The sequence below is a fragment of the Panicum virgatum genome, chromosome 6K (assembly GCF_016808335.1).
Source record: "Panicum virgatum strain AP13 chromosome 6K, P.virgatum_v5, whole genome shotgun sequence".
NCBI classification, from domain to species: Eukaryota; Viridiplantae; Streptophyta; class Magnoliopsida; order Poales; family Poaceae; genus Panicum; species Panicum virgatum.
In genome coordinates this window covers 33251929-33312624 of record NC_053141.1, presented here as the reverse complement: position 1 = coordinate 33312624, position 60696 = coordinate 33251929, and the positions used below count along the sequence as shown (strand labels likewise).

General features: G+C 48.8%; 4 protein-coding genes across 4 annotated transcripts; 1 reads left to right on the top strand and 3 right to left on the bottom strand.

Annotated features, from left to right (window-relative positions):
- Positions 1 to 9211: 9211 nt before the first annotated feature.
- Positions 9212 to 11219, top strand: LOC120712261 (pre-mRNA cleavage factor Im 25 kDa subunit 1-like). The gene is made up of 7 exons (XM_039998018.1): positions 9212 to 9689; positions 9801 to 9846; positions 10000 to 10093; positions 10224 to 10315; positions 10500 to 10586; positions 10680 to 10790; positions 10866 to 11219. The coding sequence occupies exons 1-7, from the start codon at positions 9511 to 9513 to the stop codon at positions 10935 to 10937; spliced, it is 681 nt and encodes a 226-aa protein (XP_039853952.1). The 5' UTR covers positions 9212 to 9510; the 3' UTR covers positions 10938 to 11219.
- A 644-nt stretch (positions 11220 to 11863) lies between these two features.
- Positions 11864 to 14113, bottom strand: LOC120713409 (translation initiation factor IF-2-like). The gene is made up of 2 exons (XM_039999382.1): positions 12410 to 14113; positions 11864 to 11962 (listed from the first exon to the last, which is right to left on the bottom strand). The coding sequence occupies exons 1-2, from the start codon at positions 14111 to 14113 to the stop codon at positions 11864 to 11866; spliced, it is 1803 nt and encodes a 600-aa protein (XP_039855316.1).
- Positions 14114 to 15302: 1189 nt separating this feature from the next.
- On the bottom strand, positions 15303 to 18067 carry LOC120712259. The gene has a single exon (XM_039998016.1). It carries the CDS (start codon positions 18026 to 18028, stop codon positions 15554 to 15556), a length of 2475 nt encoding a protein of 824 aa, XP_039853950.1. The 5' UTR covers positions 18029 to 18067; the 3' UTR covers positions 15303 to 15553.
- A 1565-nt stretch (positions 18068 to 19632) lies between these two features.
- Positions 19633 to 40910, bottom strand: LOC120712257 (aminopeptidase M1-B). Its single transcript, XM_039998015.1, has 19 exons — positions 40623 to 40910; positions 40363 to 40508; positions 32218 to 32320; positions 31834 to 32020; positions 31645 to 31738; positions 31369 to 31522; positions 31174 to 31278; positions 30960 to 31076; positions 29790 to 29903; positions 24037 to 24219; positions 22172 to 22460; positions 21967 to 22088; positions 21779 to 21876; positions 21416 to 21593; positions 21227 to 21341; positions 21061 to 21128; positions 20594 to 20671; positions 20163 to 20240; positions 19633 to 20065 (listed from the first exon to the last, which is right to left on the bottom strand). The coding sequence occupies exons 1-19, from the start codon at positions 40830 to 40832 to the stop codon at positions 19880 to 19882; spliced, it is 2625 nt and encodes an 874-aa protein (XP_039853949.1). The 5' UTR covers positions 40833 to 40910; the 3' UTR covers positions 19633 to 19879.
- Positions 40911 to 60696: the final 19786 nt, after the last annotated feature.

Genomic DNA, 60696 nt, shown 5'->3' with positions numbered 1-60696 from the left:
GTCTTGCTATCCTGCTTCAGCCCCAGTCTCCATCAGAAGTGTTGATTTCGCAATCTCCTCATCAGAAGGGAGTCAACTGGGTTTTCCACAATCAGGCAATTGGACAGATACGGTGTGTCAGTATACCATACATGGAAAATACTGGTCAACAATCGGCTAGTCCATCGGCGCCACAGCCGACGATGACTCAGCAAACACCCAATCGGGTTGCTCAACATGCACACCAGATGCAATCGGCTGAACAGCCGATGAATCATATATCTCAGTAGCTTGCAATGATGACCAATACAGCAAGCATGGCTTCTCCTCAGTAGATGCCAGTAGTTGATTGGAGTACAAAGATGGCTGAAGTGATGAGGGAGCAGTTTGGCTTGAGGCCGAAGCAACAATCTATTATGTACAAGACTCCCTATCCTCCGGCTTATAATTAGATTCCTCTCCCACACAAGTACAAGATGCCCGATTTCACAAAGTTCTCGGGGCAGGAAGAAGTTTCTAGTACAAGATGCCCGATTTCACAAAGTTCTCGGGGCAGGAAGAAGTTTCTACGATGGAGCATGTTAACAGGTTCCTTCTACAGTTGGGAGAAGCGGGCAACCATGATGCACTCAGAGTCCGTTTATTCTCCTTGTCTTTGTCTGGACCGGCCTTTGCTTTGTTCACCACTTTTCCAGCAAACTCCATATTATATTGGGCCGATCTAGAGAGACAATTTTATCAGTTCTTCTACTCTGGGATTACTAAATTGAAGTTGACCGATTTGACTGGCTTAAGGCAGGGAAATGATGAATCGGTTGCTGCTTTCATTCAAAGGTTCAGAAATGTAAAGAACCGATGCTACAGTCTGGTTTTGTCCGATCAACAGTTGGCAGAAGTAGCATTTAATGGACTCTTTCCACACATTAATGACAAGTATGCATCTCAAGAGTTTGAGAGCATTAGCCAGATTGCAGCCAGGATGTCAGGAGAGACTAGATCCTATGAGTCCAAGAAGCATTTTCAGAAAAAGATAAACTATGTGGAATATTCTGCTAATGATGATTCTAAAGAGGAGCAAGAAACGATCCCATCGGCTGAGTGGATACAAAATAGCAAGAAGCTGGTGACGTGTCCATTTGGGAAGAAAGAACCTGAGTCATATGGGTTTGACATCACTAAAGCTGACAAGATCTTTGACTTGTTATTGTCGGAAGGATTGATCAAGTTGAAGCCATATCACAAGATCCCGTCGGAAGAAGAGCTCAAGCATATGAAGTACTGCAAGTGGCACAATGCTACGTCACATGATACAAATGAATGCAAAGTCTTCTGGTAGCAAATTCAGATGGCTTTCGAGCAAGGAAGGTTGAAATTTGAGACTCCCAAGAAAACAATGAAGATCGATGGGCATCCTTTTGCCACTAACATGGTTGATGTGGCCAGAGACAAATGTTCTTCTCGAGCCAAGGTTTTGACATCATCATCGGCCAAGAAATCTGGGGCTGTTGACCCCATAGCGCAGATAGCGATCGATGAAGTCAAAGGGAAGGGTTTGCAAGAAGATGCTGGACGTTCATCGGCTCCACGTAGACGTGTTACGTCTCAAATGCTGTTGAATAAGTTTTAGCGTGATCGTGAAAGACAGCAGCGCAGAGAGGAGGAAGCACATCTTGAGAAAGATCATTAGAGGTGTTCTTTCTTTGTCTGCTACTGGGAAGAAGGGTTGACATTGCCTTCGACATATGATTATCCCGAGTGCAATGGTCAAGGCAGCCGATCATAGCAAAGGCCACATCATATTGATGAATCTTATCGATGTGAACGCACTCCTGTGCATGATCGGCTAGGAAAAAAGGTATCAGTGCATGATCGACTAGGGGGCAGGACCATGCTACGTGATCCTGCTGGAAGAAGAGTGCCTGCACATGATCGGCTAGAAAAAATGGCCGATGACAGAGTGCAAGACGATCAACCGATGCGAAGAGATCCGGAGCGTGAACTTGATCGCACAAGTCAGCCTTAGTGGTGTCCAGGAGATTTGTCTAGATCTCAAAAGCGACGTGTTCAAAGGCTGCGCCAACTGGAGATCATAGAGGAGAAACAAGAGCAAACTCTAAACAAGAAGGGTGCGATAAGGACTGCTAAGCCAAGAGCTAGCGATGATCAAGATTCTGGCATGCTAAGCCAAGAGCTGATGATGATCAAGATTCTGGATCATCGGCTGCGCCAGTTAATATGGTTTTCATAATGCCAAAGGAGTTTATGGCACTGTGTGATAAGGACTGCGAGCCGGAATTAGAAGAAGCTATGGCTTAGTTGAATTTGGAGCCGTTACCGGCAACATTCGAGAAACCAGAGGATGAAAAGAGGCAACGTCTCAAAGCATTGTTTTTGAAAGGGTTCATTGATGGGAAACCAGTCACGAAGATGCTTGTTGATGGAGGTGCAGCCGTGAACATAATGTCCTATGTTATGCTACGCAAGCTTGGGAAAAGCCAGGACGACTTAACGAAGACCGATATGATGCTGAAGGATTTTGAGGGGGTCGTATCTCCTGCTTTGGGGGCGTTATGCGTCGATCTAACAATTGGCAGTAAGACCCTTCCTACAACTTTCTTTGTTATTAATGGCAAATGTTCATATAGTTTGCTGCTGGGTCGAGATTGGATTCATGCCAATTGTTGCATTCCATCTACTATGCATCAATGTTTAATTCAGTGGGTTGATGATACTGTTGAGATAGTATCGGCCAATTCGTCATTCAGTGTGGCATCGGTTGAAGCTCATATAGTGAGTTATGATCGGATGAATTGTCTTTCTGGTCAAGCATGGGAGAAGGATTTCTTTCGGATGGCTGATTATGAAGTCACGTCAGTAAAGGCGGGAGACTCTTCGGATGAGTCTTGATCAATGAAGGATATGGCCGGTTGTAGTATCGGCCAGATTTTCTTAGGTTATAGCCAATACTAGGAAGTATTGCCTGTAGTGCAAAAATATGTAAAAGCCGATTTGCAAGTTGGATGCATTTGTTGTAACATGACCGACACGATATGAGTTGCCCTTAGAACAATAAATCATAAAGACAAGTTTCTGGATAAGATCAAGTGGTTTGCCAACTCTGGAAATTACAGTGCATGAAATGTTTTTACAGTAATCCTAGAGCTTCCCGGATTACTTTTATCGCGCGCAGGCGGATTTGATCAATGTTTTCAATCACTTGATTGTTATCTGCTGATGAGCCAGGAATCAGCTGCAGGCTCTTATGAAGTTGATATACTTGACGAGCATGTTTCTGCTTATCTTCCTCGAGTCTGGCGATGGCCGGTGGGATCTGGAAAAGATAGTGATCTACAGTATCTATTGCTTGATTTACTTGACTGAGCTCCTACAGAAGACGATCACGTTTAGCCTCCAATGTAGCCTTGTTTCTCAGAATGCTGGCTTGGGTGTCGTTCAGGGATTTGATTTCGCCGATGGCCGATTCTGCTAAGGCTTTGGAACTATCCCTTTGTTTGATGATTTCTTCCTGCCGAAGGCGATCGGCAAGTTGTTTTTGGGCCTTGTGGAATTGTGAACGATGACTCTCGATGAAGGCTGCAGGAGTTAGTGCTTCTTCAATTGATTCTGGAAGCTTGCCCTCCAGCTCTTCCAAAATGGCACGGATCGGCTGTGCATTCTTGATTAATTGGCCGATGTCTTGGTTCAGAAACTGGAGGGATTCTTGGAGTTTGGCCTTGATTTCATCTGACAATGCGACTGAACCGGCCGATGTTGCTTCTTCTCCTTCTTCCTGGGAGATGGATCCAATTTGAAAAGACAACAGACTATTGTCTGGGGATTCTTGTGTCTGAAAAGAAAGTGAAAGTTCAGATGGCTGATGGAGACAAAAAAATATGGTAAAATCGGCCGACAGAGAGAAGATACTTACTTGTTTCAGACGTATCTCGTCAAAGTTGGAGCCGGCACGAGCCAAGGGCTGTGATGAAGAGGTTGTGATTGCAGTGTTTGGCTGGCTAGATAATTCAGATAGTGCATGATCGGCAAGCTGAAGAATGATTGTCAGAAATATGCAGAATGTATTTGTGAGCAAGCTCTGGAATTATACCTGTATCAACGGAGAGTCTGCCCTGGGTTTTCTGGGAGCCGAAGGTGAATGCTGTGCCTGATGAAATCAAAGGGGAATAATGCCAAATTTAGGATTATGGGAGAATTTAAATGCTTGCTGAGTAAACAGGATAATACCTGAATGGTGGATGATGAAGGAGGGGGTGTGCTTGGAGGATCTTTTTCTTCCCCTTCAGATTGATCTTAGGGTATGTATTGATAATAGAGATATATGGCATGGTTAGTATCAAGATGAACGCAGGCATATGAGGAGAGTTTCAGGAAATTACCTTCTGATGAAGAGGAAGGAAGATTGATCAGGTCATCTGTTTGGAGTGCTGCTGCTGCTGAAGACTGGCCTGGAGATTTCTTCTTTTTGTGGCTTGTTACCTTAGTAATAGGTAATGTACGCTTTCTCCCAGTGGCCACGTCTGTAAGGGATGGAGCATTATGGCCAATATTGGGTTTATCGGCTAACAGAGCGTAGTTGATCGGTTGGCCACTTTTGCTGATTATTGGAGGGTCAGTGCCATCACCCTATTCAGGTAATTGTTAGAAATGGATGGAAGACATTATAATGCGGTATAAGAGATGGGTCTGATTTTGTACCTCATTATCGGCTGCCTGATAGTTTTCATTCAAAGCGATGCAGACCGCCATTGAGTGAAGGGAGTGGTGACAAAAGGTATAATTTGCCAATCGGTCAGAAGTGTCATATCTGCATCAGGCTCCAGATCTTTTAGCCGATCATAAGAGAGGGCGCTGTTGAGAGCTCCTCTGAATTGAACCTTGCCGACAAAGAAAGGAAGGGGTGGCACTTGGCCAAATCTCAATTGTCTGGCTGCTAATGATGGGTTATAAAATTCATAACTGGGAGCATCTTTGCCAGCTGTGAAGTTGATTGGTGGAATTCTTGGGGAGGTTATCTCTTTCATGATCTTGGTGGCTTCTTCATCAGTTTTCCAGGAATCAAGCTAGAATTTGAAAGGGTTCTCATAAATAGCCTTCTCATCTTGATATGCAAACCAGATGGTAGAAGTTTCTGGAAAGCCATTATAGAAGCATTTGAAGAAGTTAGTTATGCCAAGGGCTTTGGGGTCATTGGTAATCATAATGGCCGCTTCTCCAAATGATGTGCATCGTCGAGTGACATTTTCTTCTTCTTCAGAAAAATTTTCTGATAGAAATTCTATCTCTGACAATTCAACTACCATGGTTTTGTGCATATACATATGCAGCCACAATTGAATAAACCACCATGGACCTCCCAAGTTGGTGATCGGCTGGTTCTTTCTGAGTCTAGATGAAACTTGATGGAGCAGATGATAAGCTAACCCCAAAAGATGCTTGCCGATGGGGACAGAATTGCCGGTGGCCAGAGTTTCTGCCAGCTTGAGATTGTTGCTTATTGGACCGACTGCTTTGCCACAGAAGATAAATTTCTCAAGCCACATATTGAGAAAGGCAGTGTGCTCTCTGACAGATACAGATCCAGTGTTCATGTTCTTGCCGATGTACCCTTTTCATCCACCGATACTCTTTGTTTCGATCTTAAAAGAAGCTTTTTCTAACAGATGGAAAGGTCTATCAGGAGCATGGATATTCAAGCCAGTAAGCATCATGACATCTATCAGAGTTGGTGTCATTGGCCCATGATTGAACATGAATGCATTGATGGCATCGGACCAAAAGTAGGAAGTCGCTATGAAAATCGGCTCATTCCTAATCATCTCCGATAAAGACAGGTTCAGGCATTGACTGATGTCGTACTTTTTCCAGTTGGTTCTCTGAGCATTGGCTATCCTATGGGACCAATTCCTCCATCCAGGGGTGACGCTTGGCCAAGATCTGAAGGCCTGAGACCAATCTAGATTCATATCGGAAGATTTGATAGGGATTCTGCTGGTCTCCAAATGGATTATACTAGTCGGATCTGGGTTTCCCATGGGGCCTAAACAGATCATGCTAGGTTGGTTCTCTAGCGGAAGAATCATATTACCCCTAAGATTCTGAAAGTAAAGGCGGAAATGAGAAGTGCGACTGAAGAAATTGGAAGGGGAGTAGAAAGCAAAAATGTAGATTGGAAAGGGAAATGTACCTCTGGGATCTCGGAGACGGACACCATTGCTGGAAGAGTGGTTCTTAAGCTTGAATCTTTAAAACCCTAGGAGGTTGTTTTGACTACGATGGCGGCGGTGGAACAGATGTGTTCTTGAGCAAGAGAAGGAGCAGAGATGCTACAGCAAAGGTGCCAGCGGAGAGGAAGGCAGAGATATTTATACCCTTTGCCCAAGGGTAAAATGGGAATTCGATGCGCCGTCTGTTTGGAAGATGAGGATCTAATTGAACGTTGGTGATAATAATTAATATTAATTTCGGAGCAACAGATCTATTCTCCAAAACTGGGGGGGCATGTGTTGACACCGTTTTTCGACACGTGTCAAAGAGGATGATTTTGTGAAGTATAGGTTGCCGATTTGAAAGAAACCAAAAGATGCACAAGGTTGGAATCGGCCGATAAAGTCCGTCTGATGGACTAGAGGAATACGCTGTGAAGATACTGATTTGTCCTCTCTAGTGCTCGGCCGATGGAGAGTTGCCGATGAAGTCAGGGAAGGAGAGGAGGACCTGGACTCTACGAAAATCTTGACGATTCGGTTGTAATATTTAAAGTAGTTTATCTTTAGCAAGTTTTTTGTTTATAGTCAAGTAATGTTTGCCGTAATCGGCTAGGACTCGGTAGCGCTAGGCTATAAATATCAGTTGTAAGGGACCGGAAAAACTTGATACACATCCAATACAACAATAATTTACAATTCTCTTTGCACTTTTTCAGCGACTTCGCCTTTTCTTTTCTCTTTTCGACGAGTTCTTTCAAGTTGATCAAGGACGTCTCACATTCGAGGACTTGGTTTGCTGGTAAGTTTTTTATTTTACCGAGTATATTCGAGCTTTAGCTACCGGGCGCATCGCTATGGCTTCGTTCAGATCTATTCAAAAGTTATCGAGTTTATCTAGGCTTTGACTTCCGGGCATATCGCTGTCGTCTCGTCTAGATTTATTCACAATTTATCGATATCGGCTATATTTGTAGGTTTTTCTATACTTTTTGGTCATTATCACATCTATTCGCTAGAAGCATATTAGATTGGCTTTAGGTTTTTGGATTAACATCTTGTTATCTTAAGAGCCAGTTTAGATCTGTTTCGAGCATTACATTATCTGACTTACACAATCGTAGCTTAGATCTTGTTACATACTCCACACAATCGGCTACTTTAGGCTGATTCTGTCGTTTTTCGCATCGGCCGATTCTGCCGACGCGTCTATTCATTATACATACGCATTTAATATACTTTTGTTATTATCTGTATCGGCATAGCCTACCGATACACCTGTGTGAGAGATATTCGGAATTCCAGCCGATACGCTCTCGAATTTGATTTTGTTTTATCCCTTGTCAATTATAGGTCAAATTGACTGCCACGCTTGGTTGACTTTCCGGAGCTTGGCAAACACTTGCCCTCGGATTCCAGTGCGTTGATTTTTGCGTCAACACTAACTCGATAGAACAATATAGTTGACATTCGATTGCGAACTAACTCGATAGAACAATATAGCGGGAAACCATATTTCAAATCGCTGTATTTTTTGTGGGCCCGAAAAACATTTCCAGGGTCGGATGACACCCTGAGGCGCCCTGAAAATAGATTTTCAGAGGCGGTCTGCCCCACAAACCGCCCCTGGTAATCTATTTCTAGGGGCGGTTTGGGGTGTGGACCGCCCCTGAAAATCGATTTCCAGGGGCGGCTCATGTGGTCGTCCAGCCTTGGAAATCGATTTATAGGGGCGGATAACGCACTCGCTCCTAGAAATAGCTATTTCTAGGAGTAGAGATTGGGGGCGGGTGCGCCGTCCGCCCCTAAAAATAGGATTTAACCCGTCCCTACAAAGCTTTTTTTAGTAGTGATGCAACCAATTTTTACCTATGTTAGGTGTGCTAGCCCCAAACTAAACAGGGCCTCCTGTCATTGGCAGAAGCCCGAACGCTATCCTTTGTAACCACTACGCTCCGGCCGTGTTTGGATGGGGCTGAGAAATTTTTTATGAAAATTTTTCATCACTTTGACCACTAATTAGAGGTATTAAATAAATTCTAATTACAAAAACCTCCATAACTATAGTACTGTAGCTAATGAGGCCTCTGACCGCACGATTAGTGAATAATTAGAGGAAGGTTACTGTAGCATTACTGTTTCAAATTATGGATTAATTATGCTCATTAGATTCGTCGCGCTAAACTACACTCATCTGTAAAAAATTTTTGCAAATAGTTTTCATTTAGTGCCCCATGCATTGAAGATTCCTGGGTTAAAAAATTTCTCACCTACCAACCAAACACGGCGTCCGTGTGGATTTGTGGTGTGGACTGTATTTGGATCGTCTTATAATTGTTACAACGAACTGGACAACCAGCCATTTTTTTTTATCTCACATCAAATTAGGGTCGGTTTTTCTTTTATAGCAAATCAGAACAGAGTGGTTGCCTTTGTACGTGTTTGATGTCTGTCAATCTCCAAAGATGGGCCCAGCGGCAGGGGTCCCCAAAGTCAACCAACCTGCAAGTGCATGGGCGTGCGGCGCGCGGCGCGCAGCACGACACATAGTTGAGCGGTCAAGCTGACTGCCGAGAGGCCCCGAACGAAAGCGAGGCCGAGGCGCACGTGCGGGCCCCGCCACCCAGACTCCCTGGCCCACCCTCCTCGCCACGCCACGTCGCCCCGCCACCCGGACGCCACGTCGCCGCGCCTCCCCTCCCAGGCCCTACTTGGTTTTCTAGGCGTACTAGAAAATTTTAATCATTAATTATGGTATTAAATAAAATCAATTTACAAAATTAATTTTAAAACCAGTGCACTAGAAAAATCTAATAAATTTTTTTATTGTGTGATTAGAAATTATTATAATATTATTGTAGCTAATTATCAATTAATTATCGTTATTAGATTCATCACGAAAAATTATACTCATTCATAAAAAAAATTTATAAATAGATTTTATTTATCACTTCATATATATATATAATTCTTTTCTCGTGTGTTCCCAACTTGTGTGCGCTAGAAACCCCAGTGGCAACCAAACAAGCCCCGGCTCCCGACGCTTCTCCCACCTCCCCTTCCCGGCTTCCCCTCTCTGGCTGGCCTCTTCGCCTGAACCCAACCAACACGGCCGGGCCCGCCGGCCGCCGCAGGAGTGCAGAAGCTTCCCCAATCCTCCTCCCCCTCTCGCGCCTTCTCCTCCTCCACCCCACCTTTCTGCTCTCCAGCCGCTTCGCTTCGCTTCCCTTCCCTTCCTTTCCTTGGCGCGCGGCGCTATATAACCGGCGGCTCCGCGCGCTCCGGCGGAGACCGACCCGACCTTGACTTCATGGGGCTCGAGATGGAGGATGTTCCTGCGGCCGCGGCCGCGGCCGCTCCTGCGGCGGCGAGGGAGCAGGGGGTGGAGATATACCCGCTCAGCCGCTACTACTTCGGCGCCAGGGACGCCGCCGCCGCGCCCCGCGCCGCGGAGACGGCCGCCGACCGCGCGCTCCGCCTCAAGGCCAAGTGAGTGCGCGCCACCTCCTCTGCTCTCGGACTCTCTGCCGATTGATTGGCTAGCTCGTGGTCGGGCGATTTCACACCCCCCCGCCTCTCTTTTGTTGTGCGCGCGTGCAGCTTCGCCGCCCACGGGCTCCGCACCAGCGTCCATGGCGTCCTCCTGGTGAGACCGAGACCCCGACCCCCGCCTCTCCGATTCCGCTTCGTCTCCGAGCAATCGCGATCGTCGCAGCGCGCGCGATGCTGGCACGCCGCCGTTGAGCGGCGAGCGAGCGAGATGAGCAGCAGGCTCTGAATTCTGGTTGCTCCGTTGCAGGTGGAGCTGTTCGATCACCCGCACGTGCTGCTGCTGCAGGTCCGGAACTCCTCCTTCGTGCTCCCGGGAGGCCGCCTCAGGCCCGGCGAGGAAGGTAGGTGCCCTGAATTCTCCTGCTGCAAAGTCAGCTGCAAGTTAGCACAAGTGGTCAGTCGTCGTGTGCGAGGAGGATGGCATGGAGCTTGACAGGTCTGCTCGTATGTGTATCATGGCTGCATTTTCAGATGTCCAGGGGCTCAAGCGCAAGCTCTCCAGCAAGCTGTCCGTCGTCGTCGACGGCCATGCCGATGCCGAGGAGGATGAGGATGACTGGCAGGTAACCTTAGTTCAGGCAGAGGAAAATTTCCTGAATACATTGTTCAATTCAATTTCTTGCAAACCTGCAAGTTAGCTAGCACAATTGTTCAGTGTTATGTCAACTCTGGTACCAACTGCCAAGCCGCCAAGGTAGGAATAGGATGATCCAAGTTTCTGAGACTTTGTCTTTGGTTACTGACTAGGTTGGGGAGTGCATGGGGATATGGTGGAGATCTGAATTTGAGGCCATCCCATTTCCATACATGCCCCCTAACTTCCGCACCCCAAAGGTACAAAATGTCGCCATGTCGAACTGTATTTGAGCTTAGCTTCCTAAGCCATTGTTCTGATCCCGGGTGTGTGAATTCCGTTGCATCGTGAAGGAATGCATCAAGCTGTTCCTGATCAGGCTGCCGATGTCCCGGCAGTTCGTCGTGCCGAGGAACATGAAGCTGCTGGCGGTGCCGCTGTCCCAGATTCACAACAACGCTCAGGTATGTTGGGTTAAGATTTTGAAGTTCATGACCCAGGATCTTCCTCTTGACTTCCTACCAATCACCCATTTGCAGGTTTATGGTCCGGTCATATCAGGGATCCCGAACCTGCTTTCCAAGTTCTCCTTGACCGTTATCAGCGATTGAGATTGCGTGTGCAGACCGGAGTTCTGAACTTCACCCTTCAGGAGCGGTTCACCTGTTAGGCTTAGCCATAGAACAATGAACAATATGCTATTATGCAGAATACGTAGGAGTTTGTTCACTAGCAGCTCATTCTCGGTGTTGTGTAACGTTTTTCTTTGTTGATACGGGGCTAATGTATTGATCTGTATTGCATAACTTTGCTTTTTTTGCCATGTCAAAAAGAACCATCTATGTACAATAACTTTCTTGATTTATTACTATTGATCGTACAATACTAGCTAAGTAAGCACGCCATACTTTGGGAAAGAATAAAAAGGGTCTGTAGTTACAAGAACAAGTGAATGGCAAGGCCCAGCGATAACCACGGTACAAACAGGCATCAATATCCAGCATGTTCTGTATACTTGTCAAAGAAACAGAACAACTCTGTTTTATCATCGGCCTAAACAATCCTTCCGTCCCATGTTCTGGATAAATCTGTGATCATGTTTAGTTTAGGTTGCTTACATACACAGATAAATGTAGGCTAAAATGATATGGAGAAGAGAGAATGGTGGATTCAGAGCCGGCTCTCGTGTGAGCCCTGCAGAACATTGCATGGGAGATGCTTTTCTAAAATATTAAGCTACCTGGAGGCTTTTAATATGGTCACGGCAAGAGGAACAGCAAGAGATTTGCAGCAAACGAGAAACGAGATCAGTGGTTACAGCATAGTCATCACTCATCACAATAACCACAAGGTATGTAGAAGTAGGAGCATAAATGGAAACGAGACGATTCACGTAAGCTACATTAAAAACTAATCACTCATCTACAAAACAGCTTTGTTTACTGGTGTTCTTACCATCTGGACATAGCACACACTCCTTGGGTGTACTCCAAAAGCAGCGGCAACACTACATGATCAGTTACAAGCTATACTACCTCTAAGACTCTAAGAGCAACACTGCAACTACATTCTTGTGCTGAACCGTCAGCAGCTCGTCACTGATGCAATCCCTCTCAAGGCTCTGCTTTAGTGCACTCTGAAACATCGGTTCATGTGAGCAGTAAGGAACTCAGAAACTTCAGCAGCTTTCGCGACTGACCAAGGACTAGGAAGCGTAAGCAGCTGTCGCAACGGGTAACATTGTGCAGAGAGTAACATTACAAGCTTAGTGACAAGGTAGGATGAGCTGGACAGATATATGTTCTCAGGTCTACCAGCAAAACAATGGAGTCAATGACGTTTGATGTGGGTAATCTTCAACACATGATCCCAGTTTAGCTGCGGTGGGCAGTTCTGCTGCGGTGGGCAGTTCTGGTTGTCCAGGAATCCTTTGTAACTTGTACTTAAACACCTTCGAACCTGCCTGACCTTCTCTCCACCAATCCACAACATGATACAGACCATCGTATTTGAAAGCTGAAGCTCCTTTGGCCCTTGAATGACTGCCTTTTTTTCTACTCAAACCTTTGAAGCCGTAAATCACCCTGACTGGAGTCCCCGTTTGGATGCAGTTCTTCAAGGCTAGGTTACCCCTCTTAAGCTGTTGATTCTCATCAGTCTTCTTACCAGCATACTTTCCTCCAGAACCAGTATATACTAATTCACCCGAGCTTGATAGCTCATCAGGATAATATCCAGAAGCAACAATGCTAATTGCAACAAGCACACCATTTGCACCCCTGGTGGTGCCAATGCCTCCCCGGTTCGGTTGGTGGAGACCAACAAGGGCCAGCTCAACCTTGTACAGGAATTCATCACCAACTTCAACTCCAGGAACGTTGCCAATGATAGGATCATGTTGCGTAAATCCTGGCAATGCCTTGATCACTCCAGCAGCGGCAAGGTCAATTCTACTAGTCTTCAGCGAGCGCTGTTCCACAAATTGTACTATAGTCTTGCATATAAACCGGAACCTCTTGCACATCTTCTTGACTTTACGCCTGGCATCCGCATTTTGGGTTCCATACTGCCTTTGGGACCTCACAGAGGGAACATCTGATGAAACATTGAGCTCCAGTTGAAGCTTTCTGTCATAAGCATCTATTGCCTTCAAGAAGCCATCATCTTCCAATAATTGATCCACCACTTGATCCACTCTAATGATGGTTCCCATTGTGCATGCAGAGGCAACCTTCAGCCGGAAATGAGCTGGATCTTTCACAACCACCTTCTTCTTGAGACCAAAGGAGCCCCTAGCCGCGGGATCTTTTACAACCACCTTCTTCTTGAGACCAAAGGAGCACCTAGCCGCGGGATCTTTTACAACCACCTTCTTCTCGAGACCAAAGGAGACCCTAGCCGCGGCAGACTCCTTGCCCTCTGTCTGGGGGTACTTGTCTGCAGACTTGCTGAGAGACTGCGACGCTTTGACCCTCCCGCGCCCGACCGGGAAGCTGCGGATCAGTTTTGGTAGCAACCGAGTGGGTGGCACCAACTGCTTGCCGCTCCCAAATCCACCACCCCTCCCTGCACCACCGCGTGGATCAGTGTCCAACAAACTATCTGCAGCAGCCGCACCACTGCAGCGGGGACGCTGTGGCGATCGCAGCGCCCCCGCATCAGGGCCGTGACGACCGCCATCCGCAACCGGTCCGCGAATAACTGCAGCAGACGCCTTCGCCAGCCCACCAGAACCAGCCTTGGCGACCGAGCGACGCGGCGGCGGCGGCTTAGGCGACGCAGCAGCAGAACCGCCGTTGGAGCGCGCGGGCGCGGGCGCGGGCGCGGGTGCGGGGGCGTCCACGAGCCCCGAACCGCCGTCGGCGCCGCCTCTCCCGCACCCTGGCGGGAAATAGCGCGTGGCGGAGACCAGCCTCCGCTTGGGCGGCGGGTCCGCGCGCGGCGCCGCCACGGGGGAGGACGGCGGCCTCTTGCTCCCCACCTCGCCGCCTCCGCTTCCCTCCCGCGGCGCCGCCACGGGGGAGGACGACGGCCTCTTGCTCCCCGCCTCGCCGCCTCCGCTTCCCTCCCGCGGCGCCGCCAACGCCACCCCCACCCCAGCCGCGCCGTGGCCGTCTGGAGCAACCGCCCCCGCCTTCCCCGCGTCCCGCGCTGCGCCGCTGCCGCCGCTCCCGCGGCCTGGACGCCCTCCCGCGGGGCGAGGAGGCGGGGGAGGAGGAGGCTGAGGGCGCGGAGGAGGAGCGCCGCGGCGGTCGCCGGGCCGCTCGGGCCGCCCTGCCGCGGCCATCCGGTGACGCTCCTACGCCGAGCGCAGGCCGGAACCCACCGTTCCGATCTAGACGGGAACCCCTCCGCCGCGGGCCGGCGGCGCAAGGCGAGAGAGCGAGGGGGGCGTAACCGCCTCTGGGCCGGCGTGTGGGGAGAGACGAGATAGGAAGAAGTGGGAGCACCGAGGAGGCGCCTCTGCCGCCACCACCACGACCGACCCCGGTCGGGTCTGGTCAGGTCAAGTCAGATTGGACGTGGCGAGCCGGGCTGGGGCCCGGTGGGTTGGGTGGGGCCCGGGGCTGACGCGTGCCAGGGTGACGCGACGCGGCGCGACCGGGGCGGGCGCCACAGTTCGGGTCCTCCTCCTTCCTCCGGGGCAGGCAACGGCTAGCTGATCTCACCCAGCCGGACGTAACCCCGTTCCGTTCCGTTTCATTTCTCTCCGTCTCCGTACGAAATTCAATTCGAATTCGCACGGTCGCGGCTGACGTTTAAACTCCTGCCGGTTACTGTGCCGTAACTGATGCGGAGTTACCAGCTGTAACGGACGGCCTGGATGCTTCAGTGCTAGTTTTGCCACGGACGCTGGCGATCCAGCTTGAAAAATCGCCCTTTTGCGACGGACATGTACGTCATTAGCACCCGCTAATGATGGGACTAAGTGACTAATCCGCATACTAATTACATAATAAACACTGATCGATCATATACTAATTATTTCTAACACTCGTGATCAATTTGCTTGAAGTTGTTCCTTGTTCTTAAGAATATCCAAAATGATATCATAAGTGTTCATCCGAAGTCTTGTGTAAAAAAAATTGAGGAGAAACCATATTATCTATTGATATACCATGAGAACTCCCTTAAAAACATGTTAGGAAAATGAAGAGAAAATAATACATCAAATATATAAATTATCTCATTGTTTACGCATGTGAGATTGTGGTATCCTTCTCCTAAAATCCAATGGGAAAAAATATGAGAAAGATTGATATATCTTTGATACCTCCTAGAAAACCGCTTTGAGAAAAATCAGGGATAGATATATGTACTTGCATTATACTGTCTCATTGAAAACCTTTTATGAGACATCCAATTAAAAACTCATACTCATATGAGTTCAACTGAGATATAAATTATAAACAAATCTCGTTCCCAAATCATAAGGTGTGAAATCTGGCCACAAATAATTACAACAGGTCCTTTACTTGTGAACTCAAAGTCAGAATGTATTTGGTTCAACCTTCAAGTTCTCTGAATATCTTATACAAGTTATACTACATAAGCATTATTCTGATTTTATCTTATGCAAACTGTAAGTTTCACCCTTCTTGGACTGGACGAGAAATACGCCAAAAGAAAACAAAGCTCACTGTAACCATTTACCTGTTAGTAGGCGTCAACATCCTTGCAGCCTCAACCAATTTTCTGTCTGAAATATTAACACACGCATGAGCTTTTAAAAATTGTTCTTCCCCACGAATCTACCCGTGTGCAGGTCAAGTCCTGGTTGCCCCGGAATCCTTTGCAGCTTGTACTTGAACACCTTCGAACCTGGCCGACCTTGTTTCCAGCAGTCCACCACATGATACAGTCCATCGTACGTGAACGTCGAGATCACCTTGGCCCTCGAATGGCTGCTTCCCTCTCTGTTATCACCCTTGAAGCCATGGATCACCCGGACAGGGGTCTTCCTCTCGATGCAGTTCTTCAATGCTAGGTTCCCGTTCCCAAGCTTCTGGTCTTCGCCATTCTTGCCGGAGCCTGTGTAGATCAGTTCACCTAGGCGAGACCGCTCGTCGGGGTATCCTCCGGAGGCAACAACGCTTATCGCGATCAGCAAACCGGTTTCGTCCCTGGTGGTGTCGATGCCTCCCTGGTACGGGCGGTGGAGGCCAACAAGGGCCAGCTCAACCCTGTACAGAAACTCGTCGCCCACCTCAACTCCTGGAACGTCTCCGATGATGGGCCCGAGCTTGGTGAATCCCGGCAGCTTCCTGATCAGTTTGTCGGCTGCGAGGTCGATCCTCCTGACCTTCAGCGAACGCTGCTCCACGGCTTGCACAATGGCCCTGCAGATAGACTCGAACCTGCTGCACACCATCTTGACTTTGCTCCTAGCGTCTGCATTTTGGGGTCCATGTTCAAAGTTTCCATCATGAGCAGCTAGTGCCTTGAAAATTTCATCATCTTCCAAGTTGGAGTAGTCCTCTTTGCTGGCATCTGGTTTCTCCATGGTACCCAATGCGCATGCAGCGGCGACATTGGCCGGAAGATGAGCTTGACCTTTTACATTCACCTTCTTCTTGGGACCGAAGTAGTCGCCAACTGTGGCAGCCTCCTTTCCCTTTGTCCATTGGCACTTATCTGCGGACATAGGGTCTTCCTCAATTTCCTTGGAGAAGGGCCTACACTGAATGTTCAGAGCAGGCTTCTGAATCGATTTGGGAGGTTTGACTGATTTCCGAGGTGTAAACATGACCTTCTTCCTCGTCATGACCACTTCATCAGAAATTCTAGCTGCAATATACGAACACGCCGTGTCCACCGTAGTAGCACATTCAGGCACCCTCTCAGCCTCATCCCTCTGATGATCTTTAGGAAAACCTTGAGCCGAAGATTCAGCAGGAACACTGCAGGAACTTCCACTAGTCCTGTTCTCCTCACAATGCCGTGTGCTCCCAATCATCCCCTCAGTGGAAGTATGGGTTTCAGTAATTCCTGGAGCAGAAGCACCATGTCTGCAAGCTGTAGCCTCATCGTGCAGAGTAGCAATGGGAGATTCTTGGACGTCACGCTCACGGGCAATCTCCCCTTCATCCAGTTCCTCGTTCTGTGCTGCTCCATCTACAGTACCAGTGCACAGAGGAGCCACAATTTCCATGTCCTCTCGGTCTGCAGGCCCCGACGGCGGCGACCACACTGGGCTACTGCCACCTCCAGCGAGCAGAAGCGGTCCAAGCCTCCGGCAACCAGGCGGGAAGCGGCGGCGGGCAGAAACCATGCCCGGCTTCGGTAGCAAACGCATGGCTGGGGCCAAATGATCCTTGTTCTTCGGCAACTGATCACCATTCCATGGCTCTGCAACACCTTGTGAAGCAGTGTCGTTGCACAAACCATCCTTGGCGGCGGCAGCAGAGTTCTTGCCCGGAGCCTCTGATGGTTTCACCAGCACCACCCCTGGGCGGCGGCGAGCGCCGTCCGTCGTTGCGCCGGCGGCGGCACCGTCCTCAGCAGAGGCCTCGTTCAGCGCACTCGAACCAGGAGCAGCAGCAGCACCTGGAGACGCCGTCTCTTGGAACAGGAGGACGCCGTCGTTGCCGCCCGCGAGAGTAGTCGTAGTAGGACGAGGCGGAGCCGACTCCTGCAGGGGTGCGCCAGGGCCGCCGCGGCGAAGCGCCGGTACGAACCGCGAACCGTCGTCGCCGGCGCCGTGGACGTGGGGCAGCGGCGCCCCCGCGTCCCTCCCGCAGCCGGGCGGGAACCGGCGCCGAGCGGGCGCAACGGCCCTCCGCTTGGGCGGCGGGCAGCGCGCGTGCGGCGTCGGCGCCTCCACGAACCTCTTCTTCTGCATCTCGCCTCCCGCCGTAGCCGAACCGGCCGCCCCCCGTGCGCCGTCGCCAGCATCCGCCTCCAACCCCGCCGCGCCGACCTGCGCCGCCCCGCTCCCCGCCGCGCCCACGGGCGCGCTGCCTCCGCGCCACGTTCCGCCGGCATCATCCACGCCGCCACCGTCGCCGGCGTGAAGAGGAGGAACGGGAGGACACGGGTTGCGAGGGAGAGTAGCTGCGGCGTGCTGGTGGTGCTGGTAACCACAAGGGAGCGGGGTCGGGGGCGTCGGGGCACCTCCCGCGGCCGGGGCCGCCCCCCGGCCCGGCGTCTCCGGCTGCCGGCGCCGCCGCACGGCCTCGAGCCTGTCCAAGTAGAAGCTCATCCCCAACAATCCCACACCCGCGCCGCGATCACCCTGCAAGCGCTGCAGGAAGGAAGGAGACCGAACCGGATCAGTCGAACCGAAGCGGGCCAGACAGAAACGGGGCGGCGGAGGCGGGCGAGCCACTCACCCCAGCGCGGATCGGAGACCACCGGCGGCCGGCGAGGCGGTGCGGTGCGGAGACGATTGGGGTTTTCGTCGCCGGACGAGCGCGTGGGTGCGTGATCGAGAGGAGAGCTGGGTGGTGGGGTTGGGGTGGGGCCAGCAGGGCAGGACGACTGGCACTTGTCTTGCTCAGCTATGCAACGGCTGGTTGGCACGTGGCGCCTGGCGGTGCGACCCCACCAGATGGAGCCAGGTCGGACGTCCGATCCGAGCAACGGCAATTGTTAACCTTTTTTTTTCGAAAAGAAGAGCAACGGCAATTGTTAACTTTTTTTTCGAAAAGAAGAGCAACGGCAATTGTTAACCTTTTTTTTCGAAAAGAAGAGCAACGGCAATTGTTAACTTTTTTTTCGAAAAGAAGAGCAACGGCAATAGTTGCTACCCCACTTTTTTTTTTGTCCGGAAGCAAATCTTCTGCAGTAACTGCAGATACATTCTGTCACTGCCATGTGAGCCCGGTTGGCATAGTGTTTCTTCAGTTACTGCAGGGGAGAAAAGTCTTTTTTTTTCTAATTCCGAGCTGATCTGGCTGTCTGTATGCGCAAACACGCCAAGCACCCCGTAGTGGTTGCCAAATATTCGAAATATCGTGCAAACAGGGCTGGAGAAAATGTTATCAGCTCACACATGGCTTAGTTAAGTTACTTCAGCTCGCTGCAATTTACTAACAAGCAGCGTATGGTAGAACTTTTGTTCATTAGACCCTGTTTAGTTTCAAAAAAAAGTTTGCATAGTCATATCAAATCTCCGAACACATGCATGGATCATTAAATACAGTTGAAAAAATAATTAATTACATAGTCTAACTAATTCATACGAGATGAATCTAATAACACTAATTAATTTATAATTAGACATTAATTATAAAATAACAACAAAATATACTACAATATCAAAACTCAAACTTTTTCACTATCCAAACACAGCCAGTATAACTAGTATAACGAGCGAGGTCCAATGGCAATGGGCCCACACTTGCCTTTTCTCCTCTTGTAGCGAGACGTACAAGCAACCAAACAGACCTCCATAAACAGGGAAACTTCAAAAAAAAAATGTACAGGGAAAACATGTGCGCGCACCTGCCAAACAGTGCTTGAAGCAGCAAAAGTCTTAAGTGGTCTAGCACGGTGAATGCAAATGCAGTTCGATATGCACGAATCTTGTGCGGTACATGCGCTCGTGGATGATCTGATCACGCTGACACTTTGTGTTGTTCGGGCCAATTAATCGGAGTAAACATGCTCCACAGTACTGCAGAGTGACTATCATGGGTAGCTGCCGCGTGTAGCACTGCACACCCTTTGAAAAAATGCTCAATTAAGTTCCTTGTGATGAAACTACTGCATCTGGTTTAGTCTCCAACTTAGCACGTATGCGCATGTTTAAAACTGGTTATTTTCTTTTCAGTGCGAGGTGAAAGCCAGTCACGTGGTATGAAATGTTGGAAGTGCTCATGTGACCTTTTGCCATGTCAAAATAAATCAGTTCTGCACAAGCTCACTTTCTTTATTGCTCCTCGGAACAAACGCCATCACTTGAATTTTCCCGCAACAGATCGTGTACAAGCAACCGACCACACACCGTCAGAACCACGCCCGGAAGAACATTTCCAAGAGAGCCGTCATGCTGACTCCCACCCGTGAGATGAGATGATCACACTAAGGAACAGCTGTTTGGAGCGCATGTTTACGCTGCGCCCTGCAGCAGCTCCTGCACTGCCTCACCAAGGCTGGGCTCGCTCCTGATGCTCTCGATCCACCTTGCGCTGATCCGCACCCTCTCGAGGCTCTGCTTCAGCGCTCTCAGGAACGACGGCTTGATGCGGCAGGCAAAGAACTCGGACACCTCAGCAGCTTTCTCTTCAGATGTGAACTGACCATGCACAGCAGATGTTAACAAAACGGGTAACGTTACTAACTGTATGATACAGTGGGAAGAATAGCAAAGACAAATGTTCTCCAGTTTATACCGGTGAAACAATGGAGTTGATGAAGTCAGATATGAGCGAGCTCGATCTCCACGTCTTCAACACATGATCCCAGTTTGTCTGTAATTGGGCACATCCCGGCATGTTTTCAATTATAGTGGCTAAAAAATAATAAGACTTTGGGAAAAAACTTCTATGGTGCCATCTAGTGCAACAAGTATTGCGTTGCCAGATGCCAGATGAACAAAACTGCAACAATTTCAGCTAAATGGGTTTTCATTTTTGTAGCAGACACTATTGCAGTCGATTTCTAATAGGCACTGTCTCTTTAATTCATTAATGCATGAATTAGCACTGAACTTTGATACATGCATCACACAATCTATGATATGCCACACCAATTTCTCAAGAAATATGTGTGTATCTTATCAGATATTATCATAAAAACATGGTTTACAAGTTCTACAACTCACCTTCAGCCAGGTCCATGCAACTTCACGTCCTTCTAAGCTAATGCCACCAAGGATATAGTATGAATCTTGGTTCCGTACCTAATAAGCAAGCAACAGATTAGATTCGGGTTATATAGATAAAGTTGTGCCACTCTCCTGTGTATTTGCAAAATAAAATTCAGTAGTGCATACCATGCCTTTTTTTTAAAAAAAACAACTGGACCAACGGTCCAACTATAAAAAAGCTGGAAGTCAAAGAAAATAACTGGAACCGGCACTGGCCTAGTTAGGCCTGACAAAAAGTTGCTACAACTGGGTTCATTAATCTGATGCTAATAACATACTGCAGTGCATCGGAAAACAAAGCATTACTTCAGTCTGGTTCAATTAATCCACTGGTTTTGTAAAAAAGCTACTTCAACCGGTAGCTACCTTGAATCATTTTACAAGATATTGATATGGTAAATAGAAATGGTTTAGAGGTCAACCTCATCAGTAAACATAAAGTTCAATGCCTCCAAAACAATATCCTTATCTGGTGATGAAGACAGGGAACCTGGAAAACAAAGAGAGAACATTTTCAGGATAGCCCATATCATAAATAAAAATCTATGTTGCTGTACAAGCTATAAAGTCAAAGAAATGTATGCAAACCTAAGACACGTGATTTCTCCTGTGGTTCAGCTGTTTCTCTGTAGATTTTGAGGAGAGCATCATAACCGGATCTGTTTGAGGTACTAACAGTCCGCATCACAGCAAGGTATGCAGCCTGAAAAATGTAAAATATGAGACATCAGAGGATTCTGCAAAGGTATGTAAAGGAAAAACAGTAAAGCCTGTGACCTTTCTAGTATCTGGTGGAAGAAGGGAAGTTTTGCGGTCTTCAAAGAAGATATGGAAACGCCGAACTCCTTCATTTATAGTTTCATTGTGTCCGAGTCTGACTAGGGCAATCAAGAGCAGTGATCTAAGCATGACATCAAGATGGCTCTCGCCATCCTTGGGGTCCCAGCCTAATTTTCTGAAATGTTAGGTATATGAAGCCTTTTAGTACTGTCACAACAAGGGAGCAGAAATAATGTTTGTATTAACAGAAACTAATTAACACAATGCTAGTATTCTGTTCACATCCACATGGATAAATATGAGTAGGACACTCTTAAATAAAGATGGTGGAACAAGTAAAATATGAAATTGTTGGCATACATGGCAGCTGGCAGAAGAAGGTTGATCAAAAGCTGTTTGATATCATTGTTCAAGTCAGGAGTGGCGTCAACTGATATTTTCGAAATGCTTAAGCATACCTGGAAACAGAGACAATACATGTATCTAACTCGATTGGAGATACAAGGTTTAAGAATAATCCATCCACTGGAGGTGCAAGATTTACTTACAGAGGTTACATGTGAAAGTACAGTGTAATCAGACTCATCATGATAAGCATTCAGCAGTCGCAGCAATGATGTCAGAGTTTGCTTGCGAGCAACAGAAAGGGCATATGAATCTTCCACAATACCTGCAAGAATAATGTGTCACCTTGTCGGAAAAAAGTAATTTTGAAAAAGTACATAACCGCGCTAAAATTTTTCTTATCTTTACCAATCTTATCCATTAATGAGAGCTTCTTGGCTTTGATTGCATTAACAAGTCCAGCTGCAAGTTCATCATCATACTTCACTCTATAGAATCCAGTTTGATCGATGTTCAATTTGATCCAAATGTTTTTGTCCCCATCAGAACTTTGAGAGGCAGTGAATTCTTTAATATGCATCTTATCAGTTTTTTCTTTCAATAAGAACTTCTTCTGTGCATCATACGAGCCACAGCAAAATGTTATAGGAACAATCCACGTGCCAGTACCAGAGGATCCATCAGACAGAAACTGTGCCTGTCAGGGGAAAAGATAATTTAGCAACAGCCTTCCAGTATAATGTAAATATCAAGGTGGACAAGCAGATGTGTTTAGCTATCTGATGTCATAAAGATTGGCTTCCTTCTGAGACATTACATCACAGCCAAGATGCCAAGATAACAAAAATGTTGCAAGGTCAAATGACTGAAAATACTGATGTGCCTTAATGGCTTCACGGTGTGCTCTACATACTTACGATTGAAAAATAAGAGAAAGGGAAGCAAACACGTAGAGTAGCTACATCATACTCTCGAATATGCAGGAGAGCTGCATATCATTGCATTGAAAAGAGGAAAAAAGGCCAAAATAGCCAAGTTACACACACCACTACGCACCCAAGACACCCAAGTTACATCATACAAATATTATCAACTCAGCCTAGCTTGGTTGAACTGTAGATGTACACCAAGACACGAGATCGATAATAAGGCTAACAAGTGTGCATATTTATTCTTATTATAAAAACTGCCTAGTTCCTCTTAGCTAGATCCAGTTTTTTTATCATAATACAGTTGTTTGAAGCCAATATTATTCTGAATTTCATCTCAGGGTAGCTTGAATGCTCTCTCCTTAAGAAACCAATGTTCTTAAGGCGTTAAGGCGAGGCACGGCGAGCGACCCCGTCGGCATGGCGAGGCGACGCCTAGGCGGACGCCTAGGCGAGCAAGGCGACGCCTTATAGCAGCAGGATGTAGGGAGAAAAAGAAAAAAGAGAAGGAAGGAGAAGGGAGAAAAAGAAAAAGAATAAGAGAAAGGAGACAACTTGGCCCAGCCCACTAAAAGCCCAAGCACCACCCCACATTCCCACCAGGCCTGACCTAGCTCCCCTCTCCCGAACACTCTCAAACTTGCCCACCCTTCGCTCGCGAGTCCCTGCCGGCGGCGGCGGCTGCCTTCCGCTCCTCTCCCTCCTCGCCCTCGCCCTCTCCCTCCTTCTCCCTCCCTCACCGGAGCTAGCAGGAAGCTTCCCCCTCCTCTCCCTCTCCCTTCTCCCTCCCTCAAGTTCTCCAGGTGAGCCGCTGCCTGCTGGATCCGCGCCAGCCGCCAGAGCCAGCAGGGAAGCCTTCCCTTCCTCTCCCTTCTCCCTCCCTTCCTCACGCTCTCCAGATGGCTGCTGTCCGTCGGATCGACGCCAGAGCTAGCAGGAAGCTGTTTCTCCTCTTCCTCCCCCTTCTCCCTCCCTCCCTCTCTCACTTTGCTGCTGTTATGGTAAGGCGACCATGGACACCTCATCCCGGTCGCTCCTTCCCCTTACTCTTCCTCTCTTCTGGCTGGGCGTCGGCGACGCCTTGGCCTCCCTGAGCGCCTTGACGCCTAGGCGACGCCTAGGCGACGCCTAGGCGACGCCTTAAGAACCATGTAAGAAACTATTTGATGGCCCAAAACTTACTACCAAGAAAACAGAGGTCCCAAAAACAAAAGGACACCAACAACTAAGGCACAACAAACAAAGTAGAAAAATAAAACTATGAGACTATATCCATAACATGTACTGAGCTCTCCATGTATATTACTGAAGACACATGTGAAAGTGAAAGATCTGTCAACAAACCTGTTCAAGTTCCAAATCATGTCCATTAAGTTTTGCATAAATGACAGGATATCCTTGTTGCTTAGTCCATGTAGTCATCAAATCTTTAACGGGCTCCCCAGATTCCTCCTCAAGAACAGCCCACAAGTCTTCAGTCTTAGCATTTGAGTAGGCATACTTCTTTATATATGAAGCCAAAGCTTTCTGAAACAGTAAACATTTGCAAAAAAAAAGTAGGTACTAGTGCCAGCAGAATAAAATTAGAAACAAAGATTTGTAATGATGCACAACACAGAATAGATAGTGACAAGTAGACTTATAGCTAACAGATAAATAAATAGAAGGAAATATATAATAGAGGACGATCCAATGTTGAAACTGAAAGAGAGAGTAGGAGAGAATAATGCTTGTATTTCTCCAAACCCTAGAAGGGTGGGTATATATGGATCCTATACATGGGTCTCTAGATGGGCCTCTATACATGGGCTCAATATACTCCAACACCCCCCGCAGTCTGAACTACCGGCGCAGCGGTGTTCAAGACCGGACAACAAGAAAGCTAACACCCCCCTGCAGTCTGAACAACCGACGCAGCGGTGTTCAAGACTGGACAAGATGAGAGTACAAGTAGAGCACAAAAGGGCTAACACCCCCCCGCAGCCACAACTAGCCACCGGCAACGTTGAGGCTGGGTCGAAACTCCGAGAAGGTCGACGAGGGCAGCCCCTTGGTGAAGATGTCAGCAAACTGGGAGGTAGTCGGGACATGGAGTACCCGAACATCGCCGATGGCGACTCTGTCGCGCACGAAGTGTAGGTCGATCTCCACGTGCTTCGTCCGCTGATGCTGGACGGGGTTGGTGGAGAGATACACGGCGCTAACGTTGTCGCAGTAGACGAGCGTGCTCTTGGCGAGTGGACTGTGGAGCTCCGCCAAGAGCTGTCGTAGCCAGGACGCCTCCGCCACGCCGTTAGCGACAGCCTGGTACTCCGCCTCGGCACTGGAGCGGGAGACAACCGGCTGCCGCTTGGACGACCAGGAGACCAGGTTCCCGTCCAGGAAGACGGCGTAGCCGGAGGTGGAGCGACGAGTGTCCGGGCAGCCAGCCCAGTCAGCGTCGGTGTAGACCACCAGCTCAGCAGAGGACGAGCGGTGAAGTACCAGGCCGAGGCCCACAGTGCCACGGACGTACCGGAGGAGACACTTCAGCGCAGCAAGGTGTGACTCCCGGGGATCATGCATATGGAGACAGACCTGCTGAACAGTGTAGGTGAGATCCGGCCTGGTGAAGGTGAGGTTCTGCAAAGCGCCGGCCAGACTCCGGTAGGCAGTAGGATCATCCACCGGATCACCCAGATCAGCAGACAGCTTCGCCTGAGTGTCGACTGGAGTGGAGCAGGGCTTGCAATCAGTCATCGCAGCCCGCTCCAGAATATCGAGGGCGTACTGCCGCTGGTGAAGGAGAAGACTAGACGGGCGAGGCTCAACAGTGACGCCCAAGAAGTGGTGGAGCTGACCGAGATCCTTCATAGCGAACTCCTGCTGCAGAGAGGAGATGGCACTCTGAAGCAACTGCTGACTGGAAGCTGTGAGCACAATGTCGTTGACATATAGCAGCAAATAGGCAGTCTCATCCCCACGGCGGTAGATGAAGAGAGACGTGTCAGACTTGGCCTCGGTGAACCCCAGTGTCATCAAGAACGTGGCGAACCGAGATTACCAAGCCCGAGGAGCCTGCTTCAGTCCATAGAGAGACTTGTTGAGCCGACAGACCATATCCGGACGACTCGAGTCCATAAATCCCGCAGGCTGAGAGCAGTAGACAGTCTCTGACAAGGTGCCATGAAGAAACGCATTCTTCACGTCCAGCTGGTGCACAGGCCAAGAGCGCGAGATCGCAAGTGAGAGGACTGTGCGCACCGTAGCGGGCTTCACGACCGGGCTGAAGGTCTCATCATAGTCCACACCAGGCCGCTGAGTGAACCCCCGAAGAACCCAGCGAGCCTTGTAGCGCTACAGTGTGCCATCAGCCCGACGCTTATGCGTCCAGATCCACTTGCCAGTCACCACATTGCAACCAGACGGACGCAGCACGAGGTCCCACGTGAGGATCCGCCAAGGCGTCGCGGATAGAGGAGGGTACCGGAGAGACCCGTGGCTCTCCCTCGGTGACGGAGAGAGTCGCGGCCTGAGACGTCATCCGCCGAGTCACCATGGGATGGATATGCCGAGGATCCCGATGGATGACTGGCGGGTAGTACACCTGCGGCTCGGCTCGAGAGTGAGCCGGAGGAGGCGGCGGCTCCGGCGTCGGCGTCGCAGGAGCCTCCGGAGCAGGAGGCGGCGCCAGTGTCGGCGCCGAATGACGACGGTATACCTGCACCGGCTCAGCGTACCGCTGCGGTGTCGGGTTCGGCGCCAAGCGACGCCGGTACACCTGCACCGGCTGAGCGTACCGCGCAGGTGCAGGTGAAGGCGCCGGGGCCGCGCGTGGCGCTGCGGGAGACACCGGTCCTGCGCGCGGCACGACCGATGTCCGGGGACCGCGCGTGGCGCGATCGCGGGCACCGGGGCCGCGCTCGGCGCAGCAGGGATCACCGGAAACGGTGCCGGCATGCCGGGAAAACCTACAGGAAAAGGACAGACAGGCAACGGTGGCTGAACCACCGGGTCAGTCGGAAACAGAGACTCCAGCTCGGGGTCAGGAGATGGTGTAGAGGAGGTAGAGTAGGGAAAATCCGACTCGTCAAAGATAATGTGTCGGGAGATCAGAACGCGGCGAGAGGTTAGGTCAAAGCATCGGTACCCTTTGTGATCAGGGGAGTACTCGAGGAACACACAACGAGTCGAGCGGGGCGCCAGTTTGTGAGAAGCGGTGGCGGAGGTGTTAGGGTAACACGCGCACCCGAAGACCCGAAAGTGGTCGTAGCGAGGAGGGGTACCGAAGAGAGCGTGGTGTGGAGTGGGAGCAGGAGAAGCTGTGGACGGAAGGCGGTTGAGCAGGTAGGTGGCGGTGTTGAGGCTCTCAGCCCAGAAGCGCGGGGGCAAAAGCCTGGATCAGAAGGGTGCGCACGACGTCGTTCGTCGTGCGAATCATCCGCTCAGCCTTGCCGTTCTGAGGAGAGGTATACGGACAAGACATACGCAGCTGAACACCCCGAGAGAGGAAGAAAGAACGGGAGGTGGAGTTGTCGAACTCCCGCCCGTTGTCACACTGGACGGCCTTAACGGTGAGGCCGAACTGAGTGGACACCCAGGCAAAGAAGTGGAGGAGGGTGGGGAAGGTCTCAGACTTAGCGCGCAAAGGAACGTCCAAGAGTAGTGCGAGAAGTCGTCGACCACCACCAGATAGTACTTATAACCAGAAAGGCTAAGTACAGGAGAGGTCCACAGGTCACAGTGAATAAGGTCAAATGCATGCGTCGCATGCGAAGAAGAAAAAGGGAGCCGAACATGACGACCGAGCTGGCATGCATGGTAGAGGGGCTCAGCAAGAGCCCTAGTACCAGGGACATCGGTACTACGACTGAGCTGAGCGAGAACGTCGCGGCCAGGGTGACCCAGACGATGGTGCCAGGTGGTGGAAGACGGCGTCGCGGCAAAAGCGGCAGACCAAGACGACCAGGGCGAAGAAGAAGACGAGAGTGGTGCAGCGGAAGAAGGAAGGCGAAGGGTGTAAAGGGGTCCCGTGCTGTCACACTGGGGTAGCGGACGCCAGGAGGCCGAATCCTTTACTGTGAGGCCGGAAGAATCAAACTCGATGGAACAAGAATTGTCAGCTGTAAACTGACGAATGGAAAGAAGGTTATGAATCATCTGATGAGCAACTAGGACATTGGGAATACGAAAAGAGCCAAGAGCAGAACCCACGGCGGTGACAGGAAGGCAAGAACCGTCACCAACCATGATGGAAGAAGGACAAGAGGGGTGTGGGGGTCGGACAGAAGAAAGGATACCGGCATATGGGGTGGTGTGGAAGGAGGCACCCGAGTCGGCGATCCACTCGGTGCTGATCGGCTGCGTCCGCCCCGTGGCGCTGAAGGACGGCGCCAGTGCGGCCTGGTCCCACCCCCAGGCCAGGTCGGCTGCTGGCTGGGTGCAGCGGGCGGGGTCCAGAACGGCGCGAACAGGGGAGCAGCAGCGGTGAGCATGGCCGCCGGCTGGGGCTGAAGACGAGGCCCCCCCCTTTCACGGCGGACGCGACGGCCTTGGCTTGCGCGTCGCGCGCGACAGGCGCGACGGCCGATGCGGCGTGCGCTGCAGCGAAGGAGGCGGCGGCCTGCGTGGCGTGCGCGACGGCGGCTACAAAGGCGGCAGCGGCGGCCAGGTCTGCGGGCGCGACGGCGGGAGCCTGCGCGGCGCGGCCCGCGCCCTGGAGCGGAGGCGGCGCCTGGGCGGCGGCCTGGAATAGAGGCGTGCCCTGGAGCAGAGGAGGTGCGGCCACCGCGCCCTGGAACAGAGGAGCGGCAGCAGAGGCCGTGGATCCAGCGCCAGGGGGCAGCGCGTGGCCAGCGGAGGCACACGCGCCCTGGGGCCACGCCACGCCGTGAGCAGGGGCGGCGGCGGTGGCCCAGGGTGCGGCAGCGGGAGCCCAAGGGGAGGAGGCCCACGGGGAAGGAGGCCCTGCGTTGGCGGCAGATCGGGTCGGGCAAGGCCACATGCCCGCGGCCGGAGCAGACGGGGCCATGGCGCCCGCAGGGGCAGCAACGACGGGATGGTGCCACGCGCGCGGTGCGTCTCGCACGGGATGGGCATCAGGGGCTTCGGCATCAGCGCCCGCGCCCTGCCCGCCCTGGACAGCTGCTGCGCCAGCCCCTGCACCGCCATGGACAGCGGCAAGGGCGGCGGCGGTAGTTCCCGCCCAGGGGCCAGGTCGGGCGGCGGCCAGGGCCCTCCCGGCGGCGGATCCCGCGCCCAGGGTGGTGTCCGCGGCCCCTGCTGCGGCGTCCGCGGCGGCCAGGGCGGCGGTGGATCGGGCCACGGCCCCTGCTGCAGCGGCGCTTGGCGCAGGAGAGGAGGGGGCAAGCCTGGGAGAGGAGGGGGCGATGCCCAGGACGGGAGACGGCGCCCACCCCGCGCGTGCCAGCAGGGGCTGCGGCGGCAGGGGGCTGGACGGGCGGAAGCAGAGGCCAGGGAACAGAGGAGCTCCCCGCGCCAGATCCCGGCCAGATGAGGGCCGCGCCAGAGGCAGGGGTAGCGGCGGCGGCAGGAGCAGAGGGAAGAGAAGGGAAGGAGGAGAGGGGAGGAGGCTCCGGCGGCCGGCAGCCGGCCATGGCGGCGGCGGCGGCGCCGGTGGAAGCTAGAGGAGGAAGAGAAGGCTATCTGATACCATGAAAGAGAGAGTAGGAGAGAATAATGCTTGTATTCCTCCAAACCCTAGAAGGGTGGGTATATATGGATCCTATACATGGGCCTCTAGATGGGCCTCTATACATGGGCTCAAATTACTCCAACAGAAACTAGCAAAGATACAAGAATAGGATTGAACTAGCACAGCTATTGGCCAGCAGGTACACCAGGAAGAATTTTAACATGTTCGCTATTAGCATCAGAGTAAATAATTATGATTCTCTTTAGAAATTTGGTTTTCAGATTTGCTAGGATACCATTACTTACGATGCACAACACAGAATAGATGGTGATAAGTAGCCCTGTAGCTAACAGGTTAATAAATAAAAGGAAATATATACCAAAGAATAAGATCTGATGTTGGAACTAGCAAAGATACAAGACTAGGATACAACTCATTGGAGAAAGAAAGAAAGAAAGCAAACCTGAAAACGCTCTGCACCAAGGTAACTCTGCAGCATACGAATAACAGAAGCTCCCTTGTCATAGCTTATGGAATCAAAAATTGCATCAATTTCGCTGGCATGGTTTATTTCAACCTGAACAAACAAGAAAACAATTGATTTAAGTAAATACAAGTCACCAACAACTCAGACAAATGACAATAAGGAATGTTAATGCTGTGAAGTCAGAAACAATAAGGAATGATCGACAATATATATTATATAGGAACATTGATCAATTCCTCCAAAATAACAATTAATACGCATCTCGCGTCGGAGGTGGCCGCTCTTCCAGGACTGGGGGGCACCAAATCCAGCAGGCAGAAACAAATCCAAAATGGTAAATGGGACAGAAGGTCATTTGGGAAGAAGATAGCACAGTATCAGTGTTTTAAAGGCCTCGCCTAGGCGTCCAGGCGGACCCATCTCACCTTGGGTCGCCTTGCCACCTTTAAAACACTGCACAGAGTATTGTGGTGGTACTACCAGAGATGGCAACAGCATCACTAAAGAAGACGGCAGTAGTGGACAGATGAGAAAAGTAAGAAAATATGTGGGGTTTAGTCTCAGATGTTACCTAGATCCGGACAAACTATTCCATTGCTATTAGGCAGTGCACAGGAGTCATGTCTGTTGGGCCAACTTTAGTTGATTAGTTCTACATATGCTATAGAGCCCAAGTTACACGTGTATAGTGCGTTTAAAACAATGTTCAAGAAAATGCTAGGCACTAGGCAGGCGCTAGCCTATTGACTAGCGCCTAGGAAGGTTAAACATAGATTAAACGTAGGTTAAAATGTAGACGTTAGGCCTCCGTTTAGCGTTTAATATCGATTAAAAGATGTTTGATAACGTTTTTTTTAAACTTGGTTTAAAATGGATTGGTCAAACAAAAAATATTCTAAATGCCAGAACTTTATTGAATCTTAAAATTATCAAAGGGCAGTAATGATTCTCGCTGGATGTCATCATAAGTGCTTCTGATCAATCTACTATGTAACATTAAATGTATCTTGTCTGTATTTCCATATCTCCAGCACAAATATCATGAAGCAAATGTTGTAGAACTAGCAAAATATTCTTATACAAAATAATAGTATATAGAAAGATATCATTTTCGTCAACTGGAAATGGGCCTATAAAGAAGAATACCTCGATAGGATGAGACTCCGCAAGTGCATCCAGTCTAAGGCCAGAGGTCGTCTCATCAAGGAATTGCGTCCAGTTATTCCACTCAGGAAACAAGGAATCTACTGCTAAATAGCTTACCTGTTGAAACATACCACAATACTAATAAGGAATTTAAGGTCACAAAGTAGTGGGATGTAATATTATAATTGCTCAAGAATGGTGCAGAATTTATTACCCAGGAAGCAAAACCCTCATTTAGCCACAAGTGAGTCCACCATTCCATGGTCACAAGATTGCCGAACCATTGGTGAGCCAACTCATGTGCAACAGTTATTGCTACCTAACAAAGAAAATATTAAGGGCACAAAAAAAAGATACTATGTGCAACAGCCAATAAAATAAATGAATTTGATCCAAATGTATCCCCAACCTGTTGTTTGTTGGATGCTGATGATAGTAGCTCATCATACAGCAAAGCTGTTTCACGGTAAGTGACTAGCCCATAGTTCTCCATGGCCCCAGCAGCAAAATCCGGAATAGCAATCATATCCAACTTAGGTAGCGGATAAGGAGTGGCAAAATAACTAGGAAGAAAATTTCCATTAGTGATTCTGATCCCAGTACCCATCCATTTACAATTAGAATTACAGAAAAATCCTTCTGCCTATTTGGTTGCAAAACTTAGAAATATAAATTTGAAGCTTACTCTTTATATAGATCCAGTGACTTCACACCAACATCTAGGGCAAACTTTCCTTGATTAGTCTTGCCAACTTGAGTATACACGCGAACTTTGGTCCCTAAATAAATAGCAAGTAGGGAAAGAACAACATTAAGACAGCAATTTGAAAGAAATTTTCAAAAAAAAAAAGGATAATGAAAACTAATCTTCTACCCTCTGATGTTGAGCTCTCTATGTAATCAAATAAGCCAACAACTATAGCCACAAGATAAGTTGACATAAGTGGAGATTCCTCATAAAAAACAGTCTTTATAGGTCCACTGACTGTCTCCTTAGCCACTGGCATGTTGGACAATGCTACCAGGTCAGATGGAACTTCTAGTGTTAGCTTGAACTTAGCCTGAAAAACACATATGCAAAAACAATTACTAATTAATTTTACATAGCAAATCATATATATTAAAAACTCTAAAAAGAAGTAGCATTGGAGGGTGTTTTGACCTGTATGAAGGCTCAACTGAACTCACTTGTTTATTGTCACATTTGGGAATATATCAAAAACATTTTTTCATGAAATATAAATAGCATGTTAATCACCTTAAATGCAGGCTCATCCCAACATGGAAAGCACCGCCGCGCATCAGCAGCTTCAAACTGTGTAACTGCCATGTTTCTTGACTCCCCATTGCACACATATTTGCTAAAAAATGCAACCAGAAAGAAATAAAAGGAGGGGCCAATTTATAAAGAAAAATAGTAAGATCATGTGCATTTGGCATTACAGTATTCTCCGAGCACCGGATATATCAATAATTATACAGCGTAGTCTAGTGAACGCATCAACCCCCTAAAGGAACGATCAAATAAATCTACGGCCACACAAAAAATCTCCCCCCGCTGAGGGACTCACCAAGGTGTGCACCCAACATTTTGTACCCACAATCTCAACTCTGTAAAAATCAACGGCTCAGAATACTACTAACCGGATTCAACCACGATCCAACGGCCCACGTTTTAAGGATCATGCGCTTCAACGCATTGCGTTGCGTTGCGTTGCGTTGAAGCTTCGGCCCTCCTCCCCGCAACGCTTCCCCTCTCCCGCGCAGCCCGCGGCGCGCGTTCGAAACCCGGCGGCCTCTCCCAGACTCCCACTCTCCTTTTTCACTCTCCTTTTTCCTAAAAAAAAACGGCGTTCTTCTTCACCTGAAAATCGACTGCGACCTCCCTCGTGCCTCCCGCGAACCGGGAAACCCGCCCTGCCCCGGCGCCGTTGCAGTAGGAGTGCCCCGCGACCCGCCGCGGCGCCGCCGTAAATCGAGCCGGGAGCAGAGCAGCGGCCGCCACCGCCATCAATCGCGTCGGGTGCGGCCCCCGGGCGCACCAGCCGTCATCCGCGCCGCGGACTCCGGCCGCCGCCGCCATCATCCGCCGTGGCCGCGAGGGGCGTGGGGTCCTACTGCCGCCGCCCTCATCCGCCCTCGCCCGCGCCGCCTGTCCCCGCGCGCTCCAACCAGCACCGCTCGCTCGCGCCGCCTGCCACCGCGGGCTCAGGCCTTCACCGCTCTCTCGCTCAGCCCCGAAACCTAGGTCGTCTTCTCCACCTCCATTTTGGGTCGCCAGAGGCCGCCGGGGTCCGGATCCACCCTCTCCCTCGTCAGATCTACGCCTCCCTTGGCCGAATGTGCCCCGACGCAGCGTTCCTCCGTCTGGGCGACATGGAGCCGCCCTCCCCTTTCCGGCAGCGCTGGTGCGGCCTCCTGTATGGCGTTGGTCGGCCACGCGGCAGGCCGCCTCGGGAAGATGGAGGCATCCCCGGCCCTCCGTGTCGTGCAGGCCCTTAGCAGCCGCTCATCAACCTTTGGCCTCCGCCGTCGATGCGCCGTGCGCCGCCACCGGCCTTCCCCTTTGTGCCCGGCCATCTCACCAAGTCACCATCAATTCTTGCACGGGAACCTCCATCTTCATCTCCACTGCCTCTCCAATCTTCGTAGTGGTATGCACTGGAGAACCTAACTTTGATTTGTTTTTTCTTAGATTAATATTCCTATTGCAATCCGTATGGATGAATCAGTGTGAGGTATTGGAGCAGATAGGAAAAGGAGCATTTGGTTCTGCACTGTTGCTGGGGCACAAGGTGGAGAAGAAGTGAGCCTGGCTTGCTCTTTTTTTCGTATATGGGCTAAGCTGTTTTTGTTCAGTATTTTACCGTGCAAAGTCTATCTTGCAAGACAAACGGGCCGAACTCGCAGGTCTGCTCATCAGGAGGTTAGATTCTTCTACTTAATCCATGCTACCTTTTGATCATTTGGTTCATAGGTAGGATTTCAAGGAATGGTATGTCGTCTTGGTACAGAATAATTATTTGTTGCTGGATAAATTACTTTGTTCATGCCTTCATCATGATGATGTCATGTTCATTTTGGCAAGCCATGAACTGATCTGATATGAGTTTTGTGGAAATGTTCTTGCAGATACAGCTTATTGCGACAGTCAGGAATCCATTTATCGTGGAGTACAAAGATTCAAGAGTGGAAAAGGTAGGCCGACGGTCAAAACAATAAACCTAGCCACCATAAATGTTCTTTGCATCTGTCATGCTTGGTGCTTTACTTCCAGAATGCCATTATCATATTAAAAGTAGTGACCAAAAAAATGGGGCATGCTTATGCATTTTTTCAGTTTCAGCAATAAACCTAGCCACCATAAATAAATTTCTGCAAGACCATTGTTGGTTCATTTTCTTCGACTATGTAGTTCTTGTTGTTTGTTGCTTGTATGTTTTTCTCCTTCCATGTGAACAAGGCTGGCGTGTTAGCATGTTAACATTGTGTGGTACTCCCAGTACCACTGGGCTCATGCGTCTCCATAAATCATTGCTGGACAGCTGGAGCAGTGGAGCTTGCTTTGCCAAGGTATCCTGGCTCTTGGGAATTGTTTCCCCTTCGATGTTAATCATATCAAATTCTTACTTCTGAATGGCTTCTAGAATCATGACATGTATATTGCAGAATCGTTATTAGAATATTCCAAAGGGGGACTTTTGCTATTGCAGGCTCAATTCCTATCAATAGTTCAATACACTATAGTCAACACAATAAATAGAGTGATCTGGAGAATGACACTAGCTTACGTTGTTATTTAATTAGGCTTTTGCAAATGCTATTGCATGTATTTATCCAAGCCACGCATGGGCACTTGGACTATGTTAACTCCATTGAGTAGAAGGACAAGATCAACGATATAACATGACTCTAAAACTTGACCAAGTTTTTAAATGCACAGGATTCTGGAAGCTGTATCAGGGAGTCTCTATTGGTGGAGGGATTGGAAGCATCTCAGACATTTTAGATGCATCACAAATGATCATTGAAAAAAATGTCTGTATCCTTACTCCTGCATTTATCTTTTCTGGTTACAAATTTTATTTTAGTCTGTATCCTTACTCCTGCATTTATCTTTTCATTGAAAATTTTATTTGTCTTTGAAAATATTAGCCTGTATACTTTGGTGACTGGAAAATGGCTTGAATTTTTCAGTAACGCAATCAGGAGCAACTGTTAACTGTGAGGATTGTAGGAAGCCATAGAGAATCCACTTTTGTGTTCAGAAATAAACAGGTCTCATAAAAAATTAGATTAGAGGATCTCTCATGTGCAGTGGAGCTAACTTACAATTAGATTAAAAATTTAATTCGCTGCTATTAATCAACCCCCTAAAGGAACGATTTCAGTAACGCCTGAGTGTTATTCTGGTGATTTGCTCACTGACACTTTCTCTCTGATGTTTATATTTGGTTTTCTTAGGTACTACTACCTTTTCCTAAAACATTATTGTTTTGTAGTTTATATTTGAATTTTCTAATGCATGCTTGAACAGTTTGAAAAGCAAAGTACACCAGAGGTTCTCAGCTATGTCTCATACATATATATGGCTAATGGATCTTCCTGTACAAAATCTCAGAAACATCTCTTGGCTTTTAACTTATGAACTAGGATTTTGAGTGCCGTAATTTTGCAGGTTAACCAGGTAAAAGATAAGGATGCTAGCTGGAAGAGGAACACAATGCACACTTGTAGAAGAAAGCTCTCCTGATTGATCGATGCTAGGTATTTGTTCCCCCTTCTGTTCTTGCTATTTATTGTCTTTGCTAAGCTGCTTGACCTTTTTCGATCAAAGCTTGCCGAGAAGTGAGTAGATCTTGCTGTTTGACCTTTTTCTATTTGATTTTGTGAGGTGCATAATTGTGAATGTGAAACTAGCTGCCATAATACTGTTAGGAAGCTGTCTTTGCTAATGGATGGGTTCCAAATAACTATATTGTTAGGATTTGATCTAAGCTGTTAGGGATCGGTAATTCTTTGCTAATTGATCTAAGCTGTTAGGGATCTCCATGCCTGTTTGGACAGCCTCCTAGATTTTGTTTACCCCTGATATTGTTTACAAGTATTTTCAGTTAGAATCTAAAGTAATCCTATTCAGTTCTTAGCCCTTCAAGCTTCAGGTTATTTGTAGCTTCTAAGATATTAATTTGTGTGCCTGCCATTTTCTTATAGTTGTTTTCAGATAGCTTCTTGATCTCCACTTGTGCAAAATGCAAGAACCCAGATGCAGCAATCATGGTTGGTTATTTTCTGTGTACCTGAATGCTAACTGAGTTTATTTCATTATGGTACCTTATACTTGGACTGCCTATCTTGCCTCCACGCTAGGAACCCAGTCCTAATTCTGTGTACCTGAATGCTAACTGAGTATATTTGGACTGCCATCTTTTGGTCACAAACTCTTGAGATTATGTAGAACTATTTGGAAAGGGTGGTGACTCAGGATTCACATTCCATATATAAGTAGCCAGAGGTAAACACACATTTGTTGGCAAATGGTCTATTCTTTTTATGTTTCCCCATCTTATGAGAAAACTAGATGCAGACAACTGGCAAGAGCTCATCCAAAGCATTAAATCTGACAATTAGTCATAATCTATGTCAAGTTAATTATGTTTTCCCCTATTTATATTGTCAGTTTAACTTGCTTATAAAGTCCTGTCTTAACTTTTTTTTAAAACTTTTGAGCAGACGCAATATACTCAAAAGTTAAGAGGGGCAAAGATAATTAGTCATTGCTGCATTTCTTTGCTTACTCGTGGCGTTACCACGAGCGCACTTGCTTATAAATTCTATTTTTTTGTTTCTGCATATTTCTTCCATGCATGTGATGTTAGTTCCAGTTAATTTATCAACATATCCCATTGACATCGAAATTAAAACACATTCAATTTGTGGAATTGTATAGATGGATTTGCAAGAGAATAGATTCAAGCTATTTGCTCGGGTTCCTGGTCTTATCATAGCTCTGTATGCATTCTTTCTGAGTAGAATTATGTGATGCTGCACTTAAATATGTTTATTTTTTTAACCCGTAGCGTTAGCACGGGCCAACTTACTAGTTAACAGCAAAGTGGTCGAGCAACCAGGGGAAGTGCCACCAGCCCCGGTTCGAACCCAGGTTGCTACATGTTGCATGTTCACCTCACTGAGTAAAATGATGACAGTGAAGGCAGTTTCAGCGTGCTTCCTGTCCTGGCTGCCCCAGACCACTCCAGCATGCTTTCTAGCTGCTCCAGGCCACTCTAGTGTCAGTGAGCCCCTCTTTAAGAGCTATGTCAGGGGGGACATCTTTCCCGCTGATCAAGTTTTTTTTATATAAATGCTTCTTAGAGGTTAAAATAAGCCATGGATAAAGGTTCTGTAGATAATTGTGTTCTCTCTACTAACGTAAGAATCATAAATCTTGGTGGCACGATTAACACACATAAATAACTTATTACATATATCAGAGAAATTTGCACTGTTGACATGCAAAAGAAACGGCTTCGCAGTTTTGACACTCTAAACGTTGGCTTCCATAAAATGACTCTACAAACGTAAGGTCGCTTGACTCTCGTGACATTTGTACCTTTCTAATATATTTGTCGTTCTTTTTCATCAATTTGGCATGTGAAATGATAGTTATGCTCTTGCCCTATCTCCCTTCCTCCCAGCATAGCATTGTTCTTGCGTCCAGGCTGCCTAAATGGAACTAAGAAAAGACAAGTTTTCTATTCATTTTTATTAGTTTTATATTCATTTTTATTATCATGGTTTTTAGGTCGTCGCCTAGGCGTCGCCTAGTCGTCCAAGCGGAAATCAAACCTGGGCGTCCCGAGCGCCAAGCCCCCAAGGCATATGGCGTCTGGAGTCGTCGCCTAGGCGGACAAGGCGAGCGCCGCGCGGCGATTTGCCGAGACGCGCGGGAAAAAAACGAGGGGGCGCGCAGGAGAGGCGCGCGCGGGAAGGGAGCAATTGCGCGCGCGGGGGCTCTACACGCCTCAAGTTCCCGCCGCAGCGTCTCTGCCGAGGGCGCGATTCAGAAACAGAGGGGGAAGGGGAAAGAGAGAGGATGCAAGCCTCCGGCACCTAGAATCCTCGGCGGCGGCGCTCTGCTCCAACAATCTAGCCGTGCCCACTCTCCAATCCCATGGTTCTTGCCCCTTTTCCTCCAATCGATCTGCAATTCCGCATCTTCTTCCTCTCCTCCAACTAATCTGGGCGGACTGAGCTCCTGGTTCTCCTCGGATGTGCCCACCTCTGCCTCCCTGTCGGCACCCCTTCTTGGAGAAGCACCACGGGGACACAGGTGCTCTGCTCTGCATCACGGGTAAGGAAGAGATCTAGAAGGGGTGCCCACCTCTGCGTCCCTGCCGGCACCCCTTCTTGGAGCGGCTAGTGCATCTGCTCTGCTGGAGCTGGTGCTCTGCTCTGCTGTAGGGGTTGTTCTTTTTTTCTTGGCTTTTGTGGTGTGTTCATTTGTGCCTGATGCATGTGCGTGTGGCCTTGTGCTGCTGCTGCTGCCTAGCTGCCTTTTGCTTGGCTTTTGTGCATTGCCTTTTGTTTATTTGGGGCTGCTGGAGGGAGGATCAGTGGTATATGTGCCCCACAACTGGAAGCAAAAAGGTATGTATTTGTGCATGTTTGTGCTGCCTCAATGCTTGATGAGGGTACGTGTATGGCATCCTCTGTTTTCAAGGCGTCACCTAGGCATCGCCTAGGCGACAAGGCGGTGGCGGCTCGCCTTGCTTAAGGTCTCGCCTTAGCCCGCCTAGGCGTCGCCTAGGCAATAAGGCGGTGGTGGATCGCCTCACCTCGCCTTACCGCTTTAAAAACATAGATGGCATCGCCTCGCCGCGCGCCTTATTCACCTAGGCGTCTGGAAGGGGTTGGGTCGCCGCACCTCGCCTTACCGCCTTAAAAACCATGTTTATTATGTCAAGTTTGGTTTGTCACATACTAATGCGTGGGTATTTTTACATTTTACAGACTTCTGCGGAAGCCAAGAGAGAACGTTACCAAAACACGCCCAACTGAACCTTCCACACCACAAAGGTCCACTATAGCTACAGATGTAATTTTCCATAACAGTCCGGGAGCGATGACAAGAAGGTGAGCACAATTATTGAAATTGACATCTCAACACATCATTTACTAACCTATGAAGGGAGTCTGTCACGTATGGGTTTAGGGTAGGATGGTCATTTTGGATGGTCTAAACAGGAATAAGAAAAGAAAAGGAATGAAAACAGGTTAGGATGTTAGAAAATCAAGCAACCACATATTTTGAGTCATTTTATCAAAGCTAACGTTTGGAGTGTCAAAACTATGAAGCTGTTTCTTTCGCATGTCAACAACGCCGATTTCTCCATATATCAGCATCGTAATCACTCAGTCAGCCATGCTATGGAAAGAGACAAATTAATTTAGGAAAGTTATGTAGTCGGTTAGTATTAGGTAAGGTCAGAGAGTCATATACCATTTATTTCCTAGTGTCCAAGTTAGCAAGATAACACCACTTACATAAAGGTGGCGTAGTCCATGTTAGAATTAAATCAAGCAAGAACTCAGGATAGCCAATTTTGCCCAGATGTGTAGATCAGAGACTCTTCTTAGTGGGAGAAGCATGATGATTAGAGGGTGATTTGCCCTTGGCATTGATCAGAGCATCTTGTTTACAGGAAAAGCTGGGATTAGGCAGCAATCTGCCCCATCTTACCCCCTGTCCGAGGAGTGCAAAGAGGAGGTGACCCACATTTAGCGAGCATGACAGTAGATATACGCTGGAAAGAAGTGCTGGAGATCCAGTAGACTGTGGATCCGGGTCAACAATACTTGCAGCAATTATTGACAGTGGAATGTAACCAGAGAGGAGGGAAACAAGTATCCCTGGCTGCGTACCCCAGCCAGCAATCTAGGCGGAGCATAGGTCCTAGAGAGCTGGTGACTACCAGATGGTGCAGGTGACGTAAATACGTAATGGGCAGGGTTATCATGATCAGCATCCTGGCTAAATCCTGGTGACCATTTTGTGGGTAATAAAGACCATTTTCAGGTAAACAAATAACAGGTGGTAGTCCGTAGTCAGTAGAATCATGATTGAACTGCCACATCATGATGGTGATCCTACAGATTCCAAGATACAGGTCTCCCAAGGCTCTGTAACTACCATCCACACAATACGTGTAGCAACAAGAACCCGTCCAGTCCAAATGCATTTTCTCTGTACACAATTGGCGTGCTGGTGAAAAACCTGTATTGATTGGCCCAGACACGAGTTTTTTTCGCAGCTAAAACTAAAAACCTACATAGCCGACTACCAACAATTGGGGTCCATCTCGACCTCGCATGCATAACGAACTAGTAAAAAGCAGCGTACCTCCTGTAGAATCCCCTCATCTGATCGTTGAGAGTCCCGGTGAAGTCCATGGCGAGCACGCCCTCGCCGATGGGCAGCTCCCGGTCGAATCCGATGACCAGGATCTCATCCTCCTCGAACTGCGTCACATCTGTCGGCGCCAGGTCCTGCAACAGCCCAAACCGTCCCCAAATTATCGCAGCAAGACGAGACCCGATCGATCGGCCTAGCGCATAAGCTGACGAGATGGGAACCCGGAGCTCGCTCGGGCCTGTACTTGCCTGGAATCGGATGGAGGCGCGGCCGACGTCGAGCTCGGCGGCGTTGAGGACGAGGAAGCGGGTGGGCGCTGACACCGCGACGGCGACGGCCGCGGCGCCGGAGAAGGTGCAGGCGGCGAGGTCGGGGCGTAGGCGGAGGTCGTAGCGGAGCGGGGCGGCGAAGCGCGGGAGGCGCGCCTGGCCGCGGAACTGCGCCGGCGAGTCCGCCATTCCCGGCGGCGGCGAGGGTTCGTCGGGGGGGTTTTGTCGGCGGCGGCGGGGCGAACAAGGGAAGAGCGGAGCAGTGGTGTGGTGGGGTGCGGGGACCACGGTGTCAGTTTTGTCGAGCAAACGCGGCGAGTTGGGTTGCTTCCGGGCCAGGCTTAGAATTTTCTGCGGGCCGTGCTGGGCTTGACTAGGGCCCAGGCATACGGCCGCCGACAGCTGGGCCCGTTGGCTACTCACGCGCCATTTTGGATCTTTCAGTATGAAGATTTTAATACAATTTCAAATTCATGGAGCGCGCGATCAAGGTTTTTGAGCAAGGAATGCTCTGGATTTATTATTGCCTACGCCCGGTGGTTTGTCAAAATCGACTCCGATCAATCAATTGATCAAATGTAGGTCCTGTCTATTTGAGTTTCTAGCCGATTTTGAAAGCTCGATTTTGCAAAATTCCCAAAAATTAGATAGCTTCCAGAATCCTGGTAATTATGGATTCTCGATTCTGGATTCTATGAGTCATATGACTTTTGGATTTTTCAAAATTGAGACTTCAAAATCAGCGAAAAGTTGAAACAAATAAGGGAATAGCATTCGCCCTCGTCTCCATCACAGCGCGCACTCATGCAGGGGATGTTTCATTTTGGCTATTAGGAGGTTTGCAAACAGTGGCGGAGCCACCCATACCGCACGGTGGGGCAGCTGCCCCAGCTAGCCGCCAGGAACCGCCTGCCGTGCCCGTCTGCCGCGCCCCGCCGGCCGCCGGGAACCCGCCTGCCGTGCCCGTCTGCCGCGCCCCGCCGACGACCCACTGCCGGCCTGCCCCACCTAAAATTTTTTGCTGGCTCCGCCTCTGTTTGCAAACATGTTATATACTTGTATTACCTGTTGTACTGGATCATGGAGTAGTCGAGTCAAAAAATTTAAATAGAGTAGCAAGGCTTTGAGTCGGTCATGATTATTAGTACGCGTTTTAAAAGTATAATTAATCAGCCTATGAAGCAAATGAGCGAGATTGTAAATAATACTGCACCCATACATAATGAAATGGAAGCAAACAGAACAATAGTTCAACAGTTTTAGCACTGGTTGATCATTCTGGCTGGCCATGTTTATTGTTACATTATGCAATAGTCATAGAAGGCAAAGAAAATGCTACAATATCGAACATCAGACATACACTGTTTTCTTGAGGTCAAACTTTTCCATAAACCAATCCAGGAATTCTCAGATGGAATGCTTAGTTCAGTTCCATTTAACCGAACTGCTGTAGTTGGTGGAGCAAAAAAAAAATAGTTAGGTTTGCAGATTTTCACTAAGGCAAGGAAGGTATACTTGAATATTTATAACCACTGTACCTGGAAACAAAAGGATACATTAGAGACAGGTCCAGGTGATCATGCCCTTCACTGGTCTTGGGGAGATAAACAACTTGTCAGCCGGTAACAGAATCCTACTTAATAAGGTTCAAATTTGTACCATGGGGATTCAATGGTGTTGACAAAGCTAATATTATTGTTGCTAACAGCTGAAGGAATAGAGATGTGGCCTTTCTAAACTGTATGTATCCTCTTGTACATGGCATGCATTTAAAAAAACCTAATTTCCATACTAAAGTGACTGATGTAATGGCACAATGCAAATATTCAGTCTCATCATCTGTGGAGGCAGCTTGTTGTTGTACATTCCTAGGTTTGATGTTGTAGTGACGAAGAGTACATAGAGACACCTTTTCCAGATTATAGCTTGCGTTCTCTGCGTTCATACCCTGTTTACTTGCTGTAGATGATGCAACCGTCAAAACATAGCACCAGGCTTTAGGGAAGTAAGCTGCAGGTCCTGCTAATGGCCAGATGATGGCAGGGGACGGGTAGGATGCCTGACTTTTTCCCCTCGTGTATTCGAATGGGTCAATGCCTATCCATAATTTGATTTTTAATTAATTTTAATTATGGAAGTGTAGAATAGTAATTGACCGCAAATCCCCTCCCCCCGGCCTCCTTCTGATGCGCCGTGGCCCATGGGAACCGCCTGCGTCCTCTGTGTCCGTGCGAACCGCGACGTCCATGTCGCTGCCTTCCGTCACCGCGTCCGCCGTCGGCGTCTCCCCCGACGTCGCCTCCGCCGTGCCGCGCCACCGTCTCCTTGTCGCACAACACCGCCTCCGCCGCGCCGCGCCGCCCTCGTCCGGGTAGCTGCGTCCCTCTCAAGCCCGCACCGCCGCCGCCGTCTTCCGCCTTGCCGGTAATAGAAGGTACTCACTTCGTTCCCCTCTCTGATCCGTTTTTTAGAAATTCAATCTGTTGGGATCTTAGCTTTTTAGATGCCCAAACAGAGAGCATGAACAGTACGAAAATGGCCATGAAGGTAGGCAATTCTCCAGTAATAACCAGAAAATTCAACCCTTTACACTGTGGAGAGAGGGGGCTATTTATACCCCTAGCACTCGGCCAGATTTCTCCAAATTGCCCCTTCCAACTCATTTACAGCTCACTTACAGCCGGTTCCGAGGTAAAATTATAAGGTGAGAGGTGTACAAATCCGACCTTCTCACGTATTCATGTTTTACACGCACGCCTACACCCGTCGAAGGGCTTCGAGTCCTTCGGGGTACTTCGGAGGTCGCACCCATGAATGCTCCATCTTCAAGCGATCAGCCGTCACCTTCGGCCGCCCGAAGATGGGATCCTTCGTTTGTCGGCGGCGAAGGTCTTGATCTTTAAGCTTGTGCTTCTGAGTAGCCACTTGTCACCTTCGCCCTGCCGACGGTGCGATCGACTGTCTCCTTCGGTCTCCCGAAGGTGACTCCTTCGAAGCTTCACAGGTTGCGGACCTCAGGCTTGTGTTCCTGAGTGTTCGGCCCTCACCTTCGGTCCCGAAGGTGAGCTTCTCGGTTCCCGGTGTCTTTGTTGGCACCGAGCACCCTTCGTGCGCGCTTGTTACCCAACACCGGAGCCCTGCAAACAGGTTAGGAGATGTTTTCGAGACTGGGATTAACCTCTGGGCGCATTCCCGATGGTCCAATCCCCAACAGTAGCCCCTTGAGGGCAAGGTCCGAAGCCGACGGTCCAAACCCGCGTTAATGAAGAAGATTGCGCGTAACCTTCGGGAAGCTCCCGATGAAAAACGTCTCCCGAACTGTCGGCTGCAACGGTCGTTTTTGGTGGTGTACGTGTCAGGCTTCGATTGCACCGTTTGGGCGGCCGACTCCTCGATTTTACCGTTGTTACTGTTGCCTTCTGTAAGGATCACCGGGGTGTCCGACCCTAGAGGGGGAGGGGGTGAATAGGGTCGCTAATCGCTTTTTAACCTAGGGCTCAAACTACTTGCATAAGATAAACCTAACACGTCCTACGCATGCTAGTTATGACTAAGGTTTATCTATGCTACTCTCTACTTACCCCTAAAAAGACTTGCAACCTAGCTAATCCTAATCAAACTAACTAGGAAAGTAAAGGAATGCAAGGTAGAGTAAGTGCGGAAACGTAATGCGGTAAGTAAAGAGGTAAGTGCAAGAGAGATGCAAACTCCCGAGTAGACACGGTCATGTAACGTGGTTCGGCATAAACGCCTACGTCCACGGGACACCGAGGCTCTTCCGATCACCGTCTTGCACTACGCCACCAATGGCGATGCCGGCAAGCAAAGGCAAGTGCCCACAAGACACCGAGTCTCGTGCACCGCCACCGTCTCTCTCGGTCACCCGGCCGAAATCCACTACGGAGCTTCTCCACCAAGGAGGGGGCCTCCTCTTCCCCCGCACAAAGTGTCGTTGCCACTCCACACCAAGACAGAGGGTCACACGACGGATCACAAGTTGCTTGCCACAGCAAGACTTCTCTCAAGGGAGCTCTCGCAAGAACTAATCCCTAAACAAGCACTAAGCACTCTCACAAGTGTGCTTAAGCCTATATGATGTACAATGAAGCTCTATGGTGGTTGGAGATGTTCTTGGGTGTGTTTGGGATGTTCAGCAACTCCAGCACACTTCAAATGGCCGGGGTGAGGCGTATATATAGGCCACCAAGTCTTGTAGCCGTTGCTCCAACGGTCAGCTGAAAATCTGCTACCACCGGAAGAACCGATGCCTCTTGGCAGGGTAGCGTCGGTTCATCCGGTCACTCACAACATGAAGTAGCCGTTGAAGTCCTGACAGCTGACGCAGAGACCACCGGTTGAACCGATGCAATGCACCGATGCCTCACCGGTTCAACCGGTGCTGAAAGAATCTTCTCCTGGACGCTGACGTCATTACACCGGTGGTATGCACCGATGCCCCATCGGTTGAACCGGTGCTGAAGACACTTCTCCTGGGCACTTGACATCGTCTCTGGTACAAAGGACGGCCATTGCACCGATGCCCTAATTTGGACCGTCGGTTCAACCGGTGCCTATAGGCTGACTTGGCTTCGATTCCCTTCTGCACCAAAGTATCAAGGCGTCGGTTCTTCCGACTACCATCGGATGCTCCGATGCCCTGGCGTCGGTTCTTCCGGTGCTCCTGAATCGAAGAGCTTTCAGGGCGCTGCCCTGAGACCCACGAGGGGCGGCTCCCCCTCGACCCCCGTCCGCTAACCGGGTAGCGGAACCCCCGTAGGGGCAGTCCATCGGGCCTTGCTACGCCTATCTTCTCTTTCTCTTTGTCATCACTTGAACCTAAAAGCCTGAGAATGATCATCTTAACAATCATATTAGTCCAAGTGTTGTGTTGTCATTCGATCACCAAAATCACTCGAAATGGCATCAATGGTGCCATGTTCGTTACACCTTCCCTCGCCTATATAAGCGGAGGTGGGGGGGGGGGTAAATCCTATGCCCTCTCGAGCTTTGCTTACCTTCGACGCTTTCCACTATAAAGCACTTCTTCCGAAGGTTCCGCTTTCGTGCGTGATCAAGCTGCTCGTTTTTCTCGGTGTAAGTGGATTAGTGGTTCATGGCTCTCACTAAGCAAACAGCGAGATTGATCGAAGGTTCGTTTGAACCCTTTTTCCTAATTTGCCTTTATTCATTTTTTTTGTAGATATGGCATTCATTAAGAGGGCGGTTTTTCGTGTAGACTCTGGTCCAGCTCCCGAAGGAGAGACGGGTGCTTCACAACCGCCTCAGCAGCAGTAGTCCAGCGAGAGCCTTTCGGCGGTGTCCGCGGACATTTCGGAACTAATGGCTCCGGAGAAACGTAAGACTCTGCTTTTCGAGCCATCTGTTGTTTCTCAGAGCACGATAGACTTCTACGTTTCGAAACACTATTTCGCCGAAGGTGTTTGTCGTCCTCCAGGGGCGGAAGTGATTCCTGTACCGGAGACCGGCGAGGTTGTGGTTTTTAAGGATTTTTTTACTGCGGGGCTTAGACTTCCGATGGATCCACTTGTGCCGAAGCTTTTAGAGCCATTCAACGTGAAGCTGCACCACTTCACCCCGAACGGGATTGTTGCTTTGGCCAAGTTTTTGTGGGTGGTGCGGACCTTCGGAGGAGAAGTGTCCGTGGATGCCTTTTGTAGGCTTTTTCATCTGCACTGCCAGCCTCGCAAGGTGTATGTGGATGAGGACGCTGAGCTTAGCGAGGTTCAGAACGGCTGTTGCACCTTCGTTCCTCGCAAGCCGAACAAGAGGATTGGTCTAGGGAAGGTTATGCTTTCGACGGCTTATAAGAACAAGTGGGAGGGGAACTGGTTGGGATACTGGTTTTACGCCAAGATTGGCTTTCCTGATCCTGAAGGTTCGGACGAGGAGAAGTATCTGCTGGCTTCGGACATCGAGATGTTTGAACACGTCTATCAGCCTACCTTCAGCAAGTGTGGGCTGGGTTTCAAATCATGCCTGGAGGCCTTCATGACGGCTTGCCAAATTTGTGGCGGTAGGGATGTGGTGGAGGAGTTTTTGGCTACGAAGGTTTGGCCTTTGTCTGCTGGCTGGTCTCCGTTGAGGTTCGAGCGTAAGCGTTTTGCTGGCTTGAAGTATGACGCGACGTCTCCGGTTTTTGGGCTTCGGAGACTCGAAGGTTGCAGCGACGAAGTTATAGTGGCTGAGCTGGAGCGGCAGGCTGCAGAGATATTGGGTCCCTGGAACAGGAAGGAGTATGGTTCTTTGGTGGAGGTGTGGGGGAGAACCTTCGGTTGAACTGGTGTTTGGCTGAGATGGGCGTGGCTTATGAGCCTCGGCCGGTGCCGGCGAACGCCATTCCGAGAATGACGCCGCCCGGGAACGTTCGTTCGGAGGTTCCCGGGTCGAAGTCTAAAGGTAAGGCTAAGGTGGAGGAGGTGGGGAGTTCCGGGGCTGTTGGCACGCGGGGGCGCGGGCGTGGCCGGAAACCTTCAAGCACGAAGGTTTTTGTTGCGAGGGCTGAGAGCGCCAAGAGGAAGGCACAAGATGAGGAGGTTTCTTCAGGCGATAGCGGTACGCCCTCATTTATGGAAGAGCTCATGGGACGGTGGGCGGGGAGATTGTAGTTCCCGAAGGGAGGTTTTTTAGATCCCGTTATGATCTTAGCGATGAGTACGGGACCATGCTTTTTGGTTCCGGCCGTCAGGTTGAGGTGGCGAGGGCGCTGATTAATCTTTATTGTTCCCCCAAAGGTATAACAAAACGCCGGAGGATTCAGAGTCTCGTTAAGACTGGCTCCAAGCCTTCGGACATTCCGAAGCCGCCAGAGGCTAAGCCCACCAGGGCTGCGGCCGGTGCCCCAAAGGATCCGGCCCCGATGACGGCGGTCGCCACGCCTACCCTTGCGGCGGGTGTCGAGGAGGGGGAGATTGTGGTTGGTGAGACACTGCTCTCTCTCAGGGGTGGGGATTTCCCCGGTGGGTCGTCGACTCTACCTTCGGATAAGGAGGTGGTGATGTTGGAGGGATTGAATCTCGGCGAAGCCGGTAAGCTTCGCTTCCCTGTTTTTGTGAACCCTTTGTTTATGACCTTATAGTATCCCTCTTTTTATTTCCTTTGTAGCTGTCTCTATGTCGATGAAGCAACTTTTGGCTCTGATGCTTGGGCCTGGAACAACTCGGATTCTTCCTCCTGAAAGGGGTAGGGCGGAGCCTGATTGCGTTTAGCCTTTCTTCACTTTTTGGTGTCCCCGAAGGTGATTTTGTGTTTGATTCAGAGTTTAATGCAGCCGTGGCAGAGACGTCTACCTCCGACGCTGCCTTCATCGTTGCTGAGTTGAGCAAGAAGCTTGCCCACGCCAGCCGTATTTTGATGCAGAAGGCCAAGGCGGATGCGGACCTTCGGGTGACGAGCGCCACCGAGAGATTGGGTCTAGCTAACAAACTACGGCGGGCTGAGGGGAGGTTCTCGCTCTGAAGTACGAGAACCAGCAACTGAAGGTCAAGTGTTCGAAGCTGGAGTCAACTGCTTCGGATAATGAGAAGGTTCTAGAGAACCTTCGGAGGACTGTTGAGGGGGACGCAAATGAGAAGGCTGCCCTCAAGTGGAGGATCACCGAGCTGGAGAGGGTTCACGCTAAAATGGGTGAACTTGAGCAGGTCTTCACCGAGTTTGCCTCACGAGCCGATGGAGTGTACCAAGAGTACAAGAAGGCTCTTTCCGCCCTTGGCGCGGAGCCTTTACCCTTGCCTGAGCCGGCCGAAGGCTCTCAGGTCATCTTTCAGCTCTTGGATTGGATGATGTCTGAGTTTGAGGGCCTCGGTGAGGTGATGAGCGTTGCAAATGACAACGCAGCCTTTGTTTCCTTCGAGGGGCTTGTTGGAAACCTTCTTCGCGCTGGCGCAGTTGATCTTGCCCGACTGGAGGGTTTTCAGTATGTCCCCTACGAAGGTTTGGCTGAGGAGGTCGCAAAGATTCAGGAGGTGAAGGTTGCGTTTTTTGAACAGTTCTGGGAACCTTTGGGCAAGGTCACCGTTCGGACTCTGGCAGCCGCTGCTACTGAGGTAGGGTTGGTTCCAGCAACCGTTTGTTTTTCTTCTGCTTGTTTTTGATTGGGTTCGTCTATTTTGTGCAGGGGTTGACTCCTGATCAGCCTTCGGAGGACAATCGAATGTCCGAGGCTTGCAGGTCTCCTTCGGGGAATGACGCTGGTGGTTCGTCGGGGGCTCAGGTCTAGAGATTAGTTTGTAGTTTACTTTGGTAGTTTCTGGCACTTGGTCTATAAATATTCCCATGGTGCAGGATATGAACAACGCTATGGTATTGATGAGCTGGGAGGCTTTCAGCCTTGCTCGTCCCGGATGCAGCGTGGCAGAATATTTATGCTGGTCCGGTCGAAATTCATTGTAATCTGTTTTGCTCTTTCGTCTGAATGTGACCTTTGCGACGCTTTTCAGAGCGTATGTTATTCTCGCAATTGCCTTTAACGTGGCTTCTTATTGCGTATCCTTCGGGTTTCCTTTCTGTGTGCATCCTTCGAGATGCCTGAGATGTCCTTCGGGTGTTTTGAATTGTGCATCCGACGAGGTGCCTTGTTATGTTCATCCTTCGAGGTGTTGTGTTTTGTGCATCCTTCGAGGTGCCTTGTTATGTGCATCCTTCGAGGTGCTGTGTTTTGTGCATCGTTCGAGATGTCTTGTTATGTGCATCCTTGGAGGCGACGCTCGTTAGGGTTTTGTTTTTTGGAAAAACGTCTCCCCCCTTCCTAACGAGTCGTTGCCTGGAGGCAGTTTATGTAGAAAAGGGAGTTCTCTTTTGTGGAACCTTGATAGATTATTTGCTTACCACCGAGGCAACGCGCGGAAATTTTGTATTTTTGGAAAAACGTCTCCCCCTTTCTTGCGCGCTGTTGTCTTTGGGGGGTTTTGTTCTTTTTGTTTCGTGTGGATCGAGTGATTGATGCCGAGGGGTCGGATGGAAAAACGTCTCCCCCCTTTCTGGCATCCATGTTTCGATCGTTCCGATGGTATTTTTCTTTTTGTTTTGTGCCGAAGGTCTTTTGGTTCGGTTCGTTTTAAAGGTCGAAGCCCCCTTTTTTGCCGAAGGTTGTTTGTTTCGGACCTTTTGAAAGGTCATAGCCCCTTGGCGTTCTTTTTGCACATTTTGTGCCCTTGGTGCCGAAGGTTTTTTGATTCGGGCCTTTTGAAAGGTCGAGGCATCTTGGCATTCATTTTGCACTTTTTGTGCCGAAGGTTTTTTGGTTCGGGCCTTTTAGAAGGTCGAAGCCCCTTGGCGTTCTTTTTGCACTTATTTTGCCTTTAGTGCCGAAGGTTGTTTGTTTCGGACCTTTTGAAAGGTCGAAGTCCCTTAACGTTCTTTTTGCACATTTTGTGCCCTTGGTGCCGAAGGTTTTTTGATTCGGGCCTTTTGAAAGGTCGAGGCCCCTTGGCGTTCGTTTTGCACTTTTTGTGCCTTTTTTTGCCGAAGGTTGTTTGTTTCGGACCTTTTGAAAGGTCGAAGCCCTTTGGCGTTCGTTTTGCACTTGTTGTGCCTTTTGTGCCGAAGGTTTTTTGGTTCGGACCTTTTAGAAGGTCGAAGCCCCATGGTGTTCGTTTTGCACTTATTGTGCCTTTAATGCCGAAGGTTTTTTGGTTCGGACCTTTTAGAAGGTCGAAGCCCCTTGGCATTCGTTTTGCACTTATTGTGCCTTTTGTGTCGAAGGTTTTTTGGTTCGGACCTTTTAGAAGGTCGAAGCCCCTTGGCGTTCGTTTTGCACTTATTATGCCTTTAGTGCCGAAGGTTTTTTGGTTCGGGCCTTTTAGAAGGTCGAAGCCCCTTGGCGTTCGTTTGGATAAGTATGCAAAGTTTACGAATTCTGTATACTTTGCTAACTTACTGTTTTGTGCAGCATGTAGAAGCTTGCCGAAGCTTGCCATTTGGGCTGCTTAGGCGAAGGTGACACTTTGTTTGGGGGAAGTTCATTGCATTGAAATAGTTTACAATGGGTCCGCCTCGTCAAAAACCTCACCTCCGGTGTGGAGTTTCCCCTTGTGAGGAAAAGAGTACGACCCTTTTGCAATGTAAAAGGGACTGAAAATAACTGCGAAGGTCCGCGATCGCTTATAGTTTCCTGATGCGGCCTTTTTACAAGCTTATATGTAGTACTTTTTAAGGCTGTCCGCATTCCAAGGATGCAGTAGCTCATTGCCTTCGGCGTCGGACAGGTGATATGACCCTGGCCTGTTGCTCTTGATTACTAGGAATGGCCCTTCCCACTTGGGTTGAAGTTTGCCGGAGGTTTCGGCATTTGGCTTCCTTTTTAGGACCCAGTCTCCGACTTCAATGCTCTTTTTGACGATCTTCTTGTCTCTCCACTTCATGGTTTCTTGTTGATACTTCTCTAGGTTTTCCGAAGCTTGTAGGATGTCTAGTTCAATGAGGTCTTTGTCATCCGAGGGGACGGCCTCCACTTGGTGGTTCACCCTTAGACTTTGGTTTTTAAGCTCCTCTGGTGTCAATGCTTCGGCACCGTAGAGTAGCCTGAATGGGGTGAACTTGGTGGTTCTTGATTCTGATGTGTTGTGGGACCAGATAACCTTCGGGAGTTCATCGGCCCATTTGCCCTTTTTCTGATTAAACAGACACTTTTTGATGCTTCCGAAGATGATACCATTGACTCTTTCGATGGCCCCGTTGGATTGTGGATGGTACACTGAGGCAAAGATTACCTTCGTGCCCACACTGTAACATAATTCTCTGAATAGCTGTGAATCAAACTGGTTGCCGTTATCGACAGTGATCTCCCTTGGGACCCCGGACCTGCAGATGATGTTCTGCCAGAAGGATTTTTTGATTGTTTCTGATGTGATGTTGATGAGTGGCTTAGCTTCGATCCACTTTGTGAAGTACTCAACAGCAACTACTGCATACTTGTAATTGCCCTGAGCTATGGGTAGAGGTCCCACTAGGTCTATTCCCTATCTTTGAAGGGGCTAAGTCAGAGGTATCAGCTGAGTTGACTCCGAAGGTTTGGAGGACTTCGGGCCCATCATTTGACATGCTTGGCATGTTTTCACTATGTGCTGAGCGTCCTTCAGTGCCGTTGGCCAGAAAAATCCTTGCCTGAAGGCTTTGGAGACAAGTTGTCTGAAGCCAATGTGAGATCCACAAAATCCGGAGTGAATTTCCTTGAGAAGCTCAATTCCTTCGGTTGTCGAGATGCACTTTAACCATGGGCTGGTTACACCTGACTTGAACAACTCTCCCTCGGAGATAACATAGCCCCTCGCTTTCTGGAACATTTTTTTCTCCTCTTTTTCATTTGGCAGCTCGATGTTTCCCCGAAGGTACTCCATTATAGGTGTTCTCCAATCTTCGTCTGAGATTACTGAAACTTGTTTTTCTTTTTTCGGTTTGACCGAAGGTTCTGTGATTTCTTCGAAAAATACATCCGAGGGTAATTGTTCCCTTCTGGATGCTGCTTTTGCCAGCTTGTCAGCTTCGTCGTTCATATGCCTCGGGATATGGACGATGTCGAAGCCCTTGAAATGCTTCTCCATGGCTCTGACTCCATCGAGGTACTCGATGAGTTCTGGTTTTCTTGCCTCCGAGTCTTTTTCAATGTGGTCTCTGACAACCTTCGAATCTGTTCTGACTATGAAGTTTTGATGGCCCAGGGCTTTCATTTTGCCAAGGCCCAGGAACAAGGCTTCATACTCGGTGGTGTTGTTGGTTGATGATTCGAGGTTGCCGAGGCTTAGACGTGCTGCGTATCTTGTTTTTGCTCCCGAAGGAGATTCTATGATTGCAGCGATACCCGCTCTGTCGTTGCACCAGGCGCCGTCGCAGTGCACGATCCAGGTTTCAGCCGAAGGTTCCTCTTTGAAGATTGGGGATGTCCATTCGGCAATGAAGTCTGCCAATACTTGTGACTTGATGGCTGTTCTTCTCTCGAAGTCTATGTAGAACTCAGAGAGTTCCGAAGCCCATTTAGCAATCCTGACTGAGGCCTCTCTGTTGTTGAACAAGTCATGCAGAGGTTGATCTGTGACTACGATTATCTTGTGAGCTTCGAAATAGTGTCGAAGCTTCTGAGCAGACATGACTACTGCATATGCAATTTTCTCTAGCTCTGAGTACAGGAGCTTCGAGCCTGAAAGAGCTTTGGATACGAAGTAAACAGGTAGCTGCTTCTTCTTTCCCTCGATTTCCCTCTTGAGCACGAGCGCTGCACTGACAGCAGAGTAGGATGCCGCGATGTACAGGAGCAATACATCTTTCGGGTCAGGTGAGGTCATTTTGACCATGTTCTGGAGATGGTTTTTGAGTGCTTGGAGGGCTTCGCTTTGCTCGAGGCCCCACTCGAATTTGTTTGCATTGCGAAGGACCTTGAAGAATGGTAGGCTTCGGTCAACAGAGCGAGGGATAAATCTATTTAGGGCTGCTATCCGCCCTGTGAGCTTCTGGACGTCCCTGATGGACTTGGGCTCCTCCATGTTCCAGAGCGCTTTTACTTTGTCAGGATTTGCTTCGATGCCTTTGGTGGACACGAGGCATCCTAGCACATTTCCTTTGTGAACTCCAAATATGCATTTGTTGGGGTTCAAGGACAGCCCTGCTTTTCTTAGGCTTGCGAAGGTTTCAGCCAGGTCTGCCACATGGTTGCCTCTTATTGAACTGGTTACTACAATATCATCAACGTAAGCCAGGACATTTCTTCTGAGTTGGTGCTCTAGGACCACCGAAGACATTCTTGAAAAAGACTGTCCTGCGTTTTTCAATCCTTCGGGCATCCTCACGAAGCAGTAGGTGCCGAAGGGGGTTATGAAACTTGTTTTTTCTTCGTCTTCTTTCCTCATCCAAATCTAATGGTATCCGGAGAAACAGTCCAGCAGAGACATCAGTTGACTGTTTGCCGCATCATCGACGACTCTGTCGATTCTTGGCTGTGGGAAGTCATCCTTCGGGCAGGCTTTATTGAGGTCAGTGAAATCGATGCACATGTGCCACTTGCCATTCTTCTTTTTGACCGGCACTGTGTTTGCCAGCATTGTTGGATATTTAACTTCTCGAATAACATTTGCATCTAGCAGTCTTTGGACTTCGCCCTTGACTCCTGCGACTTTTTCATCTGCCATTTTGCGAAGCTTCTGCTTCTTTGGCTTGATGTTTGGGTTGATGTCCAAGCGATGCTCAATGATATCTCTGCTGACGCCCCGTAGGTCACTAGCGGACCATGCAAAAACATCTTGGTTCTTGCGGAGGAACTCAAGAAGTTCTTTTTCTTCCTCGAACTCGAGGGTTGCATTGATTGTTACCATCTTGTCTGGTAGATGTACGTCGAGGGGGACCTTCTTGACTTCGCAGTCTTCCTCGAAGGTTGCTTTCTCGTTGTCTTTTTGCTGCTCTTTGAAGGTAACAGACTTAGATTCGGTCCGAAGGTTGTGGACATTTTTCTGGCCTGGGGTGTATCCCCGCTCTATGTCCCGTGCAAGCTGCTGGTCCCCGCGGATGGTGATGACCCCCACGGGAGCTGGGATCTTCATGCACAAGTACAGTTGATGAACGATAGCTTCGAACTTGTTGATTGTCTCCCTTCCTAGGATTGCGCGGTATGGGTAGGGCATCTCTACCACATCGAAGGTGATGTGCTCTGTTCTTGCGTTGGCCGTGTCTCCGAAGGACACAGGGAGTGACAGTTTGCCAATTGCGTTCACTCTCTTTCCTCCGAATCCCATTAAAGGAATATCCGAAGGTTGAAGCAGGCTTCGGTCGATCCCCATCTTGTCAAAGGTGTCGGAAAAGATGATGTCTGCAGAACTGCCAGTGTCAACTAGTATCTTGCCAACCCTCCAGCCCTGAATATTTGCCTCGATGACAAGAGCGTCTGTGTGTGGGTAGCTGATGAGGTTAACATCTTCTTCAGTGAAGGTGATCGGGGAGTGTGACCACTAGGTTCTCTTGGCTGGACCTTCGGAGACGATGCAATGGACTTGCCTGAAGTAGTCTCTGCGATGTCTCTTGTTTTCGAAGTCCAGGGTGGAACCTCCGGAGATGGGCATGATCATCCCGAAGGTTGGTAGTGCCGCGGGTTGGCTATTTGTGGTTTGGTTTTCTTATTTTTTTGGGTGGACTGGGGGTGGTGGTAACTAAGGATGGATCTGGATGCCTAAACATCCGAATTATCCGTATTCGTATCCGCTTAAAACATAAATATGGATATCCGTATCCGTATTCGAATTTAATATGGATGTCATATGGATGCATCCGAATTCGATTTTAAGAACTTTTCTCTATCCAATTCCATATTCGTATTCGAAAAATATCCGATCACATCCGTATCCGTCCGTATCCGCAAAGAAAAAGTGACTAGTGAGACAATCTTAAACTTATATTTATACCTATTACTTAATGATGTACGCTATTTAAATTATTTAGAAAGCTAGATAACTAATAATATATTTATTAAAATTAGTAATGATATAACAATTAACTTTAACTATTTAATATATTTATTTCATTATTAAAATTATTTAATACGATTCAAATTAATTATTTATTTAATGATAAAATCTTTTTTTATATATCTTAATTATTAAGTATTTAAATATTTATTTATTTTACATTTATAATTAGTATTATATAATTAATATAAAAGCTATGCATAGATAATTATATTTTTTTTATTAGCTATCTCCTAATCCTTTACTCCCTACTTGAATAATGATTTTGATCTACTATAAAATTATTGACAAAATAAACTGATACTCATGATAGCTCTATGTTTCAAATCGAGAAGGTATCCGGATTCGTATCCGGATTCGAACTATCCGTTTTGTATTCGTATCTGATGAGATCCGCATTCGTATTCGTATCCGGATTAAAATGTGGTAAAAGATGACATCCGGATCCGATTTCTTCCGTATCCGATCTGAATCCATCCTTAGTGGTAGCTGCTCTTGTGTTGGTTGAGCTTGGGTGGTGGGTTGACTGGGTTGTGTTTGATGGTTTGGCTGCGGCTGCCAGTTGTGGTTGTAGTTGAACATGGGTGGGCGATATGCTTGGGTAAATGGGGGGTGGAATGAACGAAGGTTGTGTGTACTGTATTTGCTGAGTTTGTGGAGTCTGAGGCCATGTAGTATGCCCAACTAACTTTGCTTTTTTTCTCGGACTCCATTCTGTCAAGGGTCTTCTTCTCCTGGCACAGGTTTGTTCTATGGTCGGAGTCAGACCCGTGGAAGTGACAGAATAATTTTTTGGGATCACGCGAAGGTCCACGACCTCGGCCCCTTCCTCTGCCGCGACCTTTGCCCCGTGCTCCGGAAGAAGGTTGTTTGTTATTTGAGTGCTGAGGTTCTGACTTTGGCGGTATCATGAAGGGATCGAAGGTTATCTGATCCTCATCATCATGCGAAGGTTCCAGAGGTAGGATGAGATGCTGAGCTAGCTGCTTTTGCTGTCGTGTTTGCTGATTGTATTTTTCTACCTGACGCATGATTCTTCTTTGCTCGACCCTTCTTCGGTGGTCGGCGTCTGACTTCGCGTACTTCTCTGCTTCTGTATAGAGCTCCTTCAGGGTCCTCGGGGGCTCTCTTGTGAGATGAGAAGCAAGCTGGCCAGGCAGGAGACCTTCGATGCATTTCTCGATCGCATCCTTCTCTGGGAAGTTTGGGATTTGAGCCTTCTTCTGAACGAACCTCCGGAACTAGTCATAGAGAGGCTTACGGTCGTGCTGTGGGCACTTGAAGTCTTTCACAGTGTTGGTATTTAGCCTTCTGAATCCCTGAAAGTCCTGGATGAGCCTGCCTTTCAGCTGGTACCAGTTGTTGATTGATTGCGGGGGAAGGTATGAGTACCAGTTGGCCACAGAATCTTCGCAGGCCATGACGAAGGACTTGGCCATGGTTGAGTCGTCACCTCCGGCCGAAGCAATGGTTGCTTCGTAGGCCATGAGGAACTGAGTTGGATCAGTTGTTGCATTGTACTTGGGGAGCTGTGTGGGCTTGTAGTCGAGCGGCCATGAAGTTCGCTGCAGAGCGACTGAGAGTGGCAAAGTCGGGTCAAATGGGAGGTTGACCGGTGGTGGCCTTCGGTCTTCACTGTGAGCGAATGTTGTCTGGTGGATGATGCGGTTTTCTTGTTGGGCAAAACCTTCGGGCATTTCTTGGTATGCCCTCTGCAAATTCTCAACTTCTGCCTCCATTTCTGCTAGCTTGCGTCTGGCCTCGGCTAGCTTGTTTGTCTGGTCCAGTGCCCTCTTTTTGGTGGCGAGCTGAGCTTCGACGTTCCTTTTCTTCATTTCTAAGGCCTTGAGCTTGCGTGCTGCTGCTGTGAGCTCCGCCGATTGGGCTTGATGAGCTTCGGTGTTTTCAGTGTCATCAACTGGATCTCCATGAAGAACAACTTTATTGGTGATGTCTTCAATTCGTGGGTTGGCCTCTTTGTGCTGAGGGCCGTCGGGGACATGGCTAGGCTCAGTGGTGTTGCTTGTGGTGCCGTCGGGGGCTTTCCTCTTCGCCGGGGCCATCGAAGATTGTCTTTCGAGCTGGAACGGTGGGCGCCGCTGTTGGGATCTTAGCTTTTTAGATGCCAAACAGGGAGCACGAACAGTACGAAAATGGCCATGAAGGTAGGCAATTCTCCAGTAATAACCAGAAAATTCAACCCTTTACACTGGGGCTATTTATACCCCTAGCCCTCGGCCAGGTTTACCCAAATTGCCCCCTTCCAACTCATTTACAGCTCACTTACAGCCGGTTCTGAGGTAAAATTATAAGGTGAGAGGTGTACAAATCCGACCTTCTCACGTATTCACGTTTTACACGCACGCCTACACCCGCCGAAGGGCTTCGAGGCCTTCAGGGTACTTCGGAGGTCGCACCCCTGAATGCTCCGTCTTCAAGCGATCAGCCGTCACCTTCGGTCGCACGAAGATGGGATCCTTCGTTTGTCGGCGGCGAAGGTCTTGATCTTTAAGCTTGTGCTTCTGAGTAGCCACTTGTCACCTTCGGCCTACCGACGGTGCGATAGACTGTCTCCTTCGGTCTCCCGAAGGTGACTCCTTCGAAGCTTCACAGGTTGCGGACCTCAGGCTTGTGCTCCTGAGTGTTCGGCCCTCGGCCCTCACCTTCGGTCCCGAAGGTGAGCTTCTCGGTCCCTGGTGTCTTTGTTGGCACCGAGCACCCTTCGTGCGCGCTTGTTACCCAACACCAGAGCCCTGCAGACAGGTTAGGAGATGTTTTCGAGGCTGGGATTAATCTCCGGGGGCACTCCCGACGGTCCAATCCCCAACACGATCCATCTTGTGTTCCAATTGATTGCATGAGGGAGCACGGCCTCTAGCACACATTCAGAATTGTTTTGCTTGGCGAGAAAGAAACTTCAATTAATAGGCATCAAAAGATCACCACTGGCACAGAGAAATCATCTCTTCGTGTATGAGTCGAGCAGAATCCTCCTTCCGATGCGCCGTGGCCCGTGGGAACCGCCCGCGTCCTCTGCGTCCGTGCGAACCGCGACGTCCATGTCGCTGCCTTCCGCCGCCGCGTCCGCCATCGGCGTCTCCTTCGACGCCGCCTCCGCCGTGCCGCGCCACTGTCTCCCTGTCCCACAACACCGCCTCCGCTGCGCCGCGCCGCCCTCGTCCGGGTAGCTGCGTCCCTCTCTCGCCCTCTCCCGCCGCCTCCGCCGCCGCCGCCGCCGCGAAGCCCGCGCCGCCGCCGCCGTCTTCCGCCTTGCCGGTAATTGAAGGTACTCACTTCGTTCCCCTCTCTGATCCGTTTTTCAGAAATTCGATCCATCTTGTGTTCCAATTGATTGCATGAGGGAGCACGGCCTCTAGCACACATTCAGAATTGTTTTGCTTGGCGAGAAAGAAACTTCGATTAATAGGCATCAAAAGATCACCTCTGGCGCAGAGAAATCATCTCTTCGTGTATGAGTCGAGCAGAATCCTCCAATTTCTTCAACTCTTCAGCAATGGCCTGGAAAGTGACAGGGACAGGCATTACAAGACTTCTCTCAGATTGATTGCTAGGGATAATTCAGAAGACAAATGCTTGTTCCTCCTTTACCATGAAAAAAATCATTTTCTTGAATTAATTAATTGTGAACTTGTAAAGGAATGAACAAACACTCATTTTTTTGGAAGTGATCAAAACAATTTCCAATGACTGAAGAACTCTACTGACCGCCGATCTGCCGGAGTGTGCATTTGTTTGCTCCATCTTCTTTTTCTGTTCTACATGCAATTCAACATTCTCTTCTGTTTGTTAATTACACTAATTCAACATTAATTTCCTTTACTGATGATTGCTTGTAGGCAAATAACCTGTTATTCTCGGTTCAAAAAAATAACCTGTTATTCATAAGATATCTAGAAAGGTTGTTTATTCTAGTGTTGCCAAGTTACACTCTGAAAAGTTGTTTATTCAGATCCAGCAACCAGCATGGCGGAAAGTGGGAGTGACCTTGCCGTGAAGCTGCAGAGCTTGCAGATCGATCCGACTTCTGACAGCTCCATCACAACTTCTGGTGCCGGCTCAAGTGCCCAAGTTGGCAAACAGGACTGAGAGGATGGTGTAGGAAAAAACAGGGCTTCTCACCTGTTAGGCATTCATTGTCTTGTAGGTTATAGTTTAAATAGCAGCAGGATACTGTGGAGTATGGTTCAGGTTGAGATGGGGTACATTCATCAGATGTATGGTTGTGTCACTGCTGGAGAATGTTATATTGGTACCAGCACGTTAGTGCCGGTCCAATAGGAGCCGGCACTAACGTGCCTGTACAGTACAAGGCGGGCACGTTAGTGCCGGCTAGCAACACCAGCCGGCACTAACGTGCCATCCCCCAACGGTCCGCTCGCATGCCACAACGGTCATAAGACACGTTAGTGCCGGCTGGAAAGTCTAGCCGGCACTAACTTGGTCAATTGCAAGTTAGTGCCGGCTGGTAGTTCTAGCCGGCACTAAAAGTCCACACTTAGTGCCGGCTAGAACCACCAGCCGGCACTAAATTGCCTTGTATATCAGGCACTCCTTCTTCCCCAGCCCGACCATTTCATTTGGCCGAGCTCCTCCTCTCTCTCATGGCGTGTTAGAGGGGAGGTGCTGCCCATTTCCCTCCAAATTTGTGAGGATTTCACCCATCCAAGTGCACCAAAGGTTAGTAGCTTCTTCCACTCTTCTTTCACGGTGTTTATTCTTTGTTTCATGCTTTCTAGATAAAGAAAATAGTGATTTTAAGGTTGAGGAAAAATGAGCATAATTTTCCGATTTGTTCATTAATTTGAGCAAAATAGAATCGATTTGTTACTTTTTAGAGAAGGTTTTCTAGATAGTTTGACTATGACACATTTAGAATGATTTTTTTTGAATTATTTCACGGGGACATGTATATATGTTATTATGCAAAATTTTAAGGATTTTAAGGATGAGGGAAAATGGGCATGATTTATTAATTTGTTCATTAATTTGAGCAAGGTAGAATTGATTTGTTGCTTTTTAGAGAATGATTACTATATAGTTTGACTATCACACATTTAGAATGTTTTTTTTGAATTATTTCATGGTGACATGTGTATATGTTATTGTGCCAATTTATTTTGCTATTTAGTTTAAATTTATTAGATAGGTGGCCTATGACACATTTACATTTATTTTTGAATTACTTCATAGTAACCTGTTTTTACTTTATAGGGATAATGAGCATGATTTTTTTTTAATTTGTACAGATGGACCGGCAATGGATGCACGGAAGCCGGAGCACCTCGGCGTGGATTCAGGGTTTAGATTCTTTTCTCAAGGCGGCAATGGCAAATAGGTCGCCAAAGGGTTTAATGTGTTCCATGTCTCATGTACTTTTGAATTCCTAAGTGTTCCATACATGACAAATATATATATATATATAAATATATAATGTTAGTGTAATATTCTGTTCTAATAATACTGTGCAATGCAAAGAGTACGACTATATAGTCACATACGGTAGAAATACGCATAGCCATACGTATAAAAATTAAAAGAAAAGAAACATAAAGAAGAAAAAACATTTAGTG

Excerpts from the sequence above, each read along its gene's own strand:
- LOC120712259 (XM_039998016.1), bottom strand. The coding sequence starts at position 18,028 with ATGAGCTTCTACTTGGACAGGCTCGAGGCCGTGCGGCGGCGCCGGCAG.
- LOC120713409 (XM_039999382.1), bottom strand. The coding sequence starts at position 14,113 with ATGGCCGCGGCAGGGCGGCCCGAGCGGCCCGGCGACCGCCGCGGCGCT. Across the intron at positions 11,963-12,409 it reads AAACGGGGACTCCAGTCAGG|AGTGCACTAAAGCAGAGCCT; the intron begins GTGATTTACGGC and ends CCGATGTTTCAG.
- LOC120712261 (XM_039998018.1), top strand. The coding sequence starts at position 9,511 with ATGGGGCTCGAGATGGAGGATGTTCCTGCGGCCGCGGCCGCGGCCGCT. Across the intron at positions 9,847-9,999 it reads GCGTCCATGGCGTCCTCCTG|GTGGAGCTGTTCGATCACCC; the intron begins GTGAGACCGAGA and ends GCTCCGTTGCAG. Across the intron at positions 10,316-10,499 it reads AGGATGAGGATGACTGGCAG|GTTGGGGAGTGCATGGGGAT; the intron begins GTAACCTTAGTT and ends GTTACTGACTAG.
- LOC120712257 (XM_039998015.1), bottom strand. The coding sequence starts at position 40,832 with ATGGCGGACTCGCCGGCGCAGTTCCGCGGCCAGGCGCGCCTCCCGCGC. Across the intron at positions 32,021-32,217 it reads GGGATGAGCCTGCATTTAAG|GCTAAGTTCAAGCTAACACT; the intron begins GTGATTAACATG and ends TGTGTTTTTCAG. Across the intron at positions 22,089-22,171 it reads CTCATTAATGGATAAGATTG|GTATTGTGGAAGATTCATAT; the intron begins GTAAAGATAAGA and ends TTATTCTTGCAG.